Source organism: Anastrepha ludens, chromosome 6, assembly GCF_028408465.1.
Source record: "Anastrepha ludens isolate Willacy chromosome 6, idAnaLude1.1, whole genome shotgun sequence".
In the NCBI taxonomy this organism is placed as follows: Eukaryota; Metazoa; Arthropoda; class Insecta; order Diptera; family Tephritidae; genus Anastrepha; species Anastrepha ludens.
The window spans coordinates 127,381,428-127,453,516 of record NC_071502.1 but is presented as its reverse complement, the minus strand read 5'-3'; the positions used below and the strand labels follow the sequence as shown (position 1 = coordinate 127,453,516).

The 72,089-nt window shown below is 36.3% G+C and overlaps 1 protein-coding gene across 1 annotated transcript; it reads left to right on the top strand.

Moving 5' to 3' along the window:
- Positions 1–30,503: 30,503 nt before the first annotated feature.
- On the top strand, positions 30,504–43,383 carry LOC128867303 (uncharacterized). The gene is made up of 3 exons (XM_054108411.1): positions 30,504–30,597; positions 42,737–42,864; positions 43,146–43,383. The coding sequence occupies exons 1-3, from the start codon at positions 30,504–30,506 to the stop codon at positions 43,308–43,310; spliced, it is 387 nt and encodes a 128-aa protein (XP_053964386.1). The 3' UTR covers positions 43,311–43,383.
- Positions 43,384–72,089: the final 28,706 nt, after the last annotated feature.

The window sequence follows — 72,089 nt, the reverse complement described above, 5'->3', positions numbered from 1 at the left end:
AAAGTTTATAAACTTACTGCTGACGTACCGCAGTGATTTATCTTAGGCCCTGTTTTATGGAATGAATATTATGTACGACAAGGTCCCTCGCTTATCAGTACCCAGACAAGCAGAAATAACAGGCTTTGCGGATGACATAGCAATAGCTATGGTGGCTAAGCACATACCAGATTGTTGTTCTCGATCCGCGCTAAAATACCTAGGTGTCATGTTCGACTACCGACTAAATTTTAAAGCGCATATTGATTAGCGATAGAGAAAACGGCGAGCATTCAAGAGCCACTCTCAAAGATCCTACCTAACATAGGTGGCCCAAAGTCAACCAGCCGAAACTGTATGCAGCCGCAGTCTGGGCATGTTGCGGCTACAGAACCATATCGGATGACGCGGCGTTTGTCATAGCGGGCATGATATCATTGCATATACTCGCGAGCGGAATGAAGCGAGTATACGACAGGCGTGCCGATGATGCCGAAATAAATAAAAAAGCGGTGGGAGAACAGGAAAGACTTGTCTCACTAACAAGGGTGCAAGATCGATGGAACAGTTCCAATAAAGGGCGATGGACTTATAAACTGGTTCCTGAGTTAAGACCATGGCTCAGCCGCAGAGGCTTTAGAAAATACCTTTATAGGTTTGGGCACGACGATAGCTCTTACTGCCCTGTATGCATCAACATTGAGGAAGACGAGGAATATGTCAATTTCCAATGTCCGCGGTTCACGGCAGGAAGTAGACTTCCAAATGCAACCAACATAGTTGGCTGCATGATGGAATCGGAAGAAAGGTGAGAGGAAGTAGCTGCATTCGTTGCAAGAACTCAGAGGGAGCTAAGATATATTGAACAGGCTAGAGAGCACAATAGATAAAAATAACGAAGCTATATGCTAACCAGCCCTGCGAAGTAATATAAAACGTTGAAGCAGTAACGCAGAGAGAGTGGTGAAGGAGACGGAGTTCAGGGTTTAGTACGTAGGCTTACTGTTTTGCAAGTCCAGCACAGTAAGATAATTATCTAGTGACCGTGGTCCGAATGAGGTGTATTTTAAGAAGCAGTATGAATCATGGAAGCCGTCTTTATGACTGTATCTATTCTATGAAGATTTCCCCTTCGATAATAAAAAACCCCTATCAAATTGTAATTTTCATTAAGTACACGGTTGCTTTAAGGTACATACATATGTAAAATACGTCATAGAAAATAGTATGTAAATTACGTTTAAAAACTTTTGTAAACTGCTGACCGATTTTTTCGTTATGTTTCAAAATATAAATATTATAAATGGTTATGCTCATACAAAATAGATAATTTTATCTGGTTTAGTAACCTTTTTGAAAAATCGTTGTGGCAGTACTTAAAGTGCCTATTGACAAATCTGAAAATGTCGTAGAAGAAATTTAAAAGAGACCAGAACTATACAAAAAAAGATTTAAATAATTCGCTGATATAAAAAGAAAAAGCTATGGAAAGAGGTCCGTGAAGCAGTTGCTCCCGTGCATGGTAAGTATGTTTAAATGAGCACATGTACATATATATCTTACTTTTAACTAATTAATTCACATTCCATTATATAAATAAACTTTATCATATTGAAATGCAATGAAGCCTTGAAGAGAAATTAAATAGAATGACATGTACTGCCGCACGTTGTCCATACCTTTCGTCCACGACTATTACGAGTAGTTGTAGATAAATTAATTGAATCAAAGGAAATCAATTTGTTCAATTGTCTTAAATTTCACTCCATCTTTTCGGTTACTATTCGATAACTGTAGACAACATGGGCCCAATGATTTCTTCGCTTCTTTTCAATTTTTCTTCGTCTTCGTCTAATTGCAATAATACTTTTCATTTCATACATTTCGTCAATCACCTGGGAGACGCGAAAATGTTCAGATTGTTCGCTACCAATCTAAACATGCCATATATAAATGAAAACCTTAATTATATAAGCATAAAGGTAATATGAAAGGCAACCCTGCGAAAGCAATTGCCCGACGATTTAGTCTGCAATGACCGCACCCACCACCAACCCGACTGTTTCGTTGGGCCAATGTGCGCACCTACAGCCAAACTCGCTCAAATAGTTGGGTAAAAAAGGGTCTGCGATGTGCGGTGGCTCTAAAGATGTCAGTATAACCAAATGTTTTTGGGCAACACTAAGAAATTGTTTCTAGCCTTAAAGTTTTTATACAGTACAGTTTCGCCATCAATTAAATGATTCTCAAATTCTTTATATTGTATTATATACATATGTACGTATTATGCACATATCTTCCCTGCTTCTTAATTTAATTATGGCTCACCAGTTGGTGCTGGCTTGCTACTAACAACAGCATTTACTTCAACCTTTTCGCATTTTTCTTAGCTTTGAAAAGGGTCAAATGTCATGAAGTTATATACATACTTATACGCATACAAACTCATCAATAAGCACAAGTACAGTTATTTATACAATATACAATATATATAGTGTATAAGTATGTAAATATGTACACTGATGGACAAAAGTCACCGTCATTTAGTATCTAGAAGATTATAACATCTCCCGCGCCCAGAACATAATGGAATGATAAAAAGTAGTATATTTAACGAAAACTATTATTTATTTAAATTCTGTTTCAGTTTAAACATAAAGCTAATTCAATAAGTATTTATAAAAAAATGGCATATAATGGTTGCTGTGAGCATTTCTGGTGGACAAAGGTCACCGTCATTTAATAAAGTACTTAATCAATTTAAGTGCTAATATTATTTTAGTATGATGTGTGTTTGCCGTTATTTTTGATGACAGCTTGCAATCGTTTCTGCATCGAATGAGCCAGTTTTTTGGTAACATCTGGGCTTATTTTCTGCCATTCCTGTAGCAGCGTTTGCTTAAGCATAGATTTTGAAGTAATGTGATGCTCCCGAATGCGCCGATCTAAATGGTCCCATAAATGTTCTATTGGATTCAGGTCGGGCGACTGTGGCGGAGTTTTCAAGGTATGGGGAGTGTTGTACAAGACCCACAAGCGAACTATTTCTGCGGTGTGCTTGGGGTCATTGTCATGTTAAAAATAATAGTCTGACTCAATGCCAAGCTTTTGAGCACTTTTTTGGGGATTTTCTTTAAGGATATTCAAATAAAGTCCTTTGTCCATTATTTCATCGATAAATACGAGCTCTCCGACACCAGCCGCTGACATGCATCCCCATACCATGACTCCAGCACCACCGTGTTTCACAGTTGTTTGTATATGTTTCTCTGCTAATGCATCACCCTGCTTTCTCCACGTTAAAACACGTCCGTCTGATTTATATATGCAAAATTTACTTTCATCAGAGAAGATAACTTTTTCCCAGAAATCTATTCCCTTACTTAAATGATCTTTTGCGAAGGAAAGACGCTTCGTTTGGTGGACCTTGCTGATCTGTGGTTTTTTTCTGCATACTCTGGCGTTATAACCAGCGGAATTCAGCGCCCTGCGCACAGTACGTGGGTGAACAACTGTACCAGTGCTTTCCTTTATCGATGCAGCAATTTCTGTTGACGGAGTTTTTGGCTCTTTTTTAACTCTTTTTATTGGCCCTTATTATGAGCAACATTCGATCTTCGACTATAGTCGAAAGTGCTGATCGAACGAATTTTCATTTGGTATTATGGTGCTCATTCGTTGAAGAATAGGACTATTGTGAATTTCGATCGTTCGACGCATTTACAATAGATAATTTTTTCTCAGCTGATACAGCAAATTAAAATAAAAGAAAAACCGATTGTGTTGAAATTCTTTGCTAACATTTTTAAAAGTAAAAAAAAGTATTTTTTGTGAAAATAAGTACAACGGAGTTGTGTTTCGACGATTCATCGGTCGATGAAAGATTAGTGGAACTAGCTAGAAGTAGAAAACAGCTGAGGGGCGCATCCAACCCCCTAGGAATGGCTCCCACTGAGTAAGTTTAGTATTTTCAAAATGTGTTGACGTACTTAATATTACAGAAATTTCCTTACAGTTTTTTAAAGAACTTTAGATTATCTAAAGAGGCGTTTATGAACTACTGTCCAGTACAGAAAACCAGTTGCAGCAGTGCACCCGTGCCAAGAGCTCTTCACTATTCTCCAAAAAAAGCAACACAAATTATTAATTTGTGTGCAGCTTTGCACAACATTTGCTTGTTTTATAATGTTCAACTTCCGGATGAAGAGTTATCCGATGAGACCCTCAACGATGAAGCTGAAGATATTGAAGTGGAGTCAAATAACGGAGAAGCAGAAAACATAAGAAAAGAAATTCTTAGAATATTATAGAAAAATCTAAAAAGTATTAAATAGAAACCTTTACGCCACAGTTTCTGTTTTATTTTTGTTATAAATTGTCTTTATTCAATTATTCGTCATTCGAAAAAAAAATGTTTTTTAGTTCCTCTACGTATTTCAGCCCATACCTGCCAAGGGAAAATAAAAATGTATTTCTAAAAACATCACAAAAAAAAAAAACTATTATTAACCTTAATCCATTTTGCTGCCGTTCTAACTGGTGGTCCCAAGCAATTCAGCTCCGTTGTAAATTCCTCCCATTTTTTTGCTGCTTGTACTTTGGTGGAAATCCCTTTTGCGAATTGTGGATTCTCTTCCATTAATGCAACTAGCCTTTCTAATTGCTGTTTGGTACTCACGACTTTCGACCTGCATAATATTAACAAAATTAGTATATATTTATTATTTAGTTACTATAAAACAATAAATAATCGCAAACAACTTACATTTTAACAAGTTTTCCCACAATACGCTACACAATCGAAAGCAAAATTGCATTCGACTCTAAATTCGGTATGCAACGAAAATTTCGACAGCGTTGCACCGCTCATAATACCAAATTGACATTCGATTTTCGATCTTCGACAACCAACGAATATCGAAGATCGAATGCAACTCATAATAGGGGCCATTATTTCACGCTTTTCACGTTCAGACAGTGCCGGCGGTCGTCCACTCCTTGCCAAATATTTGCACTCTGGTTCATCTTTAAATCTTTTTATTATTCCAGTAATAGTGGTGCGTGGACGATTTATTAATGAGCATATCTCCCGAATGGTCTTGCTTTGATTGTACGCACTTAAAATAATTTTTCTCTCTTCAGTGGTGGTTTCTTTCCTTTTTTGATTCATTTTTAACAATCACGCGGCGTCAGTAACATTTTTTAATTAAGTACCGTTATAAAATGTATACAGATCAGTCTTAAAGCTACCATACTAAACGAACTCACTGAAAAAAGGAGCCAGATTGGCTTAAATTTTGGTTAAAATCATTTTAAAAGGTAAGCCGAGCTAACGTGACGGTGAATTTTGTCCTCCAAAAAAGTGACAAAAAAATTTTATTTTTCATTTTTCCAAAAATGGGCTAGTAAGAGAAAGATATTTAAATTGAAATAGAAATTAAATAAATCATAGTTTTTGTTAAATATGCTACTTTTTATGTTTCCATTATATTCTGGGCACGAGAGATGTTATAATCTTCTAGATACTAAATGACGGTGACTTTTGTCCATCTGTGTATGTATATTATGCACATGTGAGAGTCAAAGTCAATATCCGTAAGACTGGTCAGAATAGCTTGAAATTCACAATATATGTATGTATGTATGTATGTCCTGTACGTGCGCGGTATAGCTTGCTCATATGTGTACATACATGCATGTATTTATCTACGCAGCTATATATATTTCTTGTATACATATATTTATGTATGTATATATTTTACAGACACGTTTATCTACATTTACACATACATATATATGCACATACTACTACCCTTCCTGTGTTGTTCCGTAGGCTAGGTTATTCGCTCCGCATTTTTAGTTTTTGAAAGAGGGGAAGGGAAAACCGTCAGCGTCGACATTCACTTGGCACAACTTTTCCATACATATGTATATATTTTTTTTTAATTTTTTTAAATGTTTTTTTACGTTTCTTTGAAATTTTCTTCAATAAAAATTGCCTCTCATACAAAACCAGCTCCTTAGGTAATTGCCGCTCTTTCTGTAATCACAAGTTTTAAAAGTTATGTACTTCCCAATAGTGATTTATAAAATTAACACAATATTTGTCGAAGGCATTTGTGGGTTTCTAAATATCGTCTATGATAATTTTCATCTAATTAGACTGTCCGCGATTATTCCTTAATCATACTGGAGACTAAATTAATATGTGCATACTTACATTTTCGTCCAAACATAAATATATATACTATATATATACCTATATAATTGGCGCTTAAACCCTTTTTTGGGTGTTTGGTCGAGCTCCTCCTCTTATTTGCGGCGTGTGTCTGGATGTTGTTCCACAAATGGTGAGACCTGCAGTTTTAAGCCGACTCCAAACGGCAGATATTTTTTATGAGATGCTTTTTCATGGCAGAAATACTCTCGGAGGTTTACCATTGCCTGCCGAGGGGCGACCGCTATTAGAAACAATCATTTCTTCATTTTTGGTGTTTCATCCAAACATACTCGTATATACAATAATAAGCACGAATTGTTTGTTCAGTATACGCAGGCAGGTACAATTAAAGAGTTAAATACCACAATTAACCCTCGCTTAATTTCAATTCACAATTCCAGTTTTTGTTTCACCCGAGCGTTACGTTTCTATGTTGCACGGAGGTGTTGGCATTGAAAATACAGTGGTGTAATTATAGTTTTACGTATGTACGTACATACATACATATGTATTTGTTTGTATGCATATGTACAGTAAGATATATATATACAAATGTACATACTTATATAAAGTTTGGTCAGCAGTTTGTCGTTTTTTCCACGGGCAACTATGATACTGACCGGAATCTCTTATTTTTCCATTTTCATTTCATCATTTTATCATTTCAACCCCATATTATACCTATATATGATATGTATAAGTAATCTGTAGTATATATAACCCTCTGCGACTGACGTGACTTAATTTTCACAATTCCACTGACATTGTAGTATATCAGACACCATTTCGACGACTTGCCTTTACCAAGTTCCGGCTTGTAAAGTTGGTGGAACTATTTTAATTTTTTGCTTAAAGACTTATATTTATATTTATTAACATATTTATTGAATTTAAAATCGCAGTTTATATTAAACAGGCTTTGTTCTCATTTCACAAATTAAACCCTTAAACTTATATCTATACAAAAATATTCTAAATATATATTTTTTTCCCCCAACAAATGTTTTACATTTACTTTTGTTTAAAGTTAAACTCAACGATATATTAAGAAAAATGATAAATTCAGTGGTTAAGTAAGAAATTATTTCATGTTGAACATAACATAAAAATTCGTCCTCCAAAAGTTATGTATTTAAAAACAAACAATACTCCATTCATTCATTCATTAAACAAAATTTTTGCATTCTATATTAAACTTAAACTTATCAGTCTAGTAAAAGAGATCATATGAATCGTGTAATAAAAAGTTAAAAATTTTGTTGGCAGGTCTTACAAAGTGGCTTAGAGCATTGGAGGCAAATTGGCTTTAAGCAATTGTAGCAACAATATCTAGTTACTCTTTTTATTTTTGGCGGGCAAATAGTGCAAAGTTTTCTTCCACTAGATGAGTTAGATCGAATGGTTGGTGGGGGAGGGGGAAGATCTTTACCGAGAACCCTGTTTATCGTCATTTTTAGTTCTCTTGGCAATCTTTTTTTATACACCCGAAATTTCATGTGACCTAAGGCCAATTCTCCTGCCAGATTGAGTAAAAAAGTTTTTCTTCTCATTTTATCACCACTGTCTGAACACATTTGATTCAAAACAAAGCTATTAATACCAATCATATCTATTACTCTTTGGAAAACTGCCATAGGCCAACGACGAGTTTTACGGCTGCTTGAATATACCGAACATTTTTTGTCAACTTCGTCGACTCCTCCTTTGGTATGGTTGTAATCTGCTATCATAACTGGTTTTTTTGTGTCAGCATCCATTTTTTGATTGTAAGTACGTTGTTGTTCAGCGATGGACGATGAAGATCAAAGAAGCTGTAAACTTTAAGTTCGGAGGATTACTAAGGGCGCTTCGTAGAAGCAACGTTGAAATCGTTGTTCATTTTGTTCACATCAATTTTTCTACCTTTTCATCATTTGTTTAAACGTATAATTCATGATAAAAACATACTAAGGTAGACCCTTTCTCTTAATTACTAGGCCATGATTTTGCCAGCATTATAAGATCTTTCACCAGAGAGTATGCATGAATCAAGTTCCAAAATAGTAAAAAATCAAACGACCTGTTGTTATAAGTGCTGCCCAAATATCGAATGCCATAAAAAAATTATGAAAATCGGCATATAAAATGTTCAAACAGTTTGTTTTATTTCCCAAAGGATACTTAACATTCTTTAAGTACATACGAGTACATGTGTACCCAATTAAATAAATTTTAAAATAAGCGCACAGGACTGAAGATGTGGTCAAAGAATTTGGTGGTATTTTAATATAAACGCACAAGAACTCTATTCCAATCCACTGGTCTTATTCGGAGCTAGTTAGGTTCCTTGTAGCGGTACTCTTGCAGCACCCATTCTTTGAAGTAAGGATGTGGCAAATGGATTCGGCGGTACTTGCACTAAACTTTCTATTATTTGCACAATTATACATACCCGTTTACATAAAATTAAAATTTTTTAGATTGTTTTGATCCGAGTTTTACACGCCTTTACGGCACAGAAGCTTGGACTACTATTTTAGTGCTCGGGTTCGAAGCCTGCTGTGAGCAGGAAACACCAAAATGATAGAAAAGGTGTTTTCTAATATTGGTCGCCCTCGGCAGGCAAAGAGTGTATTTCTGCCATAAAAAAGCTCCTCATAAAAAACCATCTGACATTCGGAGCCGGCATAAAACTAATAATATCTAAACGCACACCACAAATTAAAGGAAGAGCTCGCCCAAACACCCAACAAATAGTGTAAGCGCTAATATATGTATATATGTGTAATATAGGAGCATTGTGTATATCGGCAGCCAATAAAATCATTTAAAAACTGGTTGAGAAATTTATTTGTGTGTCTATATATACTCGTGCACGTAAGTTTTTACAAAAAGGGTTATCTGCAAAATGGAGTGTCTACCAAAAAGCTGTTAAAGGGTTGCATTGAATAAATATTTGTTCTCACGTACATTCCAAAGGGATATTAAAGGGGTTATTTTGGTAGAAGGTATAGTGAAAAATTCGATAGCATGGAGAGGGTGAAACACGCCAGTAAGATGAGCAAATAACTTACCGTCTACCAATCAAAATTGGACGGAAATGGGAAGAATGCGGTATAAAGAAATATGCATTTAAAAATGTTATCCTCTGCACCTTAAATGGTTTTAGATAACCACGTTCGTATCTATATAAATATCGTATGTATATATATGTATGTGTATAAGTACATAAAACTCAGAATATAGGTAATGAAAAAATTGTTCATGCCAATATCAATAAAATCCTTGAAAATACTATTTTCGGTTGAAAATAATCACCGCATTTGCTTATGTAATGTATGTACATATATATATGTATATTAGGGCGGGTCGATTTAAAAATCGCTCATTGCTCTGTGAAAATCGTATTCTAGGGATCAAAATAAGAAACTTTGCCGAAGGAACCATACCTCTAAAACGAATTCTGATGTCCCCCAATTTGGGTCGAACGAAAAATCCCACTTTGACCCATTTAGAGTGCTCCAATCGAGTCCAAATGTATGACCGACACCCACTAACTTTGGACGGCCGATCCACCCATGCCAGTGGCACACCCCCTGGAACTCCCCTGGGGGGTTCCCCATACAATCATTTCAAAATATTACCATTTTTGGCCTTTACATGAGAAAAGAAACTAAAAATTCGACCCAAATTGGGGGACATCAGAATTCGTTTTAGAGGTATAGTTCCTCCGGCAAAGTTTCTTATTTTGATCCCTAGAATATGAATGCCTCCCCACAAATCGACCCGGATTAATGTATATGTATATATAAATGAATATTTATAAAATTAATTTCAATGCAAAGGTAAAGCAATACTTTCGGCAAATAATAACGACCAGCGTACGATGTCATCAATCATTTAAGCATCAGTCAGCTATCCTTTTTCTGCTTACATTTTCAACTTATTTCGCATAATCGTAGAGCGCTTCGAAAAGTACCTTTTTGCCTTGATAGAAATTGGTACGGTTGGAAGTTGATGCAATATCAAGAAGAGGAGGAGCTGTATGTGTCGCTTTACGCGGCCGGTAACCCTTATACACAATAATCGAATAAAAGAACAACAACAAACAAAACTTTTCGTTTATTTCTAGTTGTTGTTGCATGACTGAGCTAGCCACATGTCAAACGTTTGCACATGTAAATATTTGTGTGCGTTATTAACAGAGGGTGTTTTCCACGCGAGTTAAAGAGTAAAAGCGAAATAAAGATCCTGCATGCCCTTCTACAAAGTTTTGCCAGTTTATAAGGGCTTCGAGAGAATCACGCAAAAATACCCTAAATGAATGTGCGTGACTCTATACATAACACAAGCATATATGCTTGAATGTACATACATACGTATGTATGTCAACGAGGATAACCCTTTAAGTATATTCCATCATCGTTTTGCATCTTTATATACCGCACAGGCTCATGCACAAGCGGGCATATGTATGTGCAGAGACCTACAACCATTCATACTTACATACACATACTTATGGTATATACATACGTACATATGTCCATTCGTATTTACATAAACACGCGCTGCTTCCTACCCCTTTTTATTACTCCCTCATGCTGCAGGCGTTATATCTGAGTGGCTCGAGCCTGTCGGTGTTCCCTAGGCGGACATTAAATGTAAAAACTGAAGACAACGTAACAACTAACTCTGAGAATCCTGATGCCGTTCGGAGGCACCTTACACTGGCTACGCCGGTCCACTTCTTAGACTGCTTAAATAAATTTCAATTTCCTTGTGTGTTAGGACCGTCTCAGTTGTGAATGTGATTAAAACACAGTGAACCTGTACTATTTTGAAGAAATTGAGAGATACTTCGATATTATAAATGATTCACGCTTACTAAAAATAGCCAAAATATATAAGAGGAAGAAGAATTCGATATATTATTCTAGCCCCAATCTAAATCTAAAAAGTATATGTGCATAACTGTTTCTACGTACATGTTAACACATATATATTTAATTTTTGGTTGAATTGTTCTATTTGAATTTGCACCAAAAGTATGTCCGCCTTCAAGGCTTACACCTTTAGCAAATGCCACCATACCTCGCGCCCTTACATAAGGATATTATCATTTTGTTCACTTAACGCTTGTATTTAATCCTAGATGGCGTTCATTTTTTTATATACTAAGGTCACCCTTTGCTGATTTGAAAACGCCTATTCTTATTTGATGTGCACTGCTTTCATTGTGCAATAAATAATTAGGCGTTGTAACTAAATGCTTTAATTTTTGTTTATATTAGCTGATTTCTCAGTTTTTATATTATTTTTTTAACCTAGTGTTTAAAGAAGCAAATAAACCTTTGTTCGGTTAACCTAAACTTAAAGACTCGTGTCGTCGGCTCGATGCTTAAAAGTATTAAAGAACTGCACTACAACTCGAACAAAATTAATACATTTTGCTGAAAAGAAAAAAAATTATGTATATCTTTTCTAAATGAAGCAAAATTACTCATCTTTGGGACCAACGATACACCCGAAGGAAGAAACATTAGACGGTAAAATTAAAAAAAAATGGGAAAGTGCATATATCTCGATAAAGACGGAATAGAACTCGCCCAAATGTGGTGCGCGTATTGCTCCCGACCTTATTTAGATTCGACTTAAGTAATCAAACACATATATATGTATGTGTGTATATCAGAATTCGTTATATATATATTTGTACATATTATATGTATATGTACGCATAAGTACATGAAAATACATTCGGTCTTCCTCCGTTATTTTATTGTTTTTACATTTGTTGTTATTTAGGTCTTTACGCGTCGTCTTATTTCGTTTATAGCATTTCGTAATAGCGCCGCGTATGACGTAACTTGATACATTCTGGTCCTGTCAGAATACTTACTAAGAAACCCTTAATTTCGCCCCTTTTCTCCAGGCTTTTATTTTCACTTTTATATGCCATTTATTTTGCTTACTTAAGTGTTAGTGTGATGTGATCGGGGATGAAAGAATTTTTTTGTTAAAAAAATCATCCGTCACCACCCGCGATCAACGTCGACAACCGGCTGCTGCAGCAATCAAATATTAATAATACTTTTCTGTTACCTTACCGGCACGTTCTTCGCTTCCTTCATTCATCCTGTACTTTTGACTGGTTTTAGCATCGTTTTACACAAAATTTTATACCCAAACACTCACTCACGCACTTTCACTTTTTATTTGAGTTGGTTTCTCCTCAGTTGATTTTCTACTTGACTCGCCTGTTTGTTGTTCACTTTCTCCCCCTTTTCGGTGTTAATTTCTTCTTTTTGTTACGGTAATAAAAATTTTAATTCGCGCAACATTTCGCCATCATATGCGTGATCCATTCTGTCAACCGTTAAAAAATTACCAAAACATTCATATACTACGGCTTCTTCTCCACACATATGTACATACATACATATATATACAAAGAGAGACTTACGTACTCGCTTATGCGTACGTATAGAGTACATACATTAGTACATAACGCTTCAAGAGCAGGCGTATCCGATTTAATCCGTAACAACAGAGAATTATATACCTGAAGGAAGACTAGATAATTTTAGGAAGAGCTAGTACCTCATCCTCGACATACGCTTCTAGTAAAGCACTATTAGAAGGCCTAACAAGCCTGTCCATTATTCATACTTTACTAAAAAGTATGAAAGGCACTTAACAACATTATAATTTAAACGAATTTCTGTTATTACTTTCCACACATACATATACCTATGTGCATACAATTGTATTTACTACTACCATCCAATACGCCGCCCGTAATACGCTTTACCTTTCTAAGCTTCCAAACCAGAGCGTTTTTTTGCCATAGTTAAATTAATTAAAATTCTTTTTGTGTAAATCATCTCAAGCAAACATCCTTTTCAGTTGAACGAGAGGAATTAAATTACAAAGGCCGTTCTCCATTAAACCCCCAACAGGGAGCACTCAACTCGCCTCTGTACACTTACATACATATATGCATGGACTATATACATACTTATGTCCATGGCTTTTGATTTTAATTTGAAGCTTAGTTCTTTTATGATATTTGTGCTTTTACATTTTTAATTTAAAAAAAAATTTAATGACGTCCTTTTTGTTATAATTATTGTTACTGTTGGACTTTTGTTGTTACATTAGGTAACTTTGTGTTGACGGAGCAAACAATGGAAGAAGATATACCCTAGCAACAGAAAAGAGGAAATTAATAATTATAATTATAGTTGTAGGAGCTGAAACATGGAGAAGAGAGAAGAAAAACCATAAATATAGTTTCGTCTCTGTTCCGCGGACTAAGTTGGTTGAGCGAAATGCATGCTCCTCTGCTATGTAAATGTTAAGTAGTAATTATATTTCATTACATACATATGTACATTTGCGAAGGCCCATGAATTTAATGACTATACGAATATAAGCACTTCGAGAAACACCCAAAAATCAGTTAATAATTAAATTGATGAGTGGCTCAGCAAAAAGGAGAGCAGGTCCGAAAGCAAACAATGCTACTAAGTGATCGCCAAATGTTAAATTAAAGGTGTTATGTTACAATTAGTGAGATTTGACAGAAATTATTTGGCTAACAGCGACGATTTTATTACCGGAGGTGAGATATTCAGGAAGGATGTCTTAGATCATCTCGAGCGAGGAACAAACTCCCCTCACAACAGGAACGTTGTAAAAATAATTTTTTTTTTAATTTTTAGCGATGTGTTCACCTTCAATTTCATTAAACGATAATGTGGGTTTCAAATACTAAAATATTGATAGAATTGCTGGTCTCCTTTTTAAGGCTCTTATAGAATCAATTAGTCCACAATAAGTTTGTTGCTGTGTTTATGCTGGTAACAGCATAAGTACAACAATTCATTTATTGTTGCTGTTGTTGTTTGTAGGCACAACGCCACTGCCAAGCACATACACACACCCATTTAACATCGAGTTCTTTAATTGCAAATATTAGGTATTTCGAAAAATTGTTCTGCGCGTCAAAGGACATAGAGCGGGTATGTGAAGTGTAAGTGGAGCAATATTTGACCGTCCGAATGAAGAGACAAGAGAAAAGTACACAGATTAGCAGCAGGTTGAGGTAACTAGGCAAGAACGCACATAAAAAGATATTTGAACAAGTAAGTATATGTAAGTGGAAAAGAGCGGAAGGCATAGGCAAGTCATTTGTTTGCTCGACGCGCCCGTTGAAGGCTAAACTTTGCATGCAGCTTAGTTTCTTCGTGGGTTGCTTGGTTGGTGGCGCGTGTTTCTTGTGAATTTTGCCTCAAGGTGCCCGCGGTTTTTGCGCACTTAGCTATGGGTTGTAATTTGAAGAACATGGAAAACTTTGTGCGCTTTTGATCCTTTGTTTACTGCAACAACAGCAATAACAATGCTGTTAAACCAAAACAAGTGTGCAGCGTTTTAAAGCGTCCAGCGAATGTGTTACAGTAAATTCATAATTACCACAACCATCAAGAGTCTTGCCGTTGAAAATTATTGCTCTGCAATGTAGTACTATCAGAAAATTTTTATTTAATTTACGTATTGTAATATTATATAAGGCAGTGGTCGCCAACCCGTCGATCGCGAGCTACCGGTAGCTCGCAAAGGCAATTCTGGTAGCTCGCGTTGCTCACGTTGCAAAAAATCCAAAAGTCTGAAAATCATACCAGTATTAGCAAATTTCAGAAATTTTCATAATAAATAGATAAACAGTGGCAACACTGCGCCGACAAACACGACGCGAAGTCGCGTCTTCGTTCAAGGATCGGCTGGAACCGATTAGCGTGCTCGAGAATTTTATGGCTTTATATATACGCAATGCACGTCGACATTGCGCTCAGTTTAAGGGGTTATATACCTTGTGGTCCGGTGAAATTAGCGAAAGTTGGGTTTTTTTTAAAGATATGTAGCAATAATTTTATTGTATAAAAGTTTTTATTATTGGATATTACAATGTTTAAAGAAAAAAAAAAGGCTTTGTTTGTGTAAAAATATTTAAAAATGGCGGAGTTATGGCGTTTTCCCCCAAGACCCTTTTTTTGGAAGAGGCTTGCGGTGGACGCGATTCAAGTCCACCAAGTCAACTGAAATCAAAAAATCGAAAAGATTTCATTAGTATAGGGTTATATCTTCTTAGTGAACGATCAATATATTAAATATTTTGATTTTTGTGAAAATAGGAGCATGTTTTTAAAAAACTCCACTTCTACAGTCCTAAAATTGGCATTAAAAAATTCATATCTGCAAAATAAAAATGTATACATAAAAAGTTGATCGTTCACTAAGAGGCGACATCAATTACGAACAATTTAAAAAAAAAATTATAAAAATCGGTTGAATACTTTTTTTGCAATCGCGTCCACCGCAAAAGCATTTTTGGAAAAACACGTTTTTGAGATAATCGCGTTTAAAGTTTCAAGCGCCGCATGAGGCCGTACGCTCAGGACGTGACGACGCACAATTTAAAACGCTGTAACTTTCGATCTATTGCTCAGATCTCTATGAAATTTTTGGAAAATGTTCTCAAGGGATTGTACTTTACGATAAAGAAATAAAATTTATTTTGATTTTTTTGAAAAACACAAGGTATATAACCCCTTAATACTGAACGGCATTATCAACGTTCTGCGTGCAGCGGTTGGGTTAGATTTCGAAACATTATGGCAAGCAGTAGTAAGAAGGCGAAGACATACCATTTCCATTCGGAATGGGAAGAACAATACTTCTTCACAGAAGTTAAAGGCAAAAGTGTTTGTTTGTTATGTAATACATCTTTGTCAGTTCATAAAAAAGGAAATATTGAGAGCCATCATAAAACTGTACATTCGAATTTTGAGAAGGCATTCCCGTTAAATTCTGCCACCAGAAAAGAAAAACTGAAAGATTTAAATATCCAGTTAATTGGACAACAGTCAATATTTTTGAAAACAATCGACAAAAATGAGGCTGCAACTGAAGCATCTTATCGTGTTTCCCAGATAATTGCACAAAAGAAAAAACCTTATGAACACGGGGAAATCATAAAACAAGCATTTTTGGAAGCTGCAGATTCTTTATTCGCCAACTTTAGAAATAAAGTTGCTATAAAATCTATGCAACTTTCTGCTAATACAGTGATGAGGCGAGCGAGTAGAAGTAATGAGCAATGATATTTTTTTACAGTTAAGAAGTGACTTAGATAACTGTATTTATTTTTCACTGCAACTGGTTGAATCAACAGATGTAGTTGACACCCCACAGATGGCCATAATTGTCAGGATGGCTTTTAGTGATTTTACAATTAAAGAAGATCTTTTGAAGTTTATTCCACTCAAAGCACATACTACTGGGCTAGAGCTGTTTTCTCATTTAAAAAATCTCATCTCTTCTGAGAAAATTCCAATATCAAAAATGGTAGGCCTGATAAGGGGCTCGTGACGCTATGTCATAAGGATGAAAGTTTTCCACAATTTCTTAGTTACCACTGTATTATACATCAGCAAGCATTATGTGGAAATTTTCTAAAATTGAACAACGTTATGAAACTGGTGGTGAAAATTGTGAACAAGATTAGAGCTGAAGCGTTACAAAGAAGATTATTTAAAACCTTGGCTAATGAAATTGACTGTCAATACGGAGAGCTACTTCTTCACTCTGAAGTGCGATGGTTAAGCAGAGAACGAGTGCTCAAACGTTTTAATGATGTCCTGCCTGCTATACTCCAATTTTTCAAAGAACGCGATGAACCGATTCCTGAACTGAAAAACTCGACTTGGCTCAGAGATTTTGGTTTTCTTGTGGACATTACAGAGAAATTAAATGAGCCTAACTTGCAGCTTCAAGGCAGGTAAAGAATTAGCGGAAATGATTTCTGATATAAATGCATTTATTACAAAACTTGAATTTTGGGAACAAAAGCTAAAAAGCCGCGATACTAAGCATTTTCCTATTCTTTTCGAAAAGATATCCAAAAATCTATTAGAGCCCTACGACAGTAAATATCATATGGAAACAGTTTCTAACTTGAAGGAAAACTTCAAAAATCGTTTCAAGGATTTCAGCAAAATTGCTTTAGTGACGCAATTTGTTGTTTCACCCTTCATGGACATTGATATACAACAGTTTGCAACTTGTGTTATGAACAACTTTGGCGAAGACATTGCTGTGGCAGAAATGGAACTGATTGCTTTTCAAAGTGACTTGACTTTAATATCTTTAGGTTCAAATAAAAAATGTATATGGACTTTAGTAAGTAAAGATAAGTATGAAGTTTTATGTCGTGTTGCGTTGAAAGTGAAAGCGTTATTCAATTCAACTTATTTGTGTGAATCTTCTTTTTCCAATATGAAATTTATTAAAAATAAATACCGCAATCGGCTTACAGATATACATCTGGATAACTGTATTCGAATGACTGTATCAAATTATACTGCAAATATTAAAAAAATTATCGATGAGCCAGAATGTCAACCTTCTCATTAAACATGCTCTTTTTATCTGCCCATATTTTATTTATATAATAATGTACTATTACTGTTTTGTTGTTTTTTTAAGTCGCTTGTGATTTGCCATTATGACTGCAAAAAATTTTGTTACGATTGATAGGTGTGAACATGGATGTAGTTTTGCATACGTATAAGCACTATAAGTCATAAATTTATTATATATAGAACGTATATTAGTAAAATAAATACATGTATTGTATGTCGAATATAACTGTGTAATATTTAATTTATGTTGGCTTGTGCAAGTACCTCGCTGTTTATTTCAAAACATTGAAAAGGTTGGCGACCACTGATATAAGGAATAATGCTCATAGTCAAAGTGCTGTTTGAATTATTAGCTAGGGTACTGATTTAATAGAATTTGAGTTTTTAGTGACGCTAATTGTGCAATTCTTCGCAAAACCTATGTACATTTAAAAATCTACTAAAGGCGTATATGTAATATAGTAAAGGCATGAATATAATATAAAAATGAGCGATACAATGAGCGATGGCCATACAATACACATAAATATATGAATGAATCACCAAAAACATGCTTAACTAATAAACATTAGCTTAATTAATGTGGCTAATGGATGCATCGTAAAGCAAAGAAAACTACCAAAAAGATCAGAGCTTTACGGCGAATTCTCTCCGGGATAGGGCGCTTATGTGACTTTCTAGCAATGAGAGTAGTATACCAGTAGCTTTTAATAAAAAAAACAATTAAAATTATTAAAAGCATTTTGTGCTTAGACACACGAACGCAAAGCACCAGCACAGCTTCTATTCACATTAAATCCAATTTGTATTCCTGAGGTAATAAATCAACCCACTCGGGCTAAACCAAGTTATAAAAAAGCTATTTACCACCTAATACTAAAGGGCCATTAAAATCCGGCAATATTGGTCTACACTTAGACCACATGAGTATAGAGACTTTTGAATGAAGGACATGTGGGTGGACTAATTTGTGAGTAATTTTCATTAATTTCCTGTTGATATTTTTACTGACGCTGAATAAAGTGAGCTATCTAAAATGTTGTCTTGTGCACTGCGTAAATAACTAATCAATAGATAGGGGAAACAATCTTCTTTTGATCGCTTTTATGCAATGTGGCAAGTTCAAAAGTTTATATAGTTACCAGAGTTAATGATTTCATCAACAGTTGGAGTTTTCTATACTAATATTATAAAGAGGAAAACTTTGTTTGTTTGTTTGTTTGTTTGTTTGTAACGAATAGGCTCAAAAACTACTGGACCGATTTTAAAAATTCTTTCACCATTCGAAAGCTACATCATCCACGAGTAACATGGATTACATTTTATTTTGGAAAAAAATAGGGTTCCGTAAGATATTTGGATTTTTCGGACACAAACTGAAAAAAATCATATATATATATTAAAATAAAGTCAACTTTTTGTGTGTGTTCGCTAACCCGCCGTGTCTTTGCACCGAATTAAACCAAACTTACGCACATTGTTAAGTAAGTATTAAAAATGGGTTTCGTAAAGTTTGGTTGGAGCACTGGCAACGGGTACAGCGTTCTTTTGAACCAGCCATAATGTCGCTTACTTTTTTAACGCTTGGGGCGGAACTGAACTGTCAAATTGACAGTGTGAGTTACAATGGGTCTATATTTCTTTCTGATTTGGATGCCATAAGGAAAAAACGTAAGTGCAACATGTAAAAATTGTTTGTGAATTTTTTTGGAGTGGATTTTGGAACAGTGAATAATTTCTTACGAAATTTGAGAATTTAATGTGAAATCCGAATGAAATTATGTGTTCGTGAAAAAAAAATTTTTTTCGTTTTTTTTTTTGAAAAATATAAATGGATAATGGTTAAAAAAGCTCCAATGCTTAATAAAACATATAAATTGAAACGAAAAATGCATGGATGATCAGGAAAAAAGACGATTGTTTATTCATATGCGTTGATTTGAAATTTAAAAACAATCTTCTTTTTTCCTGATTTTCAATTTATATTTTATATTTACTCAAAAACAAATAGAAAAACAAAAAATATTGTTTATGCCAAAGCGCTTGAATAAAGAATAAAGAAATAAATAATATGAAAATCATATATTTTCTGTTCTAAACCATATCTATTCTATTTTAGTGTGCCCAGCGAAGGGGGCCGGGTTTGCTAGTATAATATATAATATATTTACATACATATGTACTGGTTTGCGCGCATCGAAGCCCGATTTCTCCAAAGTGCAGCGGACGTATAATCGCTAATGAAATGTCTTTCTCCAATTCGTGCTGTTTCGAAACAATGCAACCACGTTGAATTTTCATAATTTCGTAACCTTGCACAAGCGGTCCATTTTACTTATATACCACCTTGATATGATTTGGAGTTTCTGCCTTTTATTCTTGAGATTGTACCACAAATGGAGAGATGTACAGTATCAAGCGTGTTTCACCGAGATTCGAACCTACGTTCTTTCCGAATTCCGAATGGTAGTCACAAAATGGATTCGATTAAAACCAAACCAAATAACGTATTGTAGTTTTCCTTAGAAAAGTTATTCAATCAAAGTGCCTTTTTTACTGGTGCATTCTTTTTTACTTATCCATTCACCAATATAAAAACATCTGAGATTATTCATCGGATCCTCTGAAAAAATTACGAAACAATTTATAGAAAAATGTTTATACTTCGAAGATTTCATGCAAAAGGATCTCAGCGTTATAAACGGAATAAATTAATTAGGTCTATACAGCTATTCTTCACTGGTGAATTTGAGCAGGTGGAAAAATGTTTTATCCTTTAACTAAAATTCTATTGTCAGAAAATTTTGGACGTGTCAAGTAAAAACAAAAACGAAGAGTAGGTGGTAACAAGAAAATCGCCATAAAGAGGATATTCGAATGGCTCTATTGCACTATCGTTAACACCGTTGTTATCCTTTTTTTATTTAATTTGACTTATACTAACACACTCTGAAGTGGATCAATACACCTTCATATCCTCATCCAGCACATATGTTTATAGCCAACAGCCATTAAGTTTCCCGGCGTATTTTTAACATTAACTTGATGCTCTTTTTGGGGTTAGCTGACAAACAATCATGCACTTCTTCATTGACTAAAGAGGCAAAACCAGCAGCATGTAGGAGTAAGACGTGTATGTGTTTAATCTCCTAGCACGCTTCTTGCGTATTCCAGACCTAGTTTTTTACTCTTATTCGTACAGTAATATGTGTGGTCACCGCCGTTTTTGGTGCTGTCATCATTTTTTGTATTGTTGTGTAGGTCCATCCACCACAACTGTGGTTGCGTTTGTATGTGTATTGGCGGAAAGTCAAGTTTGTGCTTATCAATGTCCACATAAATTTCTGTATGACCATGTTTACGTTCTGACCCTTTCCATGCTTTCAAGCCTCATCCAACTGTTTCGTTTGTGTTTTGTTTGTTCGTTTGTCTTTCTCTATCCGCAGTTGCATAGCTGTCCCACCCAGAAGATAACCACAATGGCTTTGCTTGTTACGAATAAAGGGTATTTTTATTTGCTTCTTATAAGTGGGTAGTCCTTGTAAGAAATGATCATTTATTATTGCGGACATATGAGTCTTAGAATATGCGGTTGAATGTCTCAATCGGCTGAATGAAATCGAAATTCCAATGATACGTGAAATTATATGACATTGCCACCTAACTTATACTTGCACAACATCATCCCATTTACTGTGTTTTTTATTGCAAGGACCTTGCATTATTCGGGCTTCTATACCTTGTTGTTCTGTTAGTTATATGCTATTTTATGTCGGTGCTTTAGGTTTTTTTTATATACCCTTTAAGTATGTGCTCGATGTAATTTGCTTTAGTTTACATCTTTGTGCTACGGGTTCGGGTGCAATATCCTTTCAGGCTTTTTTATCTTTCCGACTATTGTGTTCGAGTTTTATGTATATGTATATACGTACCTATGTACTTAAATATAATTGAATGCACATACTTAACTTTTAGACTTTTCCAGCCTAAGGAATTTAGCCTTTATCTCAGCCAAGTTAAATAATAGTGTGTAAGCTACAAAATGATTAAATGGTTCAAAATATGTTTAACAATTCAGTTTTCACAAATAGTAAACCTTTTTACCTTCTTTTTTTTCACTCTGATAATAATAAAAATACGAGCCAGCTTCATAATGTTGCATGCTCAGATTCGCCAAGGCCAACGTAATATATAATTTTGTTGGAAGCAACCCAACTAATTTACTCTTTCCGAAGGGTAATCAATAATTTTACTATAAGTTAATTCGAATTGTGGAAGAACAATAAAATCAATTGAAATTGAATACTTAAAGGTATATTTAAATTAAATAAATTAGCAACGTACATACACATGTGGATCATTTGTATAGAAATTCTTTGCTCAAACTGCAATTGATTAATAGATTCTTCACAGCCAATGAAAAAAAGCTAGAGAAGATTATCCTCTCTGTAGACGAGAGAAAAACGATTGTTGTGCACCTCGCACAACATAATGTTTTTTGTTTTAGCTGGGATACACTATCAGCTTGTTCCTAATAAATGGATAACATTTGTAAAACAAAAAATGAGAACAGCCAAAAATTATTTAGAAAATAACCTTCTTGCAGGGCCAACAGCCAAAAACAAATTGTCATGCTGTAAAAACTGCATAAAGAACGAAATGTCAATGAACACGCTGGCAACATAAAATTCAAGAAGCGCAAACACCAACGCAGGCGAAATACCCGCACACGTAAGTATTGGAGAGCGAACACGACATGTTATTTATTATATTGAAATTTGGAAACAAGATCAACCACAACAACTACAATTAGGACTAGCACAACGCTGTTATCTTATCCAACAGTTTTGTAGCGCCCCTCTAGGGAAGTCAAAAAGCGAAGTATAGTAATAGTTAAGCGTTCGAAATACATAATTGCCACAAAATTTTACGTTTCTCGGAAATGATGGAAATTTTTTGTTTAGCAAATGATATGTGTAGCTATTTATCCTTTATGAAAAGAGTTCATTTAAAAATTCACCTGCTCATCAAAGGTTGTACTTGCATACATTTTTATGATTTTGTGGTGATAAGTTTGGAAAGTAGAGCACATGCCGCAATGAAAATAGTAAAGGGTCTGCCAAACTATGTTAGCTGAGAGCAATCACAAGAAGATAACAGGTGCACTACTGCAATTGTAAACTAGATACATATGCGGTCTATAATCCAGCATAATCGAAGAATAATATTCGCCAATGCTTCGAATTTAAACACTCGCATCCAGACGCATAATTTGTTACGTCTGCAATTGATTCATGCAATTTAAAGCGGTCTGCTTGAGAATGCATGAATTATTTCAGCCTTTGCACTGGCAAACAAAGTTTGAGTCGAACGCTTCTATTATACATGAGTATATACGGGTATATGTATGCACATATTTTGTAGAACAGAGAAAGAAAATAAATAAATATTTCAAACTAGTGCATGTTCCTTTAAGATCAGTAAATATTCAGAGTAAAATTTTTTTATGAAGTCCGGGTGGACAAATTCGATGTTTCCTCAGCCAAATTCGACAAATTTCAACTGTCAAAGCCGAATTTATTAAAACAAATGTGATAATAGGCATTCACATGTGGGCTGACAATTTTCCTCTATCTCTGGAGTACTTAATTGCCACCTTACAAATAATCACATAAATTTTCATATCATCGACAGTTAATTGCCCAGCAATTTCTGCCATTAGAGTTAATTCCAAAAACATAAAAGCTGGTGGTTAAGTCGCATACAAACAACCCTTTTTCCCTATCAAAAGGTTAAAGGTCAATCCTTTATTTTCTGTGCGCAAGTCCCACAGCCATCAATAAAAAAGTACTTGCGGTCGCACTTATGTATGTACCAGTACAGGCTAGGAAAGGGTTGATAATAAGAATGGAAAGAAAAATATATTATCAAGTATAGTTATTATTCCCATAGAGAATAAACCCCATTGCAGAACAGGTAAACTGTTTGCTTTGCAAAACCGATTTTGCATTTATTTGCGAGCGTAATTTTTGCTCCATTTAGGTACATATTAATTATGAAAACAAATATGATAATAGGACTATGAATAAGTTCGTGCGGTTTTTTTTCGAAATTTGAAACTTTATTGACGTAAAATGGTTAAAAATTTAATATTCAAAATATTGTCCATCGCTTACTGCTACTTTTTCCCATCTTTCTGGCAATTCACGGATTCCCTTTGTGAAAAATTCGGTCGGTTTTGCCGCAATCCACGAATCGATCCATTTTTTGACTTCATCGTAATTACGGAAGTGCTGGTCAGCCAGGCCATGTTGCATCGATCGGAAGAGATAGTAATCGGATGGCGCAAGGTCTGGACTATACGGCGGGTGGGGTAGGACATCCCATTTGAGCGTTTCTAAGTATGTTTTGACCACTTGTGCAACATGTGGCCGAGCATTGTCATGTTGCAAAATAACTTTGTCGTGTCTATCGGCGTATTGCGGCCGTTTTTCTCGCAGTGCTCGGCTCAAACGCATCAATTGTCGTCGGTAGACATCCCCCGTAATCGTTTCATTCGGTTTCAGTAGCTCATAATACACAACACCCAGCTGGTCCCACCAGATACACAGCATAACCTTCAGGCCATGAATATTCTGCGCCGACGTCGATGTTGAAGCATGGCCAGGGTATCCATACGTTGCCCGACGTTTTGGATTGTCGTAATGGACCCACTTTTCATCGCCAGTCACAATTCGATGCAAAAAACCCTTTCTTTTGTGCCGTTGAAGCAGTTGTTCGCATGCCATAAAACGGCGTTCAACGTCTCTTGGCTTCAATTCATACGGCACCCAATGGCCTACCTTTCGGATCATTCCCATGGCTTTTAAACGTTTGGAAATGGTTGATTGATCAACTCCCAAAGTTTTTGCAACCTCTTCTTGCGTTTGAGCCGGATCTTGATCGAGCAATTCCTCCAATTCGGTATCCATGAACTTTGGCGGCGCACCCTCGCGTTCTTCGTCTTCCAAGCCAAAATCACCACTTTTAAAGCGTGCAAACCACTTCTGGCACGTTCGCTCAGATAGAGCATGCTCACCATAAACTTCCACCAAGATACGATGACTTTCGGCTGCTTTTTTCTTCATATTAAAATAATGAAGAAGAATTCCCCGCAAAAACACATTATTTGGCACGAAATTCGACATTTTCAAGTGTGGTAAAAATATTGTTGTTTACGCTTCAAATAAAAAACTTATACTGACGTTTGTGCCTTACGACAGTAGCTCTCCAATGAATGTTTGGAAATGTGGATCGATGGAATAATAATCAAGTTACGCCATCTGTTGTAAAACCCTAACGAACTTATTCATAGTCCTAATACAATAACTGGAAAGTCACAATGTAAAAGTAAAATATATGTAAAGTATAATAAAAAAATTAAATGTATAAGGCATATTCATTTCAACTACAATTTAAAAAATATACTAACATTTTAATATTGCAAGCATATACATATGTATATAAATCAGCTACGTAAGGGCTCTCGATAACTGTGCACATTTCCTTTCAATTTTTTTTTTATTTTTTTAATTATTCTTTCTCACATTGCTATTTTTACCTTTGCTCAGTTCATCCATAACTGATGACTGTGAAAAATTGGCACGTGCTTTCAAACAGCATCTCCGAGTAAAGCTGATGAATTCACATCTACAAGTACTACACTTGGCTAGCAGATTGTGTCAAGTGACTAAGTGAAATCTCACAAGTTGGTATTCATATCACGCAGTAACAAATAATAACCTTTTCAGACCTTTTACTTCTTTTTTCATTGGTTAATGGATGTTTAACCTGATGAAAAGAGACAAAAATTAATTTGGCATTTTCTCTTGTTGCTCTGTGACTCAATAAACGGTTAGTCGTTTTTAAATTTTCATGCAACTGCAAGTTGACGAGCAGGAAAGATGTACCTAAAATCCTAGTAGCGATCCTTTCTGCAAATAAATAAACAAACAAGCAAAAAGTAAACATTCAAAAGAAAAAATGAAAAAACAACAAACTGAGCGGCTCATCTCCTCTCATGGTCAACATTTTCAAAATCATCGGCAATCACATAGTCAGCCGCGTAGAGACTTTCTAAACAGAAGATTTCTTACAGTATGATGTCAAGTCATGGGCCAAATTTTTCGGTTAACTGCGGTATATTGTGCGTGTTAATGTCATTGCAACCCACACAGCGCACTGCCACCCACAGTGCCTACTATTCTAGTACCTAGTCGACTATATAGTGGCCCGTTCATAGCCTCAGCAGTGATGATGGCAACTACAACACGATATGGCACGCATTTCAAGCCAGTAGAGAATAAACGACTGCGTAAAGGACGAAAGCTGATGGTAAAGAGGTTGATGTTAACTAAAATGAAAAATAAGTAAATAAATAAATGAAATCCTAAGCTAACTTTTGTTCAGAATTACCGGCAATCGGCCATAGACAGACAGCCGACCTACACACAAAAGGCAGAATTCTTTGATTTCACTTTAAGTTTTCGTTGCTAAAATACTTTCTTCCTCTAAATAGAAACGAGGTGGAAGGAAAGCATTGTAAATTGAGAGCATTGTCGTTGAAGCCTGCTACTGGCAGTACGCTGCTGAGGACTACGAAACTACTATTTAGCTACTGCCACCCACCGACTCCAAGGAACATCTTTCACAGTCTATTTTGCAGCTCCTTTACGCGGAATTGGATGAACTTCAGTTTTTCGAACCAAGGAGTACTTAGCAGCTGTAGGCATGAGTTCTTAGCCCGTTGCCAGCTTGGTTGCAAGGAGGGGTGGTCCGGTTGGTAGGGTATCAATGTCCACTGAGTTAAAAAATTGAAAAGTTGCCATTGGCATTGATGACAACTTGATTGTTTGCTCTTCATTTTGCTTTAATTTTTCTCTGAGAAACTACTGAAAATCCAACCTACCATCTGAACTAAATAGTTTTTACAAGTGACAGAGAGTTTTGCAGTTGTACACCTTTTAAAAGGTTTCAAAAGGTACTGAGCTACAAGCACTTGCTTGTGTAGTTTAAATACGATACTTATCAAGTTATTTAATACTCTTATTTAAGTTAGGGTATCTCAACTATTTACTACAAAATAAAACCATTTTCATTCAGACAATTGGTGGTCAGCATTGCAACGAATTTTATTTATGCGCTGCTCACACCAAATTGACATATGCTTAACTGTAGATGGAGGGTCTTGTCTTTCAAAATGTAATGTTACCCTTAGACCGCTGAGCATAAAAAATGACTAGGATAATGAGTTTTAACTGACCTGCTTTTTCCACCGCCACTATATAATAACAGTACACAAGTCAATATTAACCACTATTATATAAAAATGAGTGGACGAATTAGTACGAACAAAGCAAAGAATTTTAGTGGACAGTGAAAGGAAGTAAAGAGTGAAAATGCACTCGAAAGCAGGTGTAAATTATCTGGGTCAGCAGATCAACCAACTAAATGGTCGCTACCAGTAACAACCTTTTTATATCTGTATTCATTTTGAGGGCAAAGAGCAGTCAAAGGCATAATTTATAAGAGTTTTAATTGGTTAATTGGTTGTCTATTTGGAATCGAGTTTCGAGTTTTCTCCACACAAACTACCATAATAAAGTTTGAGAACTAACAAACGGATTTAATATTGATACGAGGGCAGTTCAATAAAAATGCCTATCAAATGATGATAGGTTAGTTTGAATAGGTTAAGATGGAAAAAGAGCAGTATCGTTCGGTAATTCGCTTTTATTTTTGGATACGAAAATATGCGAGGAGATAAAAGCAAAGTTGGACGCTATCTATGGGGACGTTTAGCCATCTATGACCACATTGGTTCAACGAATGTAAGCGTGGGCGAACATCCGTTTTTGATGAGGAACGACCAGGACGCCCGGCAGACGTAGTTACCGAGGAAATCATTCAAAAAGTCCACGACATGATTCTCGTTGATCGTCGAACGAAAGCGCGCGAGGGAACAGAGGCCATAAGTGTGTCGGCCGGAACGGCAAATAATATTTTACTTGATAAGTTGGCGTTGAAAAAAATAAATCTGCTCCAAAGAAGGCGAAGGCAGTCCCATCGACCGGAAAGATCATGGCATCGATTTTTTGGGATAAGAATAGCGATTAGGATAAGAAACGATCATTTATCAATACTACAGTGAGTTATTGGACCGCTTTCACGAAAAATTGAAGGAGATACAGCCGCATTGACGAAAAAAAGGTGCTGTTTCATCACGATAACGCACCAGCACATTGTGCACTATGCGGGGTTGTCGCCGCAAAACTGCATGAATTGCATTATGAATTGCTGCAACACCCCCCGTGTTCACCCGATCTGGCTCCCTGCGACTTTTTCTTGTTCCCCAACATCAAGAAATGGCTCGTGGGAAAAAAATTTAGTTCAAATGAGGAAGTCCTCGCCGACACAAAGGTGAATTTTGCAGAGTTCAACAAATCCTATTTTTGGACGGGTTAAAAAGTGGCCAGAGCGTTGAGAGAAGCGTATCTTTCTAAAAGGAGACTATGTTGAAAAAAAAAACAAAAACTTTTTTAAAAAATGGTGTCTTCATTTCTAACACGGGCACTTATTGATATATATGGGTCATATATGTATATTTGTATAGACACAAACGCATACTTTATTTAAAGGCGGGGAGCTCGTTTGCGATATGCAGACATCACAAATCCTATATAAGTACTTATATAGGGTGGGCCATGTAAAATTTGCTTTTTGAATCGGCTATAAAATAAAACTAATCAATAGTTTTTCAAACTTTGTTTTTTATTTTGAAGATTGAACATTGTCATTTATGAATGAAAAATAATATCGTTCAAATGACTGCCACGACTGGCTTTACAGTAGGCCATTCGATCAACCCAATTTTTAAGCACATTTTCGATTGTTTGGACTCCAATTTCATGAATGGCAACTTCGATTTCGTGTTTTAAAGCATCAATCGTCTCTGGATGGATCGCATAGCATTTGTCCTCAACGGCTCCCCACAAAAAATAGTCCAACGGGCTTAAATCACAGCTCGGAGGCGACCCATTGATATCGGAATTTCGGCTGATTATTCGGTTTTCAAAAACGGTAGCCAAAAGTTCGAGTGTAAATTTGGCAGTGTGCCAAGTTGCACCGTCCTGTTGAAACCAAATATCGTCCAAAACTCGTTGAGCATGTCACGGTAACGCTCGTTATTTACGGAAGAAGAAGAAGACTCACCACTTTGGAAATAGGTTTTCAATATTTCCCAATTTTGTTCAAGCGTATAGCGTCCCATTTCGTCAATGTCAAACCTTTAAGTAAATTATGAACACATTTGACATGTCATTTGTGTTACCATTCTCAAAAAAATAGGTGGTTCAAAAATCAAACCCTATATGGCCCACCCGTAGTTAATAGTTTTTAATTATTCAATATTTAAGAGATTGACGATATTCCTCTTATTTAACTTCGCAATATGGATATTAACACATTTCTATTGAAGTGAAGTGAAAATGTTTGGACTTCTGTTACTTGTGCATTTCATATTTACAGCGAATATACAGCGTTTGAGAGTTCAAGTGTTATATGTTGGGTATTGCGCTTTCTATAATCTTCTTAATATATTATATAATACATACACACATATATGTACAAGCACACATAATGTATGTCTTACTGAATTCTCTTAATTTATAATGTATACATAATATATTTTATTTACCGCTTTATAATGTACCTATATATTTTTTATTTGCCTTACTTGAATTGCTAAATATATTACTATTCATAACTGTTTTCTTACTCATTGCATTTTAGCATAAACTCTTTTGCTCACCAAACCTAAAGTTAGTCATCGTATGATCTTTGTCAAATAAAGGGCTCGTCTAATACTAATACTAAAGTGATTTTGCGTTACTTTGTCCTATTCACGTTTAATGGGTTTCTTAAGAATGTCCACCCTGTCATGTATATTTTTTTTGGTAACACCTTGATCTCCAAAATAAATCAAACGGAAAAGCCAGATCAAATTTGCGTCTAGGGAGTTCAAAATCCATTGTGTCAAAAAAATTAAGTGTGGAACATTGTTTTTTAGCCATTCTTGATTCACACGTTTTTTGTGAAACGATTCCGAGTCTTGTTGACATTTGACAACTGTATATACGATATACGAACACTTAATTCACTTGGAGGTTGCTAACCTCCCGAACAATAGATGGTACCGATTTTTCAGCCGTATACATATAACACAATCACACTAATCCGCTTGAATTCCATTTCTAATAATTCTTATAATGAATTAGCATGTAAATGCTTTTGGCGACTAGGTTTGTGGCGAATACTCGTATAACAAATAACAAATAAATTTAATATAACTGTCATGAGTGGTTTGACGGATATGGCCGGTATAAAGTAACCGGTACAGTTGCGTAACTTGCTGAGACGTCGAGTTATATTTATAGATATAAATAGAAAAGAAAATATTTATGTTAAAAGTATAAGTAGAATCATTGGCATTTTGCCTGTTATGTTTTAGACCGTAGAACTTACTTTGTACATGTATACGAGGTAGAGTTATTAGCTTAGAACCTTTAAATTAAACGGGTTGAATCCATTTTCCCAGCAATTAAGGTTGAATTCCTTCATTCATCTGATGCTCTTTTTAGAGATATCCTCTAAGGTGGGGCAAACACATCCACTTAGCTATGGCAGAATTTTGTTGTTTTTAGTACAAAAGACGGATAGACAGAAGAATGAGTGTGAAAATGTTAGTGTAGAAAGTGGTCTGGTCGAATGATTTAGAGGTCGACATCTCTCTTAATTATAAGGAAATGGTTTTGTATTTTCCATCTGCTTCACTCGGTTGCTCGGTACGTGTAAAACAGAGTCCAGTAGCACGTATGACCCAGAAATCGTGTGTAAGAAGTGAGTTTCAGTTACTAAACTCTAAGTCTCTACATATGGCAGCCGAACCTAACCTGCCCATTTCATTTTTATCAAAATAACATTTCTTATTTTTATTGCATACTCAATACCCCAAAGCTATTCCTTACGCTCTCTTTCCCCCGATCACCTTTTTCGAATCCTGCTCATGCAATAGGTTTTCTCACGAGCTGCAGAACCAGCTATTCATATTAATCTTACTTTTTTCTGTATGAGTTATGAAAATTTTAAATTTGCTGCACAAATAGTTGTCCAGAATAGGACAAATAGTTGCCAACGATAGAATCCTTAGAGGCAAGTACTAGTAATGGTGGCGCAATTTATTCCAACTCGAAGGATAAGTGGAAGAAAAAGCTAAAGGCGAATACTAATCTAAATGTATTCATGCGAACGTAATTTCCCTTCCGCAGCAGCATTTATCATTTTCATTTGGACAATAATTTCTTTTTTGTCGGTCAAACATTTGCTGAGCCAGCAGCGAAAATCAACCATCCGTTCATCCGGGCGGTTAGCTAACCATTCATTGCACAGTAATTAAAAACAAAGACAAACGATGATGGCTATGCAAATGACAGGCAAACGAACGTTCATTATTTACCACAACTCCAACGCCATTGCCACCGACCACCTTCGAGCGCCAGACGTACCACAGCAAAGGCCATGAATACAGCCAGGACTAATTAGAAAGCGAGCTCTGTTGTAATAATTGGCCCAATGCTCTCCAATGCGGGGGAAACCAAATTTGAAAAGCAAACTTTAAATAATCAAAAGAGAGGGCTATTCTCCTCGAATATAAGAGTGACTGTGAAAAATCATTTTGGTGGAAAATGCGGCGATAATGTTAGTGACCACTCACAAAACCATTCGCACGCACATAACTTGCAAGGGGGGAAGACATAGAAGACAAAAAGGATAACATTATACATTTTAATTTTATATCACCGCCATTCTAGTCAATTTTAAATTATGAACGAAGGAAGGAATGTGGGGCAGGCGATTCTGCTCCTGTCAACAATTTCTGTACAATTTCTCACCTCACTCTCTAATGAGTTCCTTTTTGTCTTCTCTTTTCATATGCAGGATTTATTCATGCCTACGCAGTCGCTTTGCCCAAGAACTGATGCGGTTTCCATCGCTGCAGGGGATCCTTGAACATTTTTCCAAAAAAAAAGCAAAGTAACAATTTGAAAAAATTTGATTCAGCTTTTTTTTACATTTAAGTGAATAATGAAGCAGCAGTTGAAAAGAACCGATGAAATCGCGGCATAAGGAAGAAGAGAGAAATTGGAACTTCGCTTTCGCTTTGGTAAGAACGGTACCACAAAGCCTTTATTTTATATAATTTATAAGTCTTTTTTCATTAGTAGCTGAGAATTTTTCATTTGAGTAGAGTGTTTAAAATACATATACAATAACTACAAGGATCCATTTTGTAAATATGTATTGTATATATGCCTGTATGTATTATATTTGGTTTTCTTTTTTATTAATGGCTTGGAAAGGGGCAGAATGTAAAGTTTTAGCTCCGTGAGGTGTATGTTAGACTGTGGGAGTCATTAAGTAGATGACAACAATGAATTCGCGGTATATAATATATATTGTAGAATTTTAAGTATATACAATTCATACACTTGAATAAACAGAATGAGTGCGTAAATTCGAGTTTTAATATTGAACAGGTACGGTTCAATTCAAAACCTTTTGGAGGCTTATGAAGTTTGAAGCGGTACATTACAAATATTTTTTTTTTAAATCCACTAAATCTGGCAAATAATCACTGAAAATAGCAGAAAAGGTGAAATTAGCGATATACGTAAAAAATGGATTAACCCAGATATTACATTAAAATTGTATCGTATATTTGGTGGATCGGACCCGTAAGTTTTCTCTGATGAAACTTTATTTATACTTTAAACTTTATTATACCTTACCCTGTACTGATCGCTCTGGTTAGATTTGAACTTTTGCCAGCATTTACTACCTCTACAAAATGCTACTGTGCTCACGGTGTACGTTAATTTAGTATGTAAATCAGTTACAATTTTAGCATAAGCAAACGCAGTAAAGCCAAGTACATGCTACTCCATCTCTCGCGCATTTTTAAGAATTCTATTGTTTGTCTGTTAGAAATATCAATGAAAGGAAACATATACTCGCACATCTATTTATTGTTTCAAGTAAATACAATCATGACTAACAGGATAATGAAATGTGTGCCGATAAATTTGTAGACCGTTAAGTAAGGTGGTTAAAGAGACCCCACTTTAAAAACAAAAATTATACAAAACCACACATAATATCAGGGCCACCATTGGAGATGGAGACAGCTTTTCCTTTGAATTTTTTTGTTTGGCCTTTAATTTTCCTCCATTTTTACATTGTTATTATATGCCACCAATTTTGTATTCTTATTTGTAACAATTCTCCCACTTAACTCATACTGTTAACCAGCTAACCCAAACGTAAATGCTTTCCATTACCACCAACAATCAGAAACATAAAAAGTCGTACGACAGCGAATCTTTTTTTGAGCCAAGAAGACTGGTCAGCTGTTTTCTTACACGCTACCGCTTTTCATTTTACCCATCAACAACGTCATTTGTTAACCTACCGCACCTACGTCCCATCTCTTTTATCTAATAATACAATTTTAAATTGGCTGTGCTTTTTCTCTACTGCCCTCACCGCAACTTCTCATCCTTGCTGGACGATTGTTTCATTCCTAATTTTTTAAATAAAATGTGCCTCACGATTCCTTCTCCCACAGCCTTTTGGTTGAAATCACTCGCCGTACTCCACACTACCCTACCGGTATGGTATTCACTTAACGGTCTCCTTTCAACTACGACCGTATCCTTTCAACAATGCCAAGGCATAGAAGGATGCTGAGTTAGCCCCAAGTGTTGTTAGAGCTGCCTAAGTGATTCTTCTTTGCTGCCTTGAAGGCCAAAGCAACTGCTATGATGTTGTTGTTTTTTCTTCAAGTGTTTGAACAATACAACATTTCGTTGACGGCATTTTTCATTAAAATTCCACGGAATTTTTCGCCGTTCGTAGCCATTTGTTTTGCTGCTCTGTGCGACTTCCCAACCTTCCAATTATTATTTTTTTTTTCCTTTTTTGCTGAGAGTGGATAAAAAAAACATTACAATTGCGTATAATGAAAAACGGTAGTGTCGGCGAAGGCTCGCAAATGGATTCAATATTTTACAAAATCATTCTAAGTAGCTCTCACACACTATAATTCTGTCACCGCGGCCAGTGCAGCAGCTTTAAACTTCGCAGTTGTCGACAGTGTCGAAAATTTCAACGCGTTTTTTTTCACTTTTTAATTTTTAATGAAAGTCATTTTTTTTGTGTTGCCTTAAAATTTAATTTTCCCGCCTTACACTTCGTCCTACCGTTCTTCCCTTTTCTAATGAATGTTATTTTGCATCGTCCGGTTGACATTAAGGGCATTAATGAAAGAAATGCGTGTGTAAGACATCCTTCCACCCACAAACCGCTATTAGCATTTTGTTTTTCGAGTTTTCTTCTGCTATATTATTATTAAGTACTATCAATTTTTTGGTTTCTAGGCTCTTTTTGCATTTCTATGGCAATTCGGTATCTCAGTGTGACCGCCGAAACTCTCTTTAGTTGTCAGAAAAATTGAGCTTACGGCCCGTTTATTATCATTAGGTAGGCGTTTTCATTTTTCATTTTATTTTCGTATTATTTGAATTTTAATTGTTCGGACTCAATTTAAAATATTTATTTTAATACACCTTTATTTCCAAGAGCGTATGCGACTCTACAACTAATATGAAGTTTCTTTTAAATATTGATAGTCGTGATATAAAATTTGCTATTTTATTTTATATGCTGTTATCTCTTTAACTTTTGGCATTTTTCAAAAAGAAAATTAATTGGTGTGTATACATTTACATCTTCTTCTTCTTAATTGGCGCGATAACCGCTTACGCGATTTTTGCCGAGTTTAACAAAGCGCGCCAGTCGTTTCTTTCTCGTGCTAACCGGCGCCAATTGGACACACCAAGTGAAGCCAAGTCCTTCCCCACCTGATCTTTCCAACGCAGAGGAGGCCTTCTTCTTCCTCTACTTCCACCAGCTGGTACCGCATCGAATACTTTCAGTGCTGGAGCGTTTGTATCCATTCGGACGACATGACCTAGCCAACGTAGCCGCTGGATCTTTATTCGCTGCGCTATGTCTATGTCGTCGTAAAGCTCATACAGCTCATCATTCCATCGTCTGCGATATTCGCCGTTGCCAACGTGCAAAGGTCCAAAAATCTTACGCAGAATCTTTCTCTCAAACACTCCAAGCGTTGCTTCATCGGAGGTTGTCATCGTCCACGCTTCTGCGCCATACGTTAGGACGGGCATGATGAGAGCCTTATAGAGTGTTAGTTTTGTTCGTCGAGAGAGGACTTTACTACTCAATTGCCTACTTAGTCCAAAGTAGCACTTGTTGGCAAGAGAGGTTCTACGTTGAATTTCAAGGCTAACATTGTTATCGGTGTTGATGCTGGTTCCTAAATAAACGAAGTCTTTTACAACCTCGAAATTGTAACTGTCAACAGTGACGTGGGTGCCGATACGCGAGTGCGCCGACTGTTTATTTGATGACAGGAGGTACTTCGTTTTGTCCTCGTTCACCACCAGACCTATTCGCTTTGCCTCTTTATCCAGCTTGGAGAAGGCAGAACTAACAGCGCGGTTGTTAAGGCCGATGATGTCAATATCATCGGCATACGCCAGCAATTGTACGTTCTTATAAAATATTGTGCGTGAGCGATTAAGTTCTGCGGCTCGTACGATGCTCTCCAACATCAGGTTAAAGAAGTCACTCGACAGCGAGTCACCCTGTCTGAAACCTCGTTTGGTATCAAACGGCTTGGAGAGGTCCTTCCCAATTCTGACGGCGCTGCTGGTGTTGAGCAACGTCATCTTGCATAGCCGTATTAGTTTTGCGGGGATACCAAATTCAGATATCGCGGCATACAAGTAACTCCTTTCCGTACTGTCGAATGCATTTTTGAAGTCGACGAAAAGATGGTGTGTGTCGATTCTCCTTTCATGGGTATTTTCCAAGATTTGGCGTATTATGAATATTTGGTCAATGGTAGACTTTCCAAGTCTAAAGCCATACTGATAAGGTCCAATCAGTTGGTTGACGGTGGGCTTCAGCCTTTCACACAATACGCTCGCTAGAACCTTATAAGCGATATTTAGTAGACTAATCCCGCGATAATTGACACAAATTGCAGGATCGCCCTTCTTATGGATTGGGCAAGAGCACACTTAAATTCCAATCGGCAGGCATGCTTTCATCCGACCATATTTTGCATAGGAGCTGATGCATGCACCTTACCAGCTCCTCGCCGCCATGTTTGAATAGCTCAGCCGGCAGTCCGTCGGCGCCCGCGGCTTTGTTGTTCTTTAGCCGCGTTATCGCTATTCTCACCTCGTCATGGTCGGGTAGCGGAACGTCAATTCCGTCGTCAACGATTGGGGTATCGGGATCTTCACGTTCTCTGTGACATGCGCAGCTATCACTATTAAGTAGGTTGGAGAAGTGTTCCCTCCATAATTTAAGAATGCTCTGGATGTCGGTCACCGATCAGTTTTTAGTACACTTTTAGGCTATTTGGCGCCATGGTGTCGCAAAACTCCTTGCACCTGTGTTTAACTGAATACACTTTTTCGATGCAATAAATAGCATAACAAAATTAATTTGATGGTATTTGTTTTTATATAGATATAGTAGATAGTTATTCCTACTCGGGTCCAACGTACCCTGTGGAGATGTAACAAAAAATATGTTCATTATCGCTGAGTTAAATATCCACTACACCTGTAGTTGTATATACGAGGTTTGTTAAAGCAAGTAAGACTTCAAAATGTGTTTTGGCGTGTTTGGGGGATATTTGCTTTAATCATGCAATCATGCTTTAGCCACCGAACTTGGCCCTCTGCGACCATTTCTTGCTGCAAAAACTTAAAAGACATCTCGGAAAGAGCTTAAGACCATACCAAAAAGCACATATCACAAGAGCTTCAATGATTGAAAAAAGCGCTTATAAAAGACAGGATTTCTTCGAAAGAGATAAAATAGATATTGAGCAATAAATAAAAAAAAATCGTTCATAATTTATAGACACCTCCGTCACAGACCTCATATGGCAAAAACATGTAAGTTATTAATAATTTACAATATTTGGCTATGAGTCCATACATATATGTACATATGTACACACATACACATATATATACAATATATATATACTAGCAAACCCGGCCCGCTTCGCTGGGCACACTAAAATAGAATCGATATGGTTTAGAACAGAAAAGATATGGTTTTCATATTATTTATTTCTTTATTTTTTATTCAAGAGCTTTGGCATAAACAATATTTTTTGTTTTTCTATTTGTTTTTGAGTAAATATAAAATATAAATTGAAAATCAGGAAAAAGAAGATTGTTTTTAAATTTCAAATCAACGCAAATGAATAACTAAGATGCAAAGACACGGCGGGCATATATTTCGAGACCCTAGTCATCAATAGGTATTAAAATTGCCTCGTATTAAAACACTTATCAACAGCTTTCATTTGATACCCATATTGTACATACACAACCAAAGATTACCCGGGTCCACGTTTTCACCTATATCTCGAGACCCCAGTCACGGAACGGCATGAAAAATACTCTGTACTAAGGCATTCACCAACAGCTTCAATTTGATATCCATATTGTACAAATACATTCTAGCGTCCACGTTTTGGTCTCTATCTCGAGACCCTAGTCACGGAGCGGCATGAAAAATACTCTGAACTAAAGCATTCACCAACAGCTTCCATTTGATACCCATATTGTACATACACATCCGAAGGTTACCCGGGCCCACGTTTTGACCTATATCTCGAGACCCTATCTACCAATAGGTATCCAAACTATACGGAAACCATCTTCAATACCTACTTAACAATGTGTGTAAGTTTGGTTTAATTCGGTGCAAAGACACGGCGGGTCAACGTTTTGGCATATATTTCGAGACCCTAGTCATCAATAAGTATGAAAATTACCCCGTATTAAAGCACTTATCAACAGCTTTCATTTGATACCCATATTGTGCATACACAACCAAAGGTTACCCGGGTCCACGTTTTGACCTATATCTCGAGACCCCAGTCACGTAGCGGCATGAAAAATACTCTGTACTAAGGCATTCACCAACAGCTTCAATTTGATATCCATATTGTACAAACACATTCTAGCGTCCACGTTTTGGTCTCTATCTCGAGACCCTAGTCACGGAGCGGCATGAAAAATGTCTATGTCGTCGTAAAGCTCATACAGCTCATCATTCCATCGTCTGCGATATTCGCCGTTGCCAACGTGCAAAGGTCCAAAAATCTTACGCAGAATCTTTCTCTCAAACACTCCAAGCGTTGCTTCATCGGAGGTTGTCATCGTCCACGCTTCTGCGCCATACGTTAGGACGGGCATGATGAGAGCCTTATAGAGTGTTAGTTTTGTTCGTCGAGAGAGGACTTTACTACTCAATTGCCTACTTAGTCCAAAGTAGCACTTGTTGGCAAGAGAGGTTCTACGTTGAATTTCAAGGCTAACATTGTTATCGGTGTTGATGCTGGTTCCTAAATAAACGAAGTCTTTTACAACCTCGAAATTGTAACTGTCAACAGTGACGTGGGTGCCGATACGCGAGTGCGCCGACTGTTTATTTGATGACAGGAGGTACTTCGTTTTGTCCTCGTTCACCACCAGACCTATTCGCTTTGCCTCTTTATCCAGCTTGGAGAAGGCAGAACTAACAGCGCGGTTGTTAAGGCCGATGATGTCAATATCATCGGCATACGCCAGCAATTGTACGTTCTTATAAAATATTGTGCGTGAGCGATTAAGTTCTGCGGCTCGTACGATGCTCTCCAACATCAGGTTAAAGAAGTCACTCGACAGCGAGTCACCCTGTCTGAAACCTCGTTTGGTATCAAACGGCTTGGAGAGGTCCTTCCCAATTCTGACGGCGCTGCTGGTGTTGAGCAACGTCATCTTGCATAGCCGTATTAGTTTTGCGGGGATACCAAATTCAGACATCGCGGCATACAAGTAACTCCTTTCCGTACTGTCGAATGCATTTTTGAAGTCGACGAAAAGATGGTGTGTGTCGATTCTCCTTTCATGGGTATTTTCCAAGATTTGGCGTATTATGAATATTTGGTCAATGGTAGACTTTCCAAGTCTAAAGCCATACTGATAAGGTCCAATCAGTTGGTTGACGGTGGGCTTCAGCCTTTCACACAATACGCTCGCTAGAACCTTATAAGCGATATTTAGTAGACTAATCCCGCGATAATTGACACAAATTGCAGGATCGCCCTTCTTATGGATTGGGCAAGAGCACACTTAAATTCCAATCGGCAGGCATGCTTTCATCCGACCATATTTTGCATAGGAGCTGATGCATGCACCTTACCAGCTCCTCGCCGCCATGTTTGAATAGCTCAGCCGGCAGTCCCATATTGTACATACACATCCGAAAGTTACCCGGGTCCACGTTTTGACCTATATCTCGAGCCCTATCCACCAATAGGCATCCAAACTATACGTAAACCATCTTCAATACCTACTTAACAATGTGTGTAAGTTTGGTTTCATTCGGTGCAAAGACACGGCCGGTTAGCGAACACACACAAAAAGTTTACTTTATTTTATATATAACATATATGGATATATATAATTATATACATACATGTTTGCATATTTATTTATATACTTAGAGAGCATATTACTACTGCATACATAAGAATCTGTTAAAACCACCCTCAACTTCTTGAAAAGTTTCAGCGAAATAATATATGTGCATATGTATGCTTATTAAATACTTCTATATAAAGTAACATACATGCATTCATATACATACATACATATGTGCAAATCTCCACCCTAACCCATTGAAGCAGTCAAAGGATATGCTTGCACACGTCGGAGCGAATGTGAACTAGACAACTGACAGAATATGGGACACCCACCCTGACCTTACCGCTTCAATTCAACTAAAACACTCAAGAGACACCCACAACACTACCAAAAGCATTATTTTTCACAGTACTGTCGGAAACCCTTCACTCAGACATACACACATACACGTAAGGTTTAGTCACCCCTTTTTATTGCGCCTTTAACTGACAGCAAAGACTCTCTGGAGGGTAACTCTGACGCATTAGATCTCGTATTTTGCAGCGAAATTTTTTTTTTTTTTAATTATGTAAAAATTAACGCTTTTTGCCTCAAAACTTTATGTAGCCAGTTGAGGGGAATAAACCTTTGACCACCACCGCCGCTATTGGCCTCCATCCTTTTCCCGTCACCGCACCTCTAGCGCGGCACACATGCGCCAGGCACACGCTTCAGATTTATCCCTTTGTCAGCAGAGTGCAGCTTCTCGTCCACATAACCACTCAACCCTATAATCACAGCCACAGGAGCAATTGCAACCACACTAGCAACATTCGGAGCAACAAGAATAATAACAAACAGTAACAATTACGTACGCACGAGTTGTGAATTACGGGCGCACATTGTTATCCTGTCGTCAAGCGCCTCGCTCTCTGTTACATTTTTTAAACAACACATTTTTGCGAATTTATCCTTAGTTTTTATGTGTATATTCGATCGATTTCCATTTTTTGTTCTCTAGATGGTTCGTGATGGGTTAATGAATAAGCTGACATATGAGTGTGTAGACATTCAATAATGAATGTGTAGTTGCAGGCGTGTCCTATGAAAAATCAGCATCATACCACCCTTTCGCTGACATTGCGTGCGTGACATGAAAGGCGAATTATTTTTCAAGTTCGATTTTTGTCGATTATTCTTTATTTTTATTTTATTTTTTAATTTTCAAAAAATCACGGCTTGTGTGTTTATTCATAGCATTGTTGTGGCCTCTAAAGGGGTATTTTTGTATTCTGTATCTGCGCTGTAGAGGCTTTTATTTACAATTGTTATTATCCTTTATCATTGTGGGTAGAAAAATAGTTTTTTGCCCATTTTTATTTGGTGATTTGACACACACATAGATTTCCGCTGATGCGTTAATTTGTCCTGCATGAACTTTTGCTTTATATTTTTACTTGTTTTTGCGAGAACATTTTATACTTTTCACTTCTGTTTGCAATAAAATTGTCCTGAATTTAAGGGTAAAATTCTAAATTTTTTGTCACAGAACTTAAATCCTTTTCTAGTAAGGGTTGCGACAAACGCATCTACTTATATGGAATTGGTGTGTTTCGAGGTGTTTGTAGGCAGGTGTGTCGTTGACCTACTGACCCACGCAACGCTTTAAGTGCAGCTGCAATAATACATTCTCTCTTTTTGAATTAAAAATCATGTACTATATGAATGCAAACGCCGTTTGATAATAAAGCAAAGATTTCACTGCGCTTACTGTATCACATTAAATCCGGGTATCCAGGTAATACATGTTATTTTTTAAAGGTATCGTTAATGATAAGCTTTACTTTAATACCAAACATCTGATTGGTTCTAATCAAAATGGTTTTGTCGCAGAAAAATGTATACTAACTAATCTATCTGTTTTCTCCGAAGATTTTTACCCAGTATTTCGGAATGATTTGCAATCTGAATCAATTCATACGCATTTCTTCCAAGCCTATGATTAGATATCACATAAAATTATTATAACTTATAAGCTTTTCTTGATATTCTTTCCGTCTTTTTAGAGTAGATTAAGTTATGTTTGCCCAATAGGAGAAGCATATATACATATATATAATATAATTGACGCGTACACCCTTCTTGGGTGTTTGGCCGAGCCATTAATGGCATATCATCGAGTTCGTTTATTGACACTTCAGGTGTTTATCGGGATATCGTATTGAGACCTCTTTTCTTCATTTTGTTCATTAAAGCCATTTCGTTGTCTTTCTCAACTTGTAAATTTCTTCTTTATCCTAGCATATATTAATGGGCGACAGAAATGTCCCTGAAAAATGCTCGTACCTCATTATGTGAATTTGAAGGGTTTCAAATTTCGGACTATGAATATCAAAAAGCCTTCTAAAATAACCTTGGAATTTATGGCATATAAAAGTATTCCTCAAAAGTTAGTAGTTGAACCAGAGACATTTCATTCATGAACTGTATTGCTAAAGTTATAAATAATGGGCATAATTAACGAAATAATAACCTCTTGGACTGAAAGCAACAGTATTTTAAACGAGTACCAAGCCGGCTTCAGAAAAAATTACTCCACAGTCGAAAATGTTATATAATATATTCGATTGAGCCGCTATTGTCCATTTAAAATTCGAAGAAAAGAAGAAAGTTTACGCATATTTTACCGACTTTAAAGCGGCGTTTGATAGAGTATCAAGAAATATTGGGCCTTATGCATAATAAGTGAGCATTTGCTCGAGTAGAGTCTGGTGAGATTTATCTCAAGTAGGTGAGTTCGAGCAAAGCGACCGAGCTCGTGCTCAATTTGGTATGCATAAAAATGAGATAGAGCAAATACCTTGAACTCGAGTTAGCTGAGATCAAACCGCTTGTTTGATTAGTTGCAAAAATGAGTTCAGATAGTGAAAGTCTAAGTGAAAATTTACATTTTGATGCTAATGAGAATTTATCAATTTTCATAGTTGGATACTTAAAAAAATATAAGACTTTATTAGAAAAAAGCCAACTCCCCGGTGTAAAAAATAAAAAAAAAGAAATAATTAGAAAACTTTGTGGCGAATATAAAGAAAAAACTGGTGTGGAAATAAGCGAAAAAAATATTATGAAGAAAATTGCTAATATGAAGTGCCGAGTAAAGTCAAAAAGTGACAAAAATAAAACGGGAAACAAAAAAATTTATTTAAAAAATGGGAACATGAATTATTTGAATTACTTTCTGCTGAATCGAATCCAGCTATCGGAAAAGTTACCAGTAAGCGTGCCGTTATAATGCGTGGCTTTTTTTGGTGATAATAAATTGTTTTTGTTTTTTTATTTTACTTTTTCCACTGGAGGCAATTTTTCGGTAGGCGTTAATGCTAATGAGAGTTCCAGCAGCAACTGAGAGAGTGCAGTGGGCATTAATAATGACAGCTCCACCAGCAGCGCAGCAGTACAGAACACACCCGTAGACATCCCATCTGTGCCACAACAACAAACATCAAAAAGAAAGCTAAATGATAACGAACACGATATTCGGCCGGTAAGTCTTCGTTAGGCTAAGGAGCATAGAGCTACAAAAGTCCCTTAGTTGAGCCGTTTTTGTTGTATTATTTCTTGATTAGCAAAAACAAAGTATAAGTACAAAAACTATTTGTTACATAAAGCTTTTAAATAAAACCCTAGGTATAGGAGTAAGAATAAGTTAGAATTGAGAGTACTCTTAAAATAAAAACCAACTTTATTATTATGGAACTGCATTAAGACATAGGATTAACACCGCTAATATGATTGCTTAAATCTGATAACTTAATTTAATTACAGGCCAAACGAATATTCGATGAGAATGAGACAGAGGAAACGAAACGTTTAAACTTTCAACAATTGCAAAGACTTGTTTTGTTGAAGCAAAATAAAGTTCTTTCATTGAAATTAAAAGTTTTAGAAGATCGGGTTGCAGAAAAGGAGCTAAATTTGGACGAATATTAAAACATAAAATTCATTATACTTATTTTTACTGAATATCTGTTTTTTTTTAACTAACACTAAAACTTAAAAGTAACATAACAACTACGATCTCGAAAATATATTTAAAACTAAGTTATTTATTAATTTTTTTCTTGTTTTTCACAGAGTTTATAGTTATAGCTTTTATATTTTATGGTGAATTAAAACAACTGTTTTGCAGAATTGCGATGCGCGGTTTTGCACTTTTGCCAAATGAGATATTTTTTCCAAAAAGTTAAATAAAATGAAATCAAATTCTTTAGTTTTAGATTAATAATAATAATATAATAATAATTTGGCGCTTACACTTTTTCTAAGTGCTTGGCCGAGCTCCTCCTCCAATTTGTGGTGTGCGTCTAGGTGTTCTTCCACAAATGGAGGGACCTACAGTTTCAAACCGACTCCGAACGGGTAATGTATTTTGACGAGGAGCTTTTTCATGGCAGGAATACCCTCGGAGGTTTGCCATTGCCTGCCAAGGGGTAACCGCTGCTTAGAAAAAACCTTTTTTCTACAATTTACTTTTAGATGTTGCTGGAGCCAGGGCTCGAACCCAGGCGCTGCTGAATGTAGTGCGCACGTCTAACCACTCAGCCACAGCGGCCAGTTTTAGATTAACTGTTAAAAATAAAAGGAATAACAAATACATGTATGTATGTATGTACATCTGTAAAAATTTAGTTTAATAAATTCGAAATTAACTGTCTTTTTCTTTTTCCCGCTTCCAAAACTCTAGAATTGGTTCACACAGATTCGTCCCTTTCCGAATGCGGGGAGTCATTTGGTGTAAAACTTTCATCAAAAATAAAATCGTCTTTTAAAAACTTCGCAATATTATGCAAAACAAAACAGCTCGCTATGACCATTGGCACCAATTCTGTTGCTACTCGCACCTTGTACTGCAAAACTGCAAACCGCTGTTTTACCTGACCGAAACACCGCTCGATGATGCATCTTTCTTTCTTAAATATTAAATATTATAGTTTAGTTCTGCTTCTGCTTGTGGGTTTCGAAATGGAGTCATTAGCCAAGGAGAGAGAGCATAACCCTCATCTCCAAGGAGTAAGGCATTGAGCATTCCCTATGATCGTGTATATGCTACTATTCCTTAGCACCCGAGAGTCATGAACCGAACCTCGCCAGGATACATCCAAGCTGGTGAACCATTCATTACCATCGCATGTTGCTTGCACATTTATCGAATGGAAGCCCTTTCTACATACTATGTACTCATCACTTTGCGAAGACGGTTTTTTTATTCTAATGTGCGTGCAGTCAATGACGCCAATCGCAAACGGAAAACGATTTTTTGCTTCCCATTGGTTTTGCGCAGCTCTAATTTCTCCATCTGTGGATGGAAATTGAATCCATTCATGAGCCCTCCCTGATATAATCCGTGCCATTTCGCCAATCACTCTTGACACGGTGGTTTGGTGAACTCCTGCATCTTCCCCAATTCCATTTTGGAAGCCCGGATCGGCACAAAACCTTAAAAATATACACATCTTTTCCCTGTTGGGAATCGCGCCACCCATTCTTTCACTACTCTCACCAAGGAAATAGTTTGTCAGCCAGTCTACGTGCTCAAAATCAAACCGGTACATTTTTTTATATTCACTTTGAATAGCGGTTTTTCTTGATTTATAAGTTTTTTTTTGTCTAAGAGGAACAAAATATTCGGCCATCTTTATACTTGTAAACACGCGAGTCAACTAAAAGGCAGTCTCACCTTTTTGTGAGATCGATCTCAAAAAAATGAGCAACTTCTTCTCCAAAGAGAGCTCTAACTTGACTTAAGTTCAAACACGACATGTGAGATCTATCTCACGTACCGAGTAAAAGCAAGCGAGTTCAACAATTTTTATGCATACCAAACCTACCTTTTACTCCAAAACTCGAGTCTGAGCAAATGCTCGCTTATTATGCATAAGGCCCATTATATAAACCATATTGGTCTTGCAACGAGGCTAGTGAAGTTCATAGAGACTATATACAGCGATACAAAGATAGTTGATAGAAAATCAAACAGGGATGCTTATAGTCGCCACTACTATTTGCTCTTTACATTAACGACTTACATGAAAGCTTAGAAGGAGGATTAAACATAGAAGGGAAAAATATTTGATGATATCATTTTGTTAACGGATGACCCAGGCAAACACAAGAGATGAAAGCTACTTGAAAGCTACTGCAACATGTGGAACCTTGAAGTAAACCGCTCAAAGTCTGAAATAATGGTGTTCAGAAAAGGTGGGAAACTTAGTAAAGAGGAGAAGTGGTATTATAGTAAGGAAGAAATACAGACTGTATCTCGACAAACTTAGTTAAGAGTGGAAATAACACCTCAGATGAACTTTAAAAAACATGTTGAAAACAGAATAGCTCCAACAAAAATTGGTGGAAAGAAATTTCAATTGTAGCTAAATGGAAACTTTTTCTTGCATTTTGTCGTTCAATACAATCATACGCAGCACAGGTGTGGCTGGTTTGAAGAAGTTGATATATTGCAAAAATATTTTGTAAAGCGAATTCTGAAGCTACCAACACATATGCCTTTTTCTTTAAACCGGCATGCAAGAAAATCATTTGTTCGCTTTAGAACTGTTCCTTAAGTATATGCACAGAATTTTGTTTATGTACTCAGAAAATCGGATGTCACATTATCTGTCCAAATTTGTTATAAAGAAAAAAGTCTTCTGGATTAGAGATTTAAAGAACTTGTTTAGTAAAAACGATGTCATTTGGCGAATAGATAACATACAATCAGAAAGCTGGATAGAAGAGGCAAAATTGCTTTTAACAAACCACAACAAGGCAAGGATGAATGTGTACATATAAAAAGCCTTAAGTACTAGTAGGATATACAGACATATAAGGAATTAAATAGGTCAAAAGGTCTGGTTTATTTAAAAAATATATGATATAGAATCAAGCATGTGGATAATGAGGGCTAGAAGTGGCATGGTAATTTTAAATAACAACAGATTTGACACAGAAAATAAAACTTGCTCAATGTGTTATTTAGGCGGGCTTGAAAACATAGCACATTTCCTGGCGCGCTGCTCAATATTAAGAGAATATAGAAAAGTCTTTTCGGAAAATTTACCTTAAATGATTCACAACTGATTGACAACAAACGTCAATCAAATCAGTACGAGAAGTGAGAGTAATAAAAGTAAAGAAACGAACGCAAGCATGTGTACAAATTTTCTAGTTCTAAATACATGCATACATATGTAGATAATCTTCGTATGTATGTATACACATGCCAGACCTGACTGGCCGCAACACACACCGGCCGTTATATATGTATGTATGTACATGTGTTTGGATATTTCGCAAACATTTAAGCATGGAATCCTTTTCCCCGATTACATTACTCCCAACTTTTACTATATTATTATTTTCATCTTTGTTATTCCTCTTATCGTCCAGCCTTACGTAACGTCCGGCATGATTTTGCGCTTTCAACTTATTGTAATAATATTATCAATACAATATCTATACGCACATACGAGTACATATATGCATATGTATGTATGTAATTTGCTTTATATTTTTTCTTGAGAAGTGCCCTTTAACCACTGCCTGACCAGCTGTTGTTGATCCTCGCACCGAAAAAAGGGCAGAAAACAACCAAAATCGAACTGGATGCTCGTCCTTAAGCGGGCTATGAAGATAAGTTGTGAGCGGAAGGGTGTGGAATGGCAGAGTTAAAATTTACCTTTTGCATAAGTATTGTATGTAAGTAGAACATTCCGATTGCGTGCTTAAAACGCAATGGTCTGCTAAGGATGAGGGTAAGATTTTTGCTATTCATTATTTGTTTACCTGATGGACTACCCCCAAATAAATGTGGCCTTCAAAGTGGACAGTGGCCAGTATACAACATTTGTTGGTCATCGCGAATTGTTACTCTAACGAACATGTTGTTTGGTGTACTGTACTCGTATGTCAAATTTATACATGCACATCCGCATTCATGAAAATAAAATTATACATATACAAACATACGTACATATGCATAAGTCCCCATTTACGTTAGGGAAATTCCCATCGCCACCAGGAAGCAGAGCAATTTATGATTATGCAAATAATGCTACCATAGAAATATTTATGTATGTATGTGCTTATACTACATACATATAATATATGCGTGTGTATGTACATATACATACGATGGTCGTTTGAAAAGCCCGTGCCAAGTCAGAGAGTGGCACTATTGACGCGTATTGAGGTTATGTTTAGTTAGTAGCTTCTTTCGGAAGACCACACACCCAGTTTCGCCAGATCGGTCTATTTCCTTGTGTTTAGCATTCGTGTGAATTGAGAAAGTCAGTGATTTTCCTTCCATCACGACATCGGACCAGCTTACGTCTCAGCAGTTTTGGCTGCAAAATTAATGTAAATTTCGTTCCCACTCGTGTCATATTCCCCGTATTATCTAGATTTGGTTCCCTCATATTTCTATTTCTTCTCCAATATGAAGAAATAGCTGGCGGGAAAAAGGTTTTATGCAAACCAGGAGGGGATTGCAGAAACGAACAGCTATTTCACACTTGGACAAATACTATTATTCAGATGGGTTCAACCAACTATAACGAAGTGTATAAGCCTAAAAGGAGACTAGGTCGAAATATAAAAAGGTTCAGCCCAAACAATTAAGTAGTATTTATTTTGCACGGGATTTTCGAACGACCCTCGTACGTACATACATAATTGGCGCTTACACCTTTTGTTGGGTGTTTGACCGAGCTCCTTCTCCTATTTGTGGTGTGCGTCTTGATGTTTTCCCTCAAGTGGAGGGACCTACAGTTTTATGCCACCTCCAAACGGCAGATGTTTTTTATGAGGAGCTTTTGCATGACAGACTCTTGGAGTTTGCCTTCACGTTATCGTACAAAATCACAATTTAAAAATTCGACTCATGCAAAGTTCTGGTTATTAATGCTTTAACGTCCTTACTTTTAGGTCGATATACTTACTTACTTACTTAGGTGGCCATAACAACCCGTTACCGAGTTACGGTCGACCTCACTAGCTCTCTCCAGGCGCCTCTGCTCCGCGCGCGCCTTCTCCAATTCTTTACACCAAGCGAGCATGGGGTTTCCTCCACCTGGTCTTTCCACCGAAGCAATGGTCCTCCTCTGCGTCGGCTCCCTTGGACTTCGCCCTCGAACACCTTCTTTGCTGGAGCTTTTTCATCCATACGCACGACATGCCCTAGCCAACGCAGGCGTTGGATGGCGATGCGTTGAACTACGTCAATGTCGGCGTAGAGCTCATACAGCTCGTGGTTCATTCTTGAACGGTAGTCTTCGCCAACGCGCACAGGACCGAAGATCTTACGAAGAACTTTTCTCTCGAACACCCCAAGAGCGGCTGCATCGCTTTGTGACACTACCCATGCCTCTGCGCCATAAAGCAACACGGGTATGCTGAGCGTCTTGTAAAGTGTCAGTTTGGTCATGCGAGAGAGGGCTCGACTACTCAATTGCTTACTTAGCCCATAGTAACACCTATTAGCAAGAGTGATTCTCCGTTTGATCTCCAGGCTGACATCGTTGTTGCTGTCGGTGCCAAGATAAGTAAATTCCGGCACAACTTCTAAAGTATAGTTGTCCGCAATGACGTGCGTTCCTACACGCCGTGTGTTCCGCGTTGTAGACAGCATATACTTTGTTTTACCCTCGTTCACCGCCCGACACACTCGTGATGATTCCTTCTCGATAGCAGAAAACGCAGCCGTGACATCTCGCTTACAGTGGCCGATAATGTCAATGTCATCGGCGTACGCAAGGAGCTGGACACATTTGTAGAAAATAGTGCCATTACGATGCACACCTGCTTTTCGGAGCACCTCTTCCATCACGAAGTTGAAGAGGTTGCATGACAGTGGATCGCCTTGTCTGAAACCTCGAACGGTACTGAATGGCTCGGAGAGGTTATTTCCTACCTTGACGGAGCTGGTTGTGTTGCTCAACGTCATTCTGCAAAGCCGTATGAGCTTCGCTGGTATACCGAACTCAGACATGGTGGCGTACAGGCAATCCCTTATCGGGTTATCGAACGCAGCTTTATAGTCGACAAAAAGATGATGGGTGTCGACTTGCTTTTCATGGGTCTTTTCCAGGATTTGGTGTAATGTGAAAATCTGGTCGATGGTGGACTTACCACTTCTGAAGCCGCACTGATAAGGCCCGATCAGTGTGTTGGCAAACAGGACCTTGTACGCGATGGTTAGAAGACTGATGCCCCGGTAGTTGGTGCAGATCGTCGGGTCACCCTTCTTCAGTACAGGACAAAGGACACTGAGATTCCAATCATCGGGCATGCTTTCTGCTAGCCATATTTTGCAAATGAGCTGATGCATGCTCCCTATCAGCACATCGCCGCCAGTCTTGAACAATTCAGCGGGCAAGCCGTCAGCGCCAGCCGCTTTGTTATTCTTGAGCCGCTGAATGGCAACTCTGACTTCGGCATGACTAGGTGGTGGAACGTCCAAATTATCGTCGATTGGCGGTATCGGGTCATCTTCTACTGGGTCGGAATTGTGTGCGTCATCGCCAGCAAGTAAATTGCAGAAGTGTTCCCTCCATATGCCCAGTGTGGACTGTGTATCCATAACCAGATTTCCGTTTTTATCTCTGCAGGCTGATGCTCCGGTCTTGAAACCTTGTGCCAGACGCTTGACTTGTTGATAGAATTTTCGAGCATCATTCCTGCCCCTGTACTCCTCTAGCAGCTCACGCTCACGCTTCTCCTGTTCTCGCTTCTTGCGCCTGAAGAGGCGCCTCTCTTCCGATCTCTTTTCCCTGTAGTTATCTCGCATGGCCCGCGTTCTAGCTGACTGCAGAGTTCTTTTGTAATCTGCATTCTTCGCTTCAGTAGCTTCGCGACACTCTTCGTCGTACCATTGGTTTCGTTTAGGTGGGCGTTGGAACCTAATGGTTTTTTCAGCGGCAGCTCGCATAGAGCGGGATATATGTGCCCAAAGTCCGCCTGCGTCTGCAGGTAGAGAATCGTGGAGGAGCAACTCCGAGAGGTGAGCGGAGTAAGTTTCGGCAGTCCGTTGTGATAGCAGCTTAGCGACGTCTAGCTTTCGTTGCGTAGTGGGGCGCACGTTCTTCGCATTGCATAACCGCATGCGTATCTTGGCTGCGACAAGATAGTGGTCAGAGTCGATGTTCACTCCACGGAACGTTCGCACATCCTGCACACATGAAGCATGCCTTCCGTCGATCACAACATGATCAATTTGGTTGCGCGTTCTTTGATCAGGGGACAGCCAGGTGGCCTTATGGATGTTGAGGTGTTGGAATCTGGTGCTACTAACTACCATGTTTCGCGCCGCAGCGAAGTCGATCAGCCTTAGACCATTGTTCGATGAGGTCTCGTGGAGGCTGAACTGGCCGACAGTGGGATCGAAGACAGATTCTCGCCCAACCTTTGCGTTGAAGACCCCAAGGACGATCTTCACGTCGTGGGCTGGGCAGCGGTCATATACATGATCGAGTCGCGCATAGAAACTGGATTTGATGGCATCGTCCTTTTCCTCCGTTGGGGCGTGCGCGCAAATCAGGCTTATGTTGAAGAACCGTGCCTTGATACGGATTGTGGCTAGCTTATCGCTCACAGGTGTGAACCTAGAGACGTGGGACCGAAGCCTCCCGCTTAAAACAAATCCGCATCCTAATTCGCGCCGCTCCGCATAGCAGCTGTAGTGGATATCGCAGCCTGCTTGCTTAGAGCAGCCTTGTCCTGTCCGTCTTATCTCCTGGATGGCGGTGATATCAGCCTTAATTTTTTCGAGGGCTTCCGCCAACTGGATAGAGGCACCTTCCCTATTTAGGGTTCGGACATTCCAGGTGCATATCCGTAAATCGTAGTCCGGTTTTCGTTTGCGATGGTCGTCAATGTTGAGGGGTTCATTTTCCGAGGCTATTGCGGTCTTCACTGGTAGTTTTTGTTTTCCGTGGCGGGTCCCAAACCCAGCGCACAACCCAAATTTAATGTCCTGGGTGGACATTCGTCTCACACATTCGTTCACTGCCCGGCGGGTGCTCAGTAGCTATCCAGGATGGCCAAGGAAAAGACAGGATCAAATCCAGGGGGCTGTGTGTTGACTTGAATAAAGCAAGTGACAAGGATAGATCCCTGGAGTTTGCCATGTTAAACCCAGTCAAGGCCGTTGCCTTGTATTGCTAAATTCCATACACCGGTCGATATACATAGATATATATGTATGGATGTATATATGTACATATGTACGTACATATGTACGTACATATGTATGTACATATATTAAACTTAGATGTTTAGAAGGCTTAACAATGAACTTTTCTGGTAGCTTACTACAAAATGTTTAACTCAACTCTTCAAGCTAGCCTAAAGCCACTGTCGCCATAGCTACATATAAGCTTACTCATTGTATTTTACAGTTAGCTAGATGTAAATGAAATTGTGAATAACAAAAATAAAAATAAAAAGGACGCCGAGAATTTAATTCTCTTATGTAACTTACTAGTATGAAATAACAGGCGTTAAGTATTGATTGCGTATTGTTCGCTAAGATACCTACTTACATATTATATATGTATGTATACAAGTGTATGTAAAACCATTTGTATCGTAAAGTTACTTCGATTCCCTTATTTCCGTAAGTATCTAACTAATGCATGAATGTGCATATGTATGTATGTATGTATACGGTTCCGTTCATTTAGACATAAGCTGTTGTTTTTCATACGTTTATTCAAAATCGAATGGAAGAATGACCGCGTTGATTCAACAATGGCAACTAACAAACAACTAGACAACGGATTTTTGCGTTTTTCAACAATCAACATCTAAACAATATATGTAAATACAAAGGAGTTTTGATGCCTATCCTCTTGCTGGCGCTATATGATTGTGTTCAGTGCGCGACGCAAATGCATCCTTTTGTTATGGCGTTTGATAATTTTTCTGTTCGCTGATGCTGTTTTTGATGTGCATACTCGTATGTGAGCTAAAATACATACATACATAAATGCATTCATATGTACATAATACAATATAATTTCAAGTTTACACAATATACTGTTTTGTTTAGCAGGACCAGAAATGCAGACAGTCAGTCAAAATGGTGCCTCTCCTGGAGGAGAAGCCCAGGACAGAATTACAAATATGCAGAATGTTCTGAAATTTCAAAATAATGTGACATCAAAGGATAGAGTGCAGCGGCAGACGATAGGCAGCATGGGGTCACTGAGAGGTCAGCAACGGGATTTACTTTTGTATCACACACACACAATTCATTCGCACACTCCTGTTGACAGGGGATGCAATCGACTGCAATTCATGCAACAAAATCTCTGCCAACGCCACTAACACTATTACTGCAGCATTACTTTTGCCGCCACTTTTTAATGGTTTTGCTCTCAAAGCGCTATTTATTGTACGGTGTTTAAAAAACGTAAGCAGTTCAATTTATATTGTCCTAACATGGGGCCCTTGGTATATGAAAAGAGATAAAAAGTCGGAAAAAATTATTATTTTCTTCCCTAAAAAACTGACATTTGTATTTAGAGTTATTGTTTCTTTTTAATTCTAATGATGTGAAGTGCCTGCCACGTGTACCAGTGTGCCACATAGGCTAGCCGTATCTTTTTGGCTCACATATGTACATATGTATTTTAAGATCACATTTATGGCTGGAGACTTTGGCGGGCTTGCTACATTTTTATCGGCTTACTTTAGGAGGGATCTCACTTTTTACTATTTGTTTTCATTGTTGAATTTCTGTTATTACTCACCCATTTTCCTCAATTTTTGCATATGGTAACGGTGTAACTTTGATAATTTTTCCAATGGTGCATTCGGTTGCATGCCACATGCAGCATGCGCCCAAAAATTTTACACATATGTATGTATGTATGCACATGCCTGCACATTTGTTTATGCAAACGTTTCTTTATGCAAACGCCATTTTTCTGTCATAAGGCTCTGTGTAGGGGTGAAATATTTAGCCATACATATATGTTCGTAAATGGAATGTGTGTATTAAGGGGTGCCAGCAATGAATGATTGTGTATAAGGGTTGCTTCCTGAATACATGTACATATGCATGTATGTAGCTGGTTATTGCGCGGGTAAACATATGCATATCGAATAGGAAAGGCTGCGTAATTTATGTAAATGGACTGGAAAGAATAGCGTCATACGAAAAAATGCAGTTAGTTAGAAGATATAAAATGGCGTGCTGAAGTAAAATATCGCAGTTTTAAAGTTTCGAAAGATGGCGAAATTCAGTTTATTACTTCAACGTTTTGGTGATTTGATGTCCAAACACTTTTTGTGCGCTGATTAATACGCCGAATACTCTCCAGCGCTCTATAACAGCCAAATAATTAATTATGTACGCTCATAACTAGCCTGGGCCTCATACATAGCTATTCAACATACTGCATATGTACATATGTATGCACTTATAGTTTTTAAAGATGCTACATCAATATATCTATACAAAAAATTAATGTCCGCACAAATTCTTCAAAGCTTATTTAATTCAGAAGAAATTAATCATATGACAGCATGATTTTCTCACCGCTCACAATTTAAGTAATTTGCGTAACTTAAGAATCCAAAATACGCAACTCTCTAAGTTTCTTAAGGCCAGAGTAATCATTTATACATGCTTCCCATTGCACAGGTAGCTTTTTAGTTTGTTAAGTTACGTTTAAGTCTAGAGTGATTACAATATACGTTTTATGAATTGTAGTAAGGAGGGCAATCAATGCATGTAAAAATAGTGAAGTTTGAGTAAACATGAAACTTGAGTCAAAACCAAACCCAAGGGATTTAATTTTATGGTAAGAACTTAGATAATTATTCGAAATAGAACACGAAGATTACGGAGGTGAGAACATTTTATGATAGGTTACAAAAAAGCATTTATCGTTATTGGTATTGGTAACTTATTTCGTTTGTACCAGATACAAGAGCTATTAGGCTCACTTTGAATAATTTCGGAGTCCCCCAACATAGCAATTTACATATATAAAGAATCTAGCATTTTCAATCTCAACATAATTAATTCTATTCGCAAGATAGGACTTAATCCAAGCGAAAAAGTGGAAATGGTCCTAATATGACTGTAACTAACTTAGCAATATATTATGGCATACTGTGCCAAACGCTTTGGATAAATCAATATCAATAGAGTCGATCTGATCACCATCATGAAACGAAGAAATACAATAATTTGAAGAAAAAAACTGCGAGATTAGTAACTGTTGAGCGCCCAGATACAAAAACATACATATGTACATTGCTTAACGAAAAACATCCATGAGCATCCAATTGCTAAGAGTTTCAGATCCCTTATTGCAAAGTCTAGCGAGTATGAAATCTTGATTCCATTCAACCCAACATTCGAGAAATGGTCACTAATACATATGAGTACAACTACATAAAGAAGTCCAAGAATCACTTCTCAGTCTCAATGGGTGACTTGGCAATCACACCTTTGTAGGAAGCCAGAATAAGCGAGGAGCAACTATGATTACAAATTTCGGCTATTTTTGAAAAGTTCTTGTTCTTAAAGTGATTCAGCTTTTTCAATCTACTTTTATACCTACGCCGGTATAATTATACATAAATTTCGAAGAAAGTGGAATATTTCGATTACATACTTCAGTAATTTTTGTTTTAAATATGCCAAAGCATTCAATAAGAGAACGGTTTTTAAAATACTCGGTTTTGGCACAAAAAATATTCGTAACACTTAAGGGGTTAGGTGGGTTTCAGAGGTTGAAAATAAGGAGATTTTGACTATTTTTTTTTTAGTATAGAAAATCATATATTTTATTTAAACAATTCACTATATCTAAGATACATATGTGTCAAACCACGTCAAGTGGGCCCCGAATTTTCCATCAAATTCCCGATTTTAAAATCAAATGCATTTTTGGATAGAGAATTTGTCACATAATAATTGCTGTGAATAGTTTTTTTTTATTTCGCTTTTTGTTTATGTTATTAACAATTGAATTTTTTTGCATGATATTCTTGTAAAATCAATATCTCAGAAACTACAATTGATAATTTGATGAAATTTATATCGGTTACCGAAAAATGTTTAATCTACCGATTTAACGTCCAAAGACTGTGTATTTGTTGAAACAATAATTTTTAACAATAATTTTTATGAAAAATCGCAATTGTTTTTGCGTTCTTCACGCTCTAAATGGACAATATTACAGTCAGATTAAGCGCACAATGCTCACCTTTAATAATCTGTAAAAAAAACTTTGTTCATCCAATCCGTTCTGAAGATATCGAATTTTTTGTCAGTCGAGGCACTACGTACGAAAACGAACTTGCATGAACATGGCTTTGCAGAGTCATACAGTCGCCGCAACTTCTAGTGTCAGTGTGCTGTGATTCCTAGTATGTTGTCTATGCTTTGAGGTTAGAAAAAAATGATTATGTATTGTTATGAAAATGGTTCGACCTGATGAGTGTTGCAGCCCGTTGGGAAAAAAGGTCATAATTGCATACGTCATAATTTATTCCAAATAACCGCTCACTAGGATGTAAAATTCAAACAATATATCGGTAAATACGTTTGCAAATCATGTCGTATAAAGATATATAGAGATGGAAGTGTTACTGAAAGTGCAGCGTATATACGTCCAACTCCACAGTGGGTATAATCTTCATATTTATATATGTACATATATTGTGCATTGAATAGTTATTATTTAGGCAAATAAAGTCAATTAGTTCTCAAAATTTGTGACAGAAAATTTTGATTAATTTATTCTAGTGCTGACCAAGGAGCTGAAAACTATGAGTCTGAAGTTTCTTCTGATGCAGAAGAATGTTCGGATAGTGAAGCTAATTTTGAAAACCAGGAAATTCAGAATGACCTAAAATTAGAAAAGGTGAACAATATTTTACACGAACTTGGTGAACCGCCAATAAAGAAACGACGTTTTTCAAAATTAAGTGATATGAATGTCAAAGAGATAATAGCAGAAATCATCAACGAAAAAAAAGGTGCGTTTAAATCGACAGATTTTGTTTTTTGTTCGCAAAAAGATCATGATGCACATGAAAAAAAAAATTCCAAACGCTTCAATGAGGCAATAGCTATAAAAAAAACGCGGCAATTTCATCACTTCGAACCTGCAAGTAACAAAAAGATTCGAAGTAAAATCTTCTCCGGGGACACATCTTGTTTCGAGACTATTATTACTAATTAAATTTTGTATGTTTTCATGTAGATATGGATGTATGTAATAAAAATTCTAGTAATGAAACACCTCATTTTTGAATCCTTAATCCTGTATGACTCTGCAAAGCCATGTTCATGCAAGTTCGTTTTCGTACGTAGTGCCTCGACTGTCAAAAAATTCGATATCTTCAGAACGGATTGGATGAACAAAGTTTTTTTTACAGATTATTAAAGATGAGCATTGTGCGCTTAATCTGACTGTAATATTGTCCATTTAGAGCATGAAGAACGCAAAAACAATTGCGATTTTTCATAAAAATTATTGTTAAAAATTATTGTTTCAACAAATACACAGTCTTTGGACGTTAAATCGGTAGATTAAACATTTTTCGGTAACCGATATAAATTTCATCAAATTATCAATTGTAGTTTCTGAGATATTGATTTTACAAGAATATCATGCAAAAAAATTCAATTGTTAATAACATAAACAAAAAGCGAAATAAAAAAAAACTATTCACAGCAATTATTATGTGATAAATTCTCTGTCCAAAAATGCATTTGATTTTAAAATCGGGAATTTGATGGAAAATTCGGGGCCCACTTGACGTGGTTTGACTCATATATAAACTGTATCTTGTGAAATTTTTATTTAAAAATTTCGAAAACTCAGCCGTTGGTACCTCATCTTCCTTGACGTCTCAAAAAAAAATGCTCTTGCCGTGGACAGCATAACTCATTATTGGTTCATCTAAAATCAAAAAACCAAAAGGATTTCGTTGGTACATGGATAAATCTCGTTGTTGTACGAAGGAAAAAAAACAATCCAAATTTGAATTTTTTACATGCTTTGAACCAAAAAACACATTTTTTAGTGAAATTTTCGACATACATTGGCTCAAAAAAAATAGTTGTAATTAATAAAAAACAAAATCCTTCGTTCAATAACTAGATAATGTTATTTCAAATATTTGTACAAAATTTGAAGTAAATCGCTTCATAACTTTTCGAGATATCGTGTCCACCGACTTAAAAAATGGAGTTTTGAGATAAACACGTATACCTGCGAAGCGCTCAACTGACGTGGCCTAATGGGCGGAACTTCTGAAGGATCTATCTCTTAGAATTTTACTCGGATCGACTTAAAATTTTAGGAGAGTATTTTAAACATACTGTACTATTTAATGAGACAAAAAAACAAAAATCGATTTTTTGAAATTTTCAAACTCACCTAACCCCTTAAGTTTCAAGATAAGAGGTAAATGAGGCTCCTAAGTAAATCATAAGAAATAAAAAATGGGGCAAACATCTTATTTAGCCCATTTGCAAAAAAATGTATGTGTGTTAGTTGTAGACCAAAAAATTCATCAATCAGCCGAATGTCATAAGAACTGTTAACATTACTGGGTATGACATGGGCACATGAGCATTTGCACAAGACCATACGATTTTCCTTAAACCTAGCTCCTTTGAAATAAACTTTCAAAATTTTTTTGTTTTGCTTGACTAAGATTTTTATACAATCGTATCAGAAAACAGGCACAACGTTGAAATTAAAAATATAAACTAGAAATACTATACTCTATAGCCATAACCATTGCAAAAATACCCCAATAACTATTGTATTTACACATGTACGTTCACATTTTATTGGTACATACATATGTACGTATGTATATAAGTAAAGTACAATATGTTGTAATTTGCTCCACTTTTTTGTAGCGTACGCAGGCAAATTATTTAGCCATCTTTACAAATTTCTAGAAGCATGAAAAAGATTTTCAACTTTCAATGTTGTTGTTTTGTTACTTATCTAGTAAAAACCATCTTTTCTTTCCATTCTAATATTTAAAATACATCAACCAAGGCCTTTGAATTGGTTCCGATCGCTCTAGTTTAGGTTCCCTTTTTTCAAAGCCAAATTTATTGTAATTTGCAAAAAGTATAAGTAAAGATAGCTGACAGTATGGCCCTTCATGCAAAAAATTTACCATAAGCAAACTGGGTGAAGAAAGAAATAGCTGTCAGTGGCACTGAACCTTCCAAGGAACCGCATATTCCCCGCACAGCATTGCTTTGTTCCACTACAACGCGCTGCTCTGACTTTTCTTGTTATACATTTTTGCATAATCTTTGCGTTGGTACATTTTGCAACTGGTTTCAATTGTGCGGACGTAAGAATGTTTGTGTGTACCTTCTTATACAATTGCAATCATACATAACATTCTGTGCCAAATATGTATCCGATGGAATGCCTGGGCACAATGGTTTTAAGAAGTATCAGTCAGCCATTCTCCGCCTGCATTCACAAAAATATTAAAAATATGTAACGCCAGGGATATGTTGCTCGAAATAATTCTTGTTATTGCTTTGTGTTTTTCCAGTAATAATAGGACTGCTGCTGTCTCTCCATATCTTCGTGAACATGGAATGTGCATATGTTGGCCTTTTTTGCAAGTAGTCTATGTACATATACATACACATGCATATAAGGTATTATTTTTTGCTCATTAAAGTCTTTTTGCAAAAACATGTTGATGGCTTGGACACACATATATACAAACCTCGTTTTTGTACCTCGATGTTTAGAATTGTAAAAATGGAAGAATCCTGTTTTCTATGAGTAACTTCTTATTTCAAAAATAAATTACAACTTTAATCCTTTGGCTACGGCTTCGTCCTTTTTAGCCTATTTGCACATCTTTTTGCTTATTTTTGACTATTTTCGATTCCTTTCTTTAGATAATTAGGGGCATCCGAATCTCCGTGAAACATCAAAATGAAGAACAAGTTTTTTTCTAATAGCGGTCGCCCCTCGGTAGGCAATGGCAAACCTTCGAGTGTATTTCTACCATGAAAAAGCTCCTCATAAAAAATATCTGGCGTTCGGAGTCGTCTTAAAACTGTAGGTCGCTCTTTTTATGGAGCAGCATCAAGACGTACACCACAAATAGGAGGAGGAGCTCGGACAAACATCCAAAAAGGATGTAAGCGCCAATTATATATATATATATACAGAGTGTGCCATGTTTTATGTCGGTATGAAAACATTGAATAACATAAAAAACTGATTTGAATGGTATATGTGAGGTATTTTTATTTGGTTTGGTTATTTACAATTTATTAAAACTATTTTTTGAATACAATATCAATCAAATGGCCACCTTTATTAGCAATCACAAACTGCGATCTTTTTTCTGCCTTTGTCATCACCTTGTCAAGCATTTCGGGTTTTATAGCGTACATTTCGGTTGTTTCGGTGTAAAGCGATCCATGGTTGAAATTTTACTGAATTGACATACCCAAAAAACATGTATGTATGTTGAAGTCGATCGGTTGATAAATGACAAAGTTATTCAGCGTTTACATACCGGCATAAAAGATGGCTCACGCTGTATATATAACGTTTTATGTACATATACATATACATACATATAAAGTCAAAATCATTTCATACACATTGAAGAGTTAGTGTCAGAGATTATTCATAATAACTACTTAATACTCTCTGATACGAACTCTTCAATGTGTTTGAAATGATTTTGACTTTTTTAGATATTTTTGGACTAAAACAGTAAACATTTCGCAAAGTAATTCCATCAAGTGAACGCAAATATGTCCTTTTGATATTTAAAAATCTGGCATATATGGAAAGAATAATGATTACAAAAATGATGTGAAACTGACGAATTAAGGAAGTAATTTCCTTCCGAAAAATCCTTAGAATATCCTTCAGGAGCAATCTAGTTTTTTATAAGAGAAGGTGAAGCCGCTTATTCAAAAGCTAAAAACATTGAAGAATTAAGAGCCTTGCACCTGACGGCTAATACAATTTGATCATCCATATCTTACCCATACAACTCCGAAGAAAGGAGACCAGACATTGCATACTTTCCGAGTAGATATTATATCAGTAAAAACTTTTCTCGACGAACCAAACCCCTCAAGTAAATCTTTCATAACTCCGTTACGGTTGTATAGTGGAAAAGTGGAATATGTATGTTGAGTCGAATATTACATACAAAAGAGCTTAAAATAGATGTAAGCACGGTGGAGAGATTTCATGTGGTTAGCATCGGACCGTCAGCTGATTTGCTGATAGAATAGAGGATGTGACAGCAGTTTGTTTACGACCAAACTGAGATTGTGTTGGTGGTATAAGAAAAAGTCAATTACTAATTTTACTTCGTTGCCGTCTGAATCATAGATGATAAAATATCAAACTTTTTTCTCGTGAGAACGGAGTTAACATGGGCTTTTTTTAGCACACTTTTATTAGGTCGGGTTGTATGTATGTATGTATGTATGTAACGGAATCTTTGAGCTTAATTTTCACTGGCTTCTAAACATCTGATCGACTTGAAATTTTGCACACCTATCAAGGACCGATGACAATGCAATAATTTGATAAAAGTTTTCCATTATCCTTATTGGGATTGCCAGGATTAATATTTTCTGTTTTTACCTGTGGGCAAAAAGTAAGGTGAATTTGAATCTTTGAATCTTTTTTTAACACACTTTTATTAGGTCGGGTTGTATGTATGTATGTATGTATGTATGTATGCATGTAACGGAATCTTTGAGCTTAATTTTCACTGGCTTCTAAGAATCTGATCGACTTGAAATTTTGCACACCTATCAAGGACCGATGACAATGCAATAATTTGATAAAAGTTTTCCATTATCCTTATTAGGATTGCCAGGATTAATATTTTCTTTTTTTTACCTGTGGGCAAAAGGTAAGGTGAATTTGGTTGTAAAATGAAAAATCTTTTTTTATTCTTGTAAATCAGTTTCTCAGGCTCCCTCCACGAAATAAGTTCTTCATCCCGATTACTTCTTTATCACGGCCGATAACTGCATAGCTTTAGACTCACAGTCGATAAGAAAGGAATTAAATATAACACGAATATATCGAATCATTTATTCACTGACTGCAATGATAACAATAATTTTCATTCATAATAAACAAAAAATAGTTTAAAGAAACTAAAAAACACGCTTTTTTGCTAATCGAACTAAAAAGTAGAAAATAAAAAATAGTTTAAAAAAACTAAAAAACACGCTTTTATTGCTAATCGAACTAAAAAGTAGAAAATAAATTTTAATGACAAAGAGACCTATAATGAAGTAATAGCAAATCGAACGATCAGTCATAGTCAACTACCTCAGAACAGAATTATAACAAAAATTAAGATACAAATAGAGTAATTCAAATTAGAGTTAAAAGCGTGGGATGCTTGATATAGTAAATATTAAAATTATTCTATTGGCAACTACCTATGTACAGAAGGTTATGAAAGTGAAGCAAAATGCATCCCACGCTTTTAACTCTAATTTGAATTATTCTATTTGTATCTTAATTTTTGTTATAATTTTGTTCTGAGCTAGTTGACTATGACTGATCGTTCGATTTGCTATTACTTCATTATAGGTCTCTTTGTCATTAAAATGTATTTTCTACTTTTTAGTTCGATTAGCAATAAAAGCGTGTTTTTTAGTTTTTTTAAACTATTTTTTATTATAGCTGCCACTCGAGAAAAAATTAACTCGGTATTTTTTAAACAAAAATTGTGAATTTTGCAGCTTTCATACCACATATACATACATATATTATATACACACAATACAAGTAAGTACAATCAGTATAAAATACATATACATATGAAATATAATATTGGGCCTCTTTTTTTGCCAAGGCTTACCAAGTGGCGAATAGATGAAGCAACTGGTACAAATGAACATATGCCAGCAATGCGGGAATAGAGCTTCTTTAAATTAACGCAGTGTTGTTGCTTCGAGAGATAACGAGCGGGAAAATAGCGAATAGAAAATGCCTATTGAGAGAAATAAATTAATGAAGGCGAAAACCATAATTATAAAAGTCTATCAAAAATATTGCAATTTTTGAATATAAGATAAAAATTGGGTAGCAAAAATTAATTTGTAAACTAATTAACAAAAATAAATTATAATTTTATATAGCTTAGAAACAAATTCTGTAAAATATTACAAATTAAAGAGATCACAATTCAATTATCTCCTCCCCTGACTTGGGAAGTTGGAAACGCATTGTCCCCTGACACATCATCGAACATGATATTTTCAATCCGAAAAAACAGTAAAACATCACAAAATCATCTTACTTTAAAATTTACTTTCTTCATATTATATTTATTTTTCTCTTTTATTTGAATATAAATTCCTGCAAAATATGTATATAACAGCATTACTGTAAAAACGAATTGTTTTCGTGAATTATTTTTGCCATCTTATTTCTGGCAGCCCGCCATTTCGTCTATCAGCTGTTCATCAAATGAGAAAACTTTGCATCAAGTCATCTACGGCCTGAACAGGCAGGTAATCTCTGTGATTTGTTCATAGAGAACTATGTAAAAAAACAGTTCGCCAACATTTAATGAGATGAACGAGATGATAGAATTCTCAACTTTTTCGATGCATCTACACCTTTTAAGGCAGCATCTTAACGCAAGCTAACCCATGCACACATCACTATATGGATGCAAGAATGACCATATCTGTAGATCGCCAAACTTTGCCTGGAAATCACTAAGAACAGAATGAGTGAATTATTAATACTTTCTATTTTCGCGGGCTACTAATTAAGTCGGGCATTCGCTGAACATTTTATCGATATCTGCAAATTGGGGTCGAATGAAATGATTTCAACATATTGTAAAAGATCTACAATTGTCATCCAATGTACCAGTTTCCCCTTAAAGAGTAACTAAAAGTTAATAAAAAAATCATATTTCAGTATTCTTGAAAAATTGAATTCGCATTCTATATATTGTGGAAAACTAAGCAGATACATATACTTAAAGAATGCCCGTCTAGATTATTTACGTATAGATAATTCCAAAATCGTTTTCAATTAACTAGTAAGCAAATGGCAAACAAAAAAAATTAAATTCCCAAAATACAAGTATAAAAGTTAACAAATAGTTCGATGGCAACCCCCTAAAAAAGGCAAAACAAAGTGTCAACAAAGGCATCATGCAGATAAAAAAACAAAGCATGAAAAAATATACATATATGGGGGAGAGCAATGCCTTTTCGATCAAATACTTAATGTAGTTAAACCATACGGTAGCTACCCACAAATAATTCCAACACACATATTCAAATAGTGTCATATAAGCGCACTAATTCTTTCAAATTGAAATTCTGCTTTCTGTACTCAACTGTTTTTCTATAATGCAACTAAGTGCCACACTTTGTAATTAAAAGTAAAAAATATCCCACAATATCGTTTAGCAACTTAAAGGTTTGTGGCATGCAGCCTCATTTGATATGTAAATGTGCGGCTAATGAGCAGCACACTCCTCGAGTGCTCACCCTCAAAAATGTGAACGCACACACTCAAATAAACTTGTTAAGATCGTCACACAGATCGTGTGGCGTGTGGCAGGGTAGCGCGCCCCTTTTTAGCGCTTTCTCAAATCATCAACACTAGGCACAAAAATAAAAACATTAAAAAAACGCATGGAGCCACGCGCAGTACACAAGTCACAAAAAACTCTTATTTCACTACCATCGGGAGGGCAGGAATATTTTTTAATGATCGTGTTGCTGTGGTACTCGTTATACATTTTATGCAGCATCTGCGGATAGCCTAACATATGTAGACGATAAAAAACATGCCAACTCAAAATGCCACCAAAATAAGATACAAAGCTGCCGATCTTCAAAGAGCGCAAAAGGTCAGTTGAACGGACGTCTCAACGGTACTTAGTTTTCCTGTCTGCATAAAAAAGAGAAAAAATGTAAATTTATCCTGGCTCTGTTACAATAAAAAAAACCCGTGTGTCACTTCTCCTCCTCCTTGATCCCTCAAGCTGCAATTCATCTCTGTACCTGCGCTGTGCTACCTCATCGGTTAAGTTCTTCATATCATTTAATTTGTTGTCGTGTGCTTAGGCAGTTATGTTTGTATGGGTATCTCTCCCCATCTTCAAATTTTTCCATCACCATCACTTTTCATGTGTTTGTGCTCATGCGCATGTCTTTCTATAGAAAATATACAAAGATCATCCCTCCATTAAGGAGTCATGCAGCAGAAAAAATGGTCCATGTACATCTTGTCGTTCACTTTTTACCTATCATCTTTTTACCTTCTATTTATTTAAGTTTTGTTTATTTAAATCCGCACGTGAGCAACGTCTGCCTCATTTCGTGCCATCCAAAGGCGCACCATCGGCAAGAGTGCTATGTTCTGTCTTCACACTCCTTGTCTTGAAAAATCATGAACTCTCTTTACAATGTCGCCGAGTAATTTTTATCCGCTGTCTTATGTTTTGAATGTGTGTTTTTTATTTTTATCGATATTTTAATGGGATTTTTTATATTATATAACCTTTAGAAGCAGTTTTACTCCTGCGGAAAGCACGCAAAAGATCTTAGCATCTTTTTTTCGTTTTTCTTCTGTTTATTAGTTGCATAATGTTTAACGCGCACTCCAAACGCATGCTACAATTTTTGGGCTGTCAGCTGTCTCTCAGTGTATAGGTATGAATTTTTTTCTGTTTTATTTCACTTTTTATGAATAACAACTTTATTTGTGTTTTTGTCCAACTATCTTTCGATTGGTTCTGTGTTCAATGGCGGTTGTGTGCATGAATATAGGTAATATCCGAAGTGGTGATGTTATAAAAGCAGATTTGACGCTGCCTTATTGGAAGGGTTTGTCTCTTAAACTGTTTAAAAGGGCTAAAATGCAGAAGTAGAAAAAAATGATGCTTGACTATTAGTTGAATTGGTTTTGTAATAATTACATGATTAAAAACTACTTTTAGGTATATTCCCCTCTATGCAAAATAATTAAGCCATATAAATTGCAAATGCAAATAACCAAAATTTTTGGGTGTAAAGGCCGTTCAGAGTTCGAAGCATCCAAATCTTCCCATTATTGATAAAAGGTCCAAATACGGATTCAAAGCACTATAATGCCGTTGGGTAAAGCACCCATCAAAATGATGTGATTAGTAAAAAGCTTTTACAGAAATACAATACATGCGAATGCATGAAAAAATCTTGATTATTACAATTATTATAATTATATATGAAATCCATATCAAGAAAATCGATAACGTGATTACGATGAAGGAAAGACGTGAACTTAGTGTTTATATTGTTTAAAATAATAATTTAAATAGTCAGTATAAAAGATTTTTAAAGGTTAATTGATTGAACCCATTCGCCTTCAAGCGCTAACTTAAAGGCATTATGCGGAGATGCATGCTACTCTTGAAATATATATTTTTTTATTGAAAAGTCACTTCATAACAGTAGCAAAATAATTTCTTGGGAAAGTTAATAGTACCAGAATTTGTTTCAAACAACCACGCCTTCATCAGTTAATATTTTTCACAAATAAACGTATTTTGTCGCAAAAATTTAAACAGGAAGTTAAAGAAAAAACAAAGACGCAGGCAATAAATATTTTGAAGAAAATAACAAAATTACACCCTAAGCATATTTACATGGCTCCAAAGAAACAACAAATGAAACATCCTACGAATAAAAGAAACAGTTTAAAATATATCGTCCCCTTAGTATTAAAATAGCCTATAAATTTTTTGATGTTTTGAGAAAATGAATTTCAAACTTTTTGTCGAAAGTAGCTCTCACTCAAATCTCGTTATGTCTGTAAATATTTATTATTTTTTGACTGACGTTTTGACCCACTTTATGGAACTAGAATTTGACAAAATTTTGACCACATATAAAATCGACGATGGAGAATCCAAAAATTCAAAAAAAAAGAATAGCCTATGAGCACATAGGCTATTGTTATACTAAGGGGACGATATAGCAGCCCAATGTCAGAAAAGAAACAGAGAAAGCTATCTCGTTAGTTCTCATTTTTTATTCCGCCACACGTATTTGACGTACGCTTATTTGACAATATGAAAATGAACACTTTGTTTATTTGTTAACAATAACCCGTTGGTGTTTTTGTAATATACATGAGGTATTAGTATAGTAAAATAGAAACAAGCAATCCATTAATTCTCAGCGTTATAATTACTTCATATTTATTTTACTAATAATTAAGCAATTAATTAATCAAGCACCAAGCATGTTCTGGCATCTTGTGCAGCACTGATGCCTATAAGTGGGACACCTGGGTAAAGATACTATTTTATCAGAGAAGGAAATAAAACTGCATAAAATACGACAAATATTAAAATTACTAAAACAAAATTTTATGCTGTATTTTTAGCTTTACAGCCCAAAATATAAAGTAGATCTGTGGACCGAGAAATGTGAATGTACCTCAAAAAGTTAAAAAAGCCAGAAAGGTTAAAAAAATATGCAAACTAGTATTCTTATTTGTATGTGAAATTGTATGAATAAATAGCCGTCATCTACTATTCGGTAGGGCCCGACTTCGGCCAAACCTCTAGCCCCAATTATACCTGCATAAATTCTACAAGTATGTAGATATATACTTATACATATGTATGTATATGCATACATTAATAAATACCAAGGCAATTATTGTTACTGTGTATAAAATGATTTTATTTTCAGTAGTTCTTAATCCAGTCCTTGCAATCTAAGTATCTACATATACAAATAAGCATAACCGCTTTCCAACATTTTTCGCGCCATAAGCAGCTGCTGCCACGTCAAGATAAAGTGGTGGAGAGAATAACGAATGGTTCAGTCTGTCCCAGAGATAACCTCTGGCCTTTCGACTGCGCTGCTACCGCTCCTGGTTCGACTGCTTCTGTTACCGCCGGTAGTTCTCGGCGACCACATCACTCTGCCTATACACCTAGTTTAATAAAACACATCATGTTACACGTTCGTCCACCGTGCATACATATGTACGTAAAAGGACTCGCAAACTCACAACTCTGCCGACGACATCAAACAATGGCAACAATTCACATTTTTGACAATACCAACGGCGGCGCACAACAATTTTCTCTCCTTTCGTTTTCACCATTTTTACCATTTTTATTCGCCATCGATTTTTTGGATAAAAATTCGAAAACCCTTGTATAAGTATGTGTGAAACTAACGTACATGTACATCACATCATTCGTCCGCTGACTTAGTCCTCATTCATACATTCACTCGATGCTTCATTTACTTCTATTCTTTCAGTTGATCGAAGTCCTGAGCTCCTCGAAATTCACACATTCAAAGCGAATCAATTGATTAAAATACACCCCAAAAAACTATTCACAAAATACAAATCATAGTTTTCAATGCGTTTTTAGTGCATATGTGTGTATGTATATGTACATATGTATATGTACATAATATAGCAAAGAGTATGCATATCAACGGAGGGGTTACATTGTAACAATGTTTCATATCGTATTTATTTTTGATTGAGAGGAATTTGAAAGCATTCGAGAAAACATGCCATTGCATAAATTGATGTCATTAAAATGAAATTTTCGATTTTATTGCGAATATGATTTCAGGCGTACAAAAAATTGATATTTTTATGGGTCAATGCATGAACCTCTATATAAATGCACTTCAGTAGAGAAATATTGCTTAATGTTCGAATAACACATCATTGTGTTGAATTCAAAAATCTTCGCTTTACAAATATACATAATTTTTCCATTCAGTTTTCCTCTTGGAAAGAAAATTCCGAGCACAACATTTTTTGAAGCATTAAATCAACCATCATTCCATCACCCGCCTGTGCGAGTAGTTATGATACCATTTCATATCTACCAAAAAGTTAACATCCGTTACACATGTTAGAGCCGTAAAAACCGGCAAATAGACGAAATATATCCTAACGATTATGTGGGAAAATTGCAAATTGCTGAAAAGCAATTTGACAAAAGCCACACGACTCATCAGGACAACAACGAAAATTAAAACAAAATATGTTGTCACAGCAAAAAACGAAGCGGCAGGCAGTTTAACTTAACTTTTTGATTGGATCCTAAGACCCTGACTGCTTGGAAACCAACATTGTCAAGTGACGAATCAAAACTAAACGATTCGCGTGACTATAAACCATATAATTTAGAGCTTTTTATTAAAAAAAAAACATAAACCAATAGCGCAACGATAAGCTTATTTTAACAATGCGATATGCAATCAGAAGAACTTGGAATACTCAATAGTTTCATTGCGATTAATCATACAATGCGCCAAGGTGTTAAAAGGTTGGTTTTGACTGGCGGAATGAAATTCTCATTCATATTTGGTAAATTAATAGGTTTGGAAATAAAAAATAAATGAAAGGCGAACAGGGTTCAAAAATGTAATTGCACGATAAGCATTTTTTATACACACATACACGTACATTGTTGAAAAAGCACCCACAAGAGCGCAAGTAATCAGGGCTTCCCAATTTTATTGAATGTCCACATATTTCCAAATATAATCCTGGCGCCAAATGTTTTTTAACATTTAGTCACAAAGTTTAATTCCTCATAAGAAACAATGGTTGTAGAAGTGGTGAAATCGTTGCAAATGATCTCCCATCACCCACAGAATAACCTGGTGCACTCCACTTCGTACAGTGCAAAAAATTACTTCTGAAGACCTAGAAATCTGCCAACCGTCTTGTCAACGTTTCTTGAGTGAGTGGAGGTCCATTTATCAAATTATCTCACAAGAACATCGCCTTTATGCGTACCAATAATGTGTTTGTAGATATATTATATATCCTTGCAGCCTTGTATGTGGCAAACAAGCAAACATTAAGTTTCCTTCTGAAGAACTATCAAGCACAAGTTGCGAATTTGTTACGTAGAATGGCCAAATTTCACTGCATGCATTTTTTATTTGCTCCCAGAAGAAAATTAAGTTACTGACAAGAAACCACAACGAAAACTTAAAAAATCGCTTTAGGCCAACATTTCCATTTGCTGTTGCTGCTATTCTTAATATGAGTGGAATTTTTTAGTTTATCTTTTTTTATTTCCCCTAACGAATGAAGCTCTGTGTTTATTTGACACTTGATTATTTGCGCAATTTTACATTATCTGATGGTAAAGTTATTCCGAATATGGCAAGTGGGAAGGGCATGTATTTTTTGCCATAAAACAGGGTGTTTTGATCAATTAGCTAAAAGATTTAGTGGTGCGACCCTCGATAAAGATTACTTATATTATATATTCGAAACCGCATTGGACGCAGCATTTAATAAGTGCATTTATCTAAATTTTATGGCAAATCCGAGGATATGGCAAGAAAAATCACGAGGCTAGCATCGCTGTCGAAATTTATATTAAGTTCGCATTATGAGTCAATAGAAAAAAATGGTATGAAGCTTATGATTCGAGCCAAACCTTTTTTTTTCTCCTCAAGACTAAACTTCTTCACATCAGCTGTACCCAAGCACTATAGGCTTATACCCACTTTCTCCAGCACCATATTAAAATTGTGATCAGATTAGAAGAGAATGGAATAACCTAAAGGTTTCTTGTCCTCATTACAATTCCTCATCCATTTCAATAGATGGAGTGTATGTGCCTTTCTTCTGGCCCAGATGCCCATTCCTTTTTCTCGCTATGCCATAGCATTTGAGAGAAGGTTTTTCCGGGGATTGATCGCAAAAGCGACAGAAGTCGGTGGACCATATCCCGAGCCCATGTAAATGGCTGCGTAATCTAGAGTGATTTGTAAGAATGCCTGCGAGCACTCTCATGTTTCCTTAGGGAGGTTTATAAGATATCTGAATCTCTTTTGATTGAACCCTGCCAATAAGGACCGCCTCGTTTTTGGTGCCAGCTTATATTTTTTAGTCTTAGCTATTCCCTTTTAAGCTATTCCCTTATGGTAAGTTGTCTCAAGGCAAGAAATGGCTCTGGTTCTTTACTAGCAACACCGCACACTTTCTAGCCAATTCATCATTCGCCTCGTTTCCAGGTATTTCCATGTGTTCTGAGAATCATATAAGCCGGTTGTGACTGTAAAATCTTAATAGATTGAATTTCTCTATACACTCAAGGAATGACTACTTATCACCAAAGCAAGATAAGGCATTGAGTACTGCGTGATTATCGCTCAGAATGGCCATTCATTCATTCCGGAATTTCCTTTCTAAATTAGTCTCTGCACACAGCCATATGTTATAGACGCTAATGGCGGTCGTACCTCCAAAATGCTTAGGGAACGCGGGAGCAAGGGAGATACTAACGTTTTCACCGATAGTCAAGCCGCGATTAAGGGTCTGACGACGTCCTAGTGCAGAACGAAATTAGTAAACTCCTGTGAAGAGGAGATCAAATCTCTTGGGTGTGCAGATCACATTTCTCTGATCTGGGTTTCAGGAAAATTTAGTATATCAGCGATACTGCATATTTGGATACGGCTAACATTACCAAATTTAAATTAAGATCTAATTACCATTTCCTAATCTCCCCTAATTAGTCGTATCTCGAACGGATTTCAATTTGTATGGAAGATACCTATGCTCGACATTAAATATCTTTAGTATATGTAACTATTTAAGATTAAAATGATTTGCGCCCAAATTTACAATCACCCTGTTCATTTTTTGCCCTCCTCACAAATACTACCATTAACGCAGAACACAATCTGCTAACGATTCCTCTAAGGATACAACAACTTTTGCTAAAAACAATCACTCATTTGAGTTAAGAATGTAGTAGTGGATCCAATATGGGCCAACCTTTATCAAATTTATCAGAAAAATAAACATCAGCTCATACTTATATAGTACACATACGCTTTGCGCACACATATCACCAATTTCCCCAAGTGATTACTCAATTTAAATGGAGAATCACAAAGCCACAAGCATCGAGCAAAATGCCAAGAAAACAAAATGAAAACTAAAGCGCAAAACAGCCATAAGTGTAAGATGCTAATGTACACATTAGCCTAGGAACAGGATAACAAAAAAATAAACCTAACTGTCGTGTAACTGCAGATGTGCGTGCTAAAAAGGCCAAACATATACAATGTTTTGCCATGGTGGAGAGAGGAAAGCTAACAAACTTCATTCTTTGATTACAATATTTTAGACCAACACCCTTACAAGGCTGTTCATACGTAGAAGTATATACATACATACATATGTACATAGGTACAAACCATATTGGTTGTGGTTATTCCGGCTAGAATGGAGGCAAGCTGATGCCAATCGAAGTAGTTGTCACCCACATATTGGTCCACCGGTGGATGGTGTCAAATCGGTAGTAGGTGGTCACCATGAAATGAGCGAAGGATATAAGTAAGTAAAAACGAAATTTGGTTAAAAAATTGTAATAATAATTGTAATAATGTAATATTTATTTGTATGTATGTATGTACATACATATATACCGTAGATACATCTGCCAGCATTAAATAAGACATTTGAAATGAGGTTCGACATGCTGGCCGACTGATAAGCGATCAAATGTTTATTTCTCACACAGGCACACATTATCCGTGCAAGTGTAATAGATCGCTTATTAATATTGTTTTCAGGATTTCGGGTATGTTTCTAATTTTTCTAATACGACTGATTCTACTACTTCACCTTTTGCAAATCTCACATTGATTATTCTTTTGTTGCT

Coding starts and splice junctions, on each gene's coding strand:
- LOC128867303 (XM_054108411.1), top strand. CDS start 30,504: ATGGTTTTGTATTTTCCATCTGCTTCACTCGGTTGCTCGGTACGTGTA. Junction 30,598..42,736: donor CCAGAAATCGTGTGTAAGAA/GTGAGTTTCAGT, acceptor GAGAGAGTGCAG/TGGGCATTAATAATGACAGC. Junction 42,865..43,145: donor ACGAACACGATATTCGGCCG/GTAAGTCTTCGT, acceptor ATTTAATTACAG/GCCAAACGAATATTCGATGA.